This window comes from Oncorhynchus clarkii, unplaced genomic scaffold (genome assembly GCF_045791955.1).
Source record: "Oncorhynchus clarkii lewisi isolate Uvic-CL-2024 unplaced genomic scaffold, UVic_Ocla_1.0 unplaced_contig_1074_pilon_pilon, whole genome shotgun sequence".
Lineage (NCBI taxonomy): Eukaryota > Metazoa > Chordata > Actinopteri > Salmoniformes > Salmonidae > Oncorhynchus > Oncorhynchus clarkii.
In genome coordinates this window covers 22,731-94,819 of record NW_027257946.1, presented here as the reverse complement: position 1 = coordinate 94,819, position 72,089 = coordinate 22,731, and the positions used below count along the sequence as shown (strand labels likewise).

The 72,089-nt window shown below is 41.5% G+C and overlaps 1 protein-coding gene across 1 annotated transcript; it reads right to left on the bottom strand.

Moving 5' to 3' along the window:
* Positions 1 to 37,081: 37,081 nt before the first annotated feature.
* Positions 37,082 to 41,460, bottom strand: LOC139394155 (iroquois-class homeodomain protein irx-1-like). The gene is made up of 4 exons (XM_071142193.1): positions 40,999 to 41,460; positions 38,625 to 39,618; positions 38,194 to 38,269; positions 37,082 to 37,455 (listed from the first exon to the last, which is right to left on the bottom strand). Exons 1-4 carry the CDS (start codon positions 41,242 to 41,244, stop codon positions 37,398 to 37,400), a joined length of 1,374 nt encoding a protein of 457 aa, XP_070998294.1. The 5' UTR covers positions 41,245 to 41,460; the 3' UTR covers positions 37,082 to 37,397.
* Positions 41,461 to 72,089: the final 30,629 nt, after the last annotated feature.

The window sequence follows — 72,089 nt, the reverse complement described above, 5'->3', positions numbered from 1 at the left end:
TCTCTGTGACATGCTCTCCTCCAGACCTCAACAGAGATTGGCCAGGCCAGCTCTCTCTGTGACATGCTCTCCTCCAGGCCTCAACAGAGATTGGTTAAGCCAGCTCTCTCTGTGACATGCTCTCCTCCAGGCCTCAACAGAGATTGGACAGGCCAGCTCTCTCTGTGACATGCTCTCCTCCAGACCTCAACAGAGATTGGCCAGGCCAGCTCTCTCTGTGACATGCTCTCCTCCAGGCCTCAACAGAGATTGGTTAAGCCAGCTCTCTCTGTGACATGCTCTCCTCCAGACCTCAACAGAGATTGGCCAGAGATGCTGCCAGAATATCACTCATACATAAAGGATCTGACTAGGCTGCGAATAGGAGCAACTCTCTCTCTCGCCCTCTCTCTTTCGCTCTCGCTCTCCCTCTCTTTCTCTCGCTCTCTCTCTCGCTCTCTAACGCTCTCCCTCTCCCTCTCTCTCTCTCTCCCTCCCTCTCTCTCTCTCTCTCACTCACTTTTTCTCTCTCTCGCTCTCTAACGCTCTGTCTCTCTGTCTCTCTATCTCTCTCTCCCTCTCTCTCTCTCTCCCCCTCTCTCTCTCTCTCTCTCTCTCTCTCTCTCTCTCTATCTCTCTCTCTCTCACTCTCTTTTTCTCTCTCTCTCTCTCGCTCTCTAATGCTCTGTCTCTCTCTCTCTCTTTCTCCCTATCTCTCTTTCTCTCTCTCTCTCTCCCCCTCTCCCTCTCCCTCTCCCTCTCCCTCTCCCTCTCCCTCTCCCTCTGAGGGCAAAACAAGCATGTGACTTCCTCCCTCCTGGAGTCTTCGGCATGCCGTGCCTCTAGCCTCAGTAGAACAAACCTCTGGGACTTTGTGGAGGAAATCTGCTCTTCTGTTTGTGTTTGTGAGACAGCTGTAAAATTAGATTGTCTTTTGAATAAAGGTTCATTGTTTTGTTTACAACAACTTAACCAGTGTGACGTCCCGTGTGGAGGAACTGCTCACCCTCTGTCCTCTGCTAGTCAACAGGCAGATTATTTCAGTGTGACGTCCTGTGTGGAGGAACTGCTCACCCTCTGTCCTCTGCTAGTCAACAGGCAGATTATTTCAGTGTGACGTCCCGTGTGGAGGAACTGCTCACCCTCTGTCCTCTGCTAGTCAACAGGCAGATTATTTCAGTGTGACGTCCTGTGTGGAGGAACTGCTCACCCTCTGTCCTCTGCTAGTCAACAGGCAGATTATTTCAGTGTGACGTCCTGTGTGGAGGAACTGCTCACCCTCTGTCCTCTGCTAGTCAACAGGCAGATTATTTCAGTGTGACGTCCTGTGTGGAGGAACTGCTCACCCTCTGTCCTCTGCTAGTCAACAGGCAGATTATTTCAGTGTGACGTCCCGTGTGGAGGAACTGCTCACCCTCTGTCCTCTGCTAGTCAACAGGCAGATTATTTCAGTGTGACGTCCCGTGTGGAGGAACTGCTCACCCTCTGTACTCTGCTAGTCAACAGGCAGATTATTTCAGTGTGACGTCCTGTGTGGAGGAACTGCTCACCCTCTGTCCTCTGCTAGTCAACAGGCAGATTATTTCAGTGTGACGTCCTGTGTGGAGGAACTGCTCACCCTCTGTCCTCTGCTAGTCAACAGGCAGATTATTTCAGTGTGACGTCCTGTGTGGAGGAACTGCTCACCCTCTGTCCTCTGCTAGTCAACAGGCAGATTATTTCAGTGTGACGTCCTGTGTGGAGGAACTGCTCACCCTCTGTCCTCTGCTAGTCAACAGGCAGATTATTTCAGTGTGACGTCCTGTGTGGAGGAACTGCTCACCCTCTGTCCTCTGCTAGTCAACAGGCAGATTATTTCAGTGTGACGTCCTGTGTGGAGGAACTGCTCACCCTCTGTCCTCTGCTAGTCAACAGGCAGATTATCTCAGTGTGACGTCCTGTGTGTAGGAACTGCTCACCCTCTGTCCTCTGCTAGTCAACAGGCAGATTATTTCAGTGTGACGTCCTGTGTGGAGGAACTGCTCACCCTCTGTCCTCTGCTAGTCAACAGGCAGATTATTTCAGTGTGACGTCCTGTGTGGAGGAACTGCTCACCCTCTGTCCTCTGCTAGTCAACAGGCAGATTATTTCAGTGTGACGTCCTGTGTGGAGGAACTGCTCACCCTCTGTCCTCTGCTAGTCAACAGGCAGATTATTTCAGTGTGACGTCCCGTGTGGAGGAACTGCTCACCCTCTGTCCTCTGCTAGTCAACAGGCAGATTATTTCAGTGTGACGTCCTTTGTGGAGGAACTGCTCACCCTCTGTCCTCTGCTAGTCAACAGGCAGATTATTTCAGTGTGACGTCCTGTGTGGAGGAACTGCTCACCCTCTGTCCTCTGCTAGTCAACAGGCAGATTATTTCAGTGTGACGTCCTGTGTGGAGGAACTGCTCACCCTCTGTCCTCTGCTAGTCAACAGGCAGATTATTTCAGTGTGACGTCCTGTGTGGAGGAACTGCTCACCCTCTGTCCTCTGCTAGTCAACAGGCAGATTATTTCAGTGTGACGTCCTGTGTGGAGGAACTGCTCACCCTCTGTACTCTGCTAGTCAACAGGCAGATTATTTCAGTGTGACGTCCTGTGTGGAGGAACTGCTCACCCTCTGTCCTCTGCTAGTCAACAGGCAGAGGATTTGCTAATTCTTTAGCTAATTCTTTGCGTGTCTCTAAAAAATGTAATCATTATTTTATGGATACTTATACATGACTTTTCACCCCCATAAACGTGGAGAAACAGCTGTTTGGGATATAATATGGTCTTCAACAACTAGTGTCAACAGGTTTCTGAAAATAACAACTTCCTCATTGTTTAGACAGCAGGCTGTTCCAGACGGAGGGAACTTTAAGTGTTGACACACTTGAATACTTTATGATATTAGGTCTTTCTACTGTGGTGACCTACCGCCACCTAATAACAACAGCCCAAATTTCTGTCAAAGTACGTGTTCCACCTTTAAACCTGATCCCTTCCCCCACACACATTACAATATGACATAATAACTCAGAGCAGTAAATAATATAACATCGATAATAAGAATCTGACCCTGTTCATCAGAGGACATTATAAACAACAGTCTTATCATTAAAATCCCTGTTCATCAGGGGACATTATAAACAACAGTCTTATCATTAAAAAACCTGTTCATCAGGGGACATTATAAACAACAGTCTTCTCATTAAAATCCCTGTTCATCAGAGGACATTATAAACAACAGTCTTATCATTAAAATCCCTGTTCATCAGGGGACATTATAAACAACAGTCTTATCATTAAAAAACCTGTTCATCAGAGGACATTATAAACAACAGTCTTATCATTAAAATCCCTGTTCATCAGGGGACATTATAAACAACAGTCTTATCATTAAAAAACCTGTTCATCAGAGGACATTATAAACAACAGTCTTATCATTAAAATCCCTGTTCATCAGAGGACATTATAAACAACAGTCTTTAATTAAAATCCCTGCTCATCAGGGGACATTATAAACAACAGTCTTCTCATTAAAATCCCTGTTCATCAGGGGACATTATAAACAACAGTCTTCACATTAAAATCCCTGTTCATCAGAGGACATTATAAACAACAGTCTTTAATTATAATCCCTGTTCATCAGAGGACATTATAAACAACAGTCTTCTAATTAAAATCCCTGTTCATCAGGGGACATTATAAACAACAGTCTTTAATTAAAATCCCTGTTCATCAGAGGACATTATAAACAACAGTCTTTAATTAAAATCCCTGTTCATCAGAGGACATTATAAACAACAGTCTTTAATTAAAATCCCTGTTCATCAGAGGACATTATAAACAACAGTCTTCTAATTAAAATCCCTGTTCATCAGAGGACATTATAAACAACAGTCTTCTCATTAAAATCCCTGTTCATCAGAGGACATTACATGTTTAATGCAAGTACATTTATTTTAGTCTCTAGGAGAGTATGTCTACATTTTCATCACCAGAGAGTAGGTCTATGTTTTCATCACCAGAGAGTAGGTCTATGTTTTCATCAATAGAGAGTAGGTCTATGTTTTCATCAATAGAGAGTAGGTCTATGTTTTCATCACCAGAGAGTAGGTCTATGTTTTCATCAATAGAGAGTAGGTCTATGTTTTCATCACCAGAGAGTAGGTCTATGTTTTCATCAATAGAGAGTAGGTCTATGTTTTCATCACCAGAGAGTAGGTCTATGTTTTCATCAATAGAGAGTAGGTCTATGTTTTCATCAATAGAGAGTAGGTCTATGTTTTCATCACCAGAGAGTAGGTCTATGTTTTCATCAATAGAGAGTAGGTCTATGTTTTCATCACCAGAGAGTAGGTCTATGTTTTCATCAATAGAGAGTAGGTCTATGTTGTCATCACCAGAGAGTAGGTCTATGTTGTCATCACCAGAGAGTAGGTCTATGTTGTCATCCCCAGAGAGTAGGTCTATGTTGTCATCACCAGAAAGTAGGTCTATGTTGTCATCACCAGAGAGTAGGTCTATGTTTTCATCACCAGAGAGTAGGTCTATGTTGTCATCACCAAAGATTAGGTCACTTCTTGCCATTGAAAAAGGTCTCCACAGCAACGTAAAGGTGTCCTAAATCAAGTGTTTCTCAACGACCTGAATGACTATTACATGTTTATAACTATAGCTCATCGTCATGAAAATATGAGTCAAATTCCCAAACACACAGCCAACCGTTGTCTTTCAACCATCTGCGACATAAGGCTGCTATGAAGCGTCCATTCATCCGTTTCCCTCGGTGAAAGATAAACATTTGACAACAAAACACTTTGCACTTTAAAGTCTTTCAGCACGTGGTTAGTATCCGACTGTTGTCAGCTCACAGAAAGTGTTTCAGCAGCAAGCCATTAGCCAAGTCATTGCTGTGATTCATCAGTTAGCAACAGAGTTCATAACGGAAGCGGGAAATGTTCCAAGCCACCAGAGAAACACAGAACAAATGCATTCACTGTTGGAGGTGGAACGTGAGAGAGTTTAGGTCAAATGCATTCACTGTTGGAGGTGGAACGTGAGAGAGTTTAGGTCAAATGCATTCACTGTTGGAGGAGGAACGTGAGAGAGTTTAGGTCAAATGCATTCACTGTTGGAGGTGGAACGTGAGAGAGTTCAGGTCAAATGCATTCACTGTTGGAGGTGGAACGTGAGAGAGTTTAGGTCAAATGCATTCACTGTTGGAGGTGGAACGTGAGAGAGTTTAGGTCAAATGCATTCACTGTTGGAGGTGGAACGTGAGAGAGTTTAGGTCAAATGCATCTCTCAAAATGCTTGTATTTCATTTGCATTTTCAGTGCTATTCCTCTGGGAATGCTATAGGGGTTCAAATGATTCCTAAGTATTGTCAGTCCTATTCCTCTGGGAATGCTATGGGGGTTCAAATGATTCCTAAGTATTGTCAGTCCTATTCCTCTGGGAATGCTATGGGGGTTCAAATGATTCCTAAGTATTGTCAGTGCTATTCCTCTGGGAATGCTATAGGGGTTCAAATGATTCCTAAGTATTGTCAGTGCTATTCCTCTGGGAATGCTATGGGGGTTCAAATGTTTCCTACGTATTGTCAGTCCTATTCCTCTGGGAATGCTATGGGGGTTCAAATGATTCCTATGTATTGTCAGTCCTATTCCTCTGGGAATGCTATGGGGGTTCAAATGATTCCTATGTATTGTCAGTCCTATTCGTCTGGGAATGCTATGGGGGTTCAAATGTTTCCTACGTATTGTCAGTCCTATTCGTCTGGGAATGCTATGGGGGTTCAAATGTTTCCTATGTATTGTCAGTCCTATTCGTCTGGGAATGCTATGGGGGTTCAAATGTTTCCTATGTATTGTCAGTCCTATTCCTCTGGGAATGCTATGGGGGTTCAAATGTTTCCTATGTATTGTCAGTCCTATTCGTCTGGGAATGCTATGGGGGTTCAAATGTTTCCTACGTATTGTCAGTCCTATTCGTCTGGGAATGCTATGGGGGTTCAAATGTTTCCTATGTATTGTCAGTCCTATTCGTCTGGGAATGCTATGGGGGTTCAAATGTTTCCTATGTATTGTCAGTCCTATTCCTCTGGGAATGCTATGGGGGTTCAAATGTTTCCTATGTATTGTCAGTCCTATTCCTCTGGGAATGCTATGGGGGTTCAAATGTTTAGAAATACCTTCCTTTGTGGCTCAAATAACGGAACTCGCCCCACACGTCTGTGGAAAACCAACATTGGAGATGTAACATCCAGAGGTGTAAGAAAGGCCTGATCAGTAGTGAAGCTGATATGTAGGTAAAATAAATGAGACTTCTAACACAGTAGAGGTTGAAGGATGGAAACAAGAGGCACACGGAAAATATATTCATGTGACATAGCCCATGTTTCCTCCTGAGCAGTCTGAGTAAAGATCTTTATGGGACATAGCCCATGTTTCATCCTGAGCAGTCTGAGTAAAGATCTTTATGGGACATAGCCCATGTTTCATCCTGAGCAGTCTGAGTAAAGATCTTTATGGGACATAGCCCATGTTTCATCCTGCGCAGTCTGAGTAAAGATCTTTATGGGACATAGCCCATGTTTCATCCTGAGCAGTCTGAGTAAAGATCTTTATGGGACATAGCCCATGTTTCATCCTGAGCAGTCTGAGTAAAGATATTTATGGGACATAGCCCATGTTTCATCCTGAGCAGTCTGAGTAGAAAGGCCTGTTCAATGTCAACTAGGACAGCACACATTTGTTTGCTGTCAAATACAGTAAATAATTAGCTGATTTGGAGCCATGTGGATTTCCTCATCAGCGTAACATCAGGGCCACAGTAACAGACAGCTGTAAACACCTCTACCATTGTCTGAGGGCCACAGTAACAGACCGCTGTAAACACCTCTACCATTGTCTGAGGGCCACAGTAACAGACCGCTGTAAACACCTCTACCATTGTCTGAGGCCCACAGTAGCAGACAGCTGTAAACACCTCTACCATTGTCTGAGGCCCACAGTAACAGACCACTGTGAACACCTCTACCATTGTCTGAGGGCCACAGTAACAGACCGCTGTAAACACCTCTACCATTGTCTGAGGGCCACAGTAACAGACCGCTGTAAACACCTCTACCATTGTCTGAGGGCCACAGTAACAGACAGCTGTAAACACCTCTACCATTGTCTGAGGGCCACAGTAACAGACAGCTGTAAACACCTCTACCATTGTCTGAGGGCCACATTAACAGACCGCTGTAAACACCTCTACCATTGTCTGAGGGTTGAGAGAATGGTGCAACACGCCTTATCAGCTCTATGTTTTGAAGTTTAATCTGTTTCCACTATACAGACATGGGTTCCACTACGGCTCCAACTGGCGTCACAGATATCACCTTATATACAGGCTGATTTCATAAGATAATTTCTGATCACTTAGGACAAACTCATATATTATCAGTGCTGTAACGTTGAACCCAGTCTAAGTCAACCCAGTCAAACCCCTCTAGCAGCAGTCATACCCCTCTAGCAGCAGTCATACCCCTCCAGCAGCAGTCAGCAGCAGTCATGACCCTCCAGCAGCAGTCATACCCCCTCAAACAGCAGTAATACCCCTCCAGCAGCAGTAATACACCTCCAGCAGCAGTAATACCCCTCCAGCAGCAGTCATACCCCTCCAGCAGCAGTCATACTCCTCTATCAGCAGTCATACCCACCCAAGCAGCATTCATACCACTCTAGCAGGAGTCATACCCCTCCAGCAGCAGTCATACCCCTCTAGCAGGAGTCGTACCCCTCCAGCAGCAGTCAAACCCCCCCAGAAGCAGTCAGCAGCAGTCATACCCGTCCAGCAGCAGTCAGCAGCAGTCATTCCCCTCCAGCCGCAGTCATACCCCTCCAGCAACATTCACACCCCTACAGCAGCAGTCAGCAGCACTCATACTAATCCAGCAGCAGTCATACCCCTCCAGAAAGCAGTCATATCCCCTCCAGCAGCAGTCATACCCCTCCAGCAGCAGTCATACCCCTCCAGCAGCAGTCATACCCCTCCAGCAGCAGTCATACCCCTCTAGCAGCAGTCATACCCCTCCAGCAGCAGTCATACCCCTCTAGCAGCAGTCATACTCCTCCAGCAGCAGTCATACCCCTCCAGAAGCAGTCATACCCCTCCAGCAGCAGTCAGCAGCAGTCATACTCCTCCAGCAGCAGTCATACCCCTCCAGCAGCAGTCATACCCCTCAAGCAGCAGTCATACCCCTCCAGCAGCAGTCATACCCCTCCAGCAGCAGTAATACACCTCCAGCAGCAGTCATACCCCTCCAGCAGCAGTCATACCCCTCCAGCAGCAGTCATATCCCTCCAGCAGCAGTCATACCCCTCTAGCAGCAGTCATACCCCTCTAGCAGCAGTCATACCCCTCCAGCAGCAGTCATACCCCTCCAGCAGCAGTCATACCCCTCTAGCAGCAGTCATACCCCTCTAGCAGCAGTCATACCCCTCCAGCAGCAGTCATACCCCCTCCAGCATCAGTCATACCCCTGTAGCAGCAGTCATACCCCTCTAGCAGCAGGTATACCCCTTCAGCAGCAGTCATACCCCTCTAGCAGCAGTCATACCCCTCCAGCAGCAGTCATACCACTCAAGCAGCAGTCATACCCCTCCAGCAGCAGTCATACCCCTCTAGCAGCAGTCATACCCCTCCAGCAGCAGTCATAATCCCTCTAGCAGCAGTCATACCCCTCTAGCAGCAGTCATACCCCTCTAGCAGCAGTCATACCCATCTAGCAGCAGTCATACCCCTCCAGCAGCAGTCATACCCCCTCCAGCATCAGTCATACCCCTGTAGCAGCAGTCATACCCCTCTAGCAGCAGGTATACCCCTTCAGCAGCAGTCATACCCCTCTAGCAGCAGTCATACCCCTCCAGCAGCAGTCATACCCCTCAAGTAGCAGTCATACCCCTCCAGCAGCAGTCATACCCCTCTAGCAGCAGTCATACCCCTCCAGCAGCAGTCATAATCCCTCCAGCAGCAGTCATACCCCTCTAGCAGGAGTCATACCCCTCTAGCAGCAGTCAAACCCCTCCAGCAGCAGTCATACCCCTCTAGCAGGAGTCATACCCCTCTAGCAGCAGTCATACCCCTCTAGCAGGAGTCATACCCCTCTAGCAGCAGTCATACCCCTCTAGCAGGAGTCATACCCGTCTAGCAGCAGTCATACCCCTCTAGCAGGAGTCATACCCCTCTAGCAGCAGTCATACCCCTCTAGAAGGAGTCATACCCCTCTATCAGCAGTCATACCCCTCCAGCAGCAGTCATACCCCTCTAGCAGGAGTCATACCCCTCTAGCAGCAGTCAAACCCCTCTAGCAGCAGTCATACCCCCTCCAGCAGCAGTCATACCCCTCTAGCAGGAGTCATACCCCTCTAGCAGCAGTCATACCCCCTCCAGCAGCAGTCATACCCCTCTAGCAGGAGTCATACCCCTCCAGCAGCAGTCATACCCCTCCAGCAGCAGTCAGCAGCAGTCATACCCCTCCAGCAGCAGTCATACCCCTCCAGCAACATTCACACCCCTCCAGCAGCAGTCAGAAGCACTCATACCCCTCCAGCAGCAGTCATACCCCTCCAGAAGCAGTCATAACCCTCCAGCAGCAGTCATACCCCTCCAGCAGCAGTCATACCCCTCCAGCAGCAGTCATACCCCTCCAGCAGCAGTCATACCCCTCTAGCAGCAGTCATACCCCTCTAGCAGCAGTCATACCCCTCCAGCAGCAGTCATACCCCTCTAGCAGCAGTCATACCACCTCCAGCAGCAGTCATACTCCTCCAGCAGCAGTCATACTCCTCCAGCAGCAGTCATACCCCTCCAGCAGCAGTCATACCCCTCCAGCAGCAGTCATACCCCTCTAGCAGCAGTCATACCCCTCCAGCAGCAGTCATACCCCTCCAGCAGCAGTCATACCCCTCTAGCAGCAGTCATACCCCTCCAGCAGCAGTCATACCCCTCTAGCAGCAGTCATATCCCTCCAGCAGCAGTCGTGTGTGACAGACCGGTACCAAGCTAGTTGTGTGACAGATCGGTACCAAGCTAGTTCTGACCCTGTTCATGTCCAGGAATGAATTCGTCTCCTTCTCCTTTGCTGGGGAATCCAATAAACAGGAGGGGTCCCTGGGGTCTCTGTAGAAAAATAATATTTACAATGATTTTTCAGGACCAGAGGAGTCATGCAGGGGACAGGGCTTTGTGTTTGTCTCCTCTCTGCTCAGTGTGGCTAGCTGACTCTCATCTGATAGCTGTGTGCTGGTCCCCTTCAAACTCAGCTCCCTGGTTTCTCCTCGTCTCTCCTCTCTGCTCAGTGTGGCTAGCTGACCCTCATCTGATAGCTGTGTGCCGGTCCCCTTCAAACTCAGCTCCCTGGTCTATCCTCGTCTCTCCTCATCTCTCCTCGTCTCTCTCCATCTTTCTCCTCATCTCTCTCCTCATCTCTCTCCACCTCTCCTCATCTCTCCTCATCTCTCCTCGTCTCTCTCCTCATCTCTCTCCTCATCTCTCCTCGTCTCTTTCCTCATCTCTCCTCATCTCTCCTCGTCTCTCTCCTCATCTCTCTCCTCATCTCTCCTCGTGTCTCTCCTCATCTCTCTCCTCATCTCTCCTCATCTCTCTCCTCATCTCTCCTCGTCTCTCCTCGTCTCTCCTCATCTCTCCTGTTCTCTTTCCTCGTCTCTCTCCTCGTCTCTCCTCGTCTCTCTCCTCATCTCTCTCCTCGTCTCTCCTCGTCTCTCCTCGTTTCTCCTCGTCTCTCCTCATCTCTCCTCTTATCTCCTCGTCTCTCCTCATCTCTCCTCATCTCTCCTCGTCTCTCTCCTCATCTCTCTCCTCGTCTCTCCTCGTCTCTCCTGGTCTCTCCTCGTCTCTCCTCGTCTCTCCTCGTCTCTTTCCTCGTCTCTCTCATCTCTCTCCTCGTCTCTGCTCGTCTCTCCTCGTCTCTCCTCATCTCTCCTCTTATCTCCTCATCTCTCCTCATCTCTCCTCGTCTCTCTCCTCATCTCTCTCCTCGTCTCTCCTCGTCTCTCCTCGTCTCTCCTCATCTCTCCTCGTCTCTCCTCGTCTCTCTCCTCATCTCTCCTCATCTCTCCTCATCTCTCTCCTCGTCTCTCCTCGTCTCTCCTCGTCTCTCCTCGTCTCTCCTCGTCTCTCTCCTCGTCTCTACTCGTCTCTCCTTATCACTCCTCATCTCTCTCCTCAACTCTCCTCATCTCTCCTCATCTCTCTCCTCATCTCTCCTCATCTCTCCTCATCTCTTTCCTCGTCTCTCTCCTCGTCTCTCCTCGTCTCTCTCCTCATCTCTCTCCTCGTCTCTCCTCGTCTCTCCTTGTCTCTCCTCGTCTCTCCTCATCTCTCCTCTTATCTCCTCGTCTCTCCTCATCTCTCCTCATCTCTCCTCGTCTCTCTCCTCATCTCTCTCCTCGTCTCTCCTCGTCTCTCCTCGTCTCTTTCCTTGTCTCTCTCATCTCTCTCCTCGTCTCTCCTCGTCTCTCCTCGTCTCTCCTCATCTCTCCTCTTATCTCCTCATCTCTCCTCATCTCTCCTCGTCTCTCTCCTCATCTCTCTCCTCGTCTCTTTCCTCATCTCTCTCATCTCTCTCCTCGTCTCTCCACGTCTCTCCTCATCTCTCCTCATCTCTCCTCTTATCTCCACATCTCTCCTCGTCTCTCTCCTCATCTCTCTCCTCGTCTCTCCTCGTCTCTCCTCGTCTCTCCTCATCTCTCCTCTTATCTCCTCGTCTCTCCTCATCTCTCCTCATCTCTCCTCGTCTCTCTCCTCATCTCTCTCCTCGTCTCTCCTCGTCTCTCCTCATCTATCCTCTTATCTCCTCGTCTCTCCTCGTCTCTCCTCGTCTCTCTCCTCGTCTCTCCTCGTCTCTCCTCGTCTCTCTCCTCATCTCTCCTCGTCTTTCCTCATCACTCCTCATCTCTCTCCTCAACTCTCCTCATATCTCCTCAACTCTCTCCTCATCTCTCCTCATCTCTCCTCATCTCTCCTCATCTCTCTCCTCATCTCTCTCCTCGTCTCTCTCCTCGTCTCTCCTCTCTGTATCTCTACATTCCTCTTCAGCTTTCTCAAATGCTGTTTGTCATCCTGCTATGTGCTGAGGGTTAGTTTAAATCCCACTGTCATGTGTGCATTGAAATGCAGTAATTGTTAGAAGGGATGTACTTACAGTAAATCAATGTGTGGTCTGAGTAGAATCTGCTGAGTGCATTGGTTCAGGGACAGGCTTGTGGCCCGGTCCTCTTCTGCTTCATCTCAGATTGGTCCAAACAACCCAGAGGATCTCACTTCTGTAACGTAGTAGTTAGTGGAGTATTCTGCAGCGTAAGGTTGTGTGTGGTTAAACTTGAATCGACCCATCCTTCATAAGGCCTACGTAAGTCTTCATTAGGCTTATGTAACCCTGTCATAACACTGAGGCAACATACGTCAATAGAACTATTACTACTAGGAGGAGGCTGAATATATTTGGCCCCGAAGACCCTCAGAATCTTTTACAGATGCACAATGGAGAGCACCCTGTCGGGCTGTATCACCTCCTGTTAAGGCAACTGCACCACCCGCAGCCACAGGGCTCTCCAGAGGGTGATACGGTGTCCCCAACACATCCCCGGGGGCACACTGCCTGCCCTTTAGGACACCTACAGCACCCGATGTCACAGGAAGGCCAAAAAGATCATCAACGACATCAACCACCCGAGCCACGACCTGTTCACCCCGCTGCCATCCAGAAGGCGAGGTCAGTACATGTGCATCAAAGCTGGGACAGAGAGACTGAAAAACAGCTTCTATCTCAAGGCCATCAGACTGTTAAACAGCCATCACTAACTCAGAGAGACTGAAAAACAGCTTCTATCTCCAGGCCATCAGACTGTTAAACAGCAACCACTAACTCAGAGAGACTGAAAAACAGCTTCTATCTCAAGGCCATCGGACTGTTAAATAGCCATCACTAACTCAGAGAGACTGCTGCCTACATTGAGACTCAATCAAAGGCCACTTTAATACATGGATCACTAGTCACTTACATATAATGCCACATTAATCTTACATTGCTCATATCACATGTATATACTGTATCTTATACCATCTATTGCGCCTTGCCTACAGCGCTCGGCCATCGCTCATCCACATAAACTCAGCAAAAAAATAAACGTCCTCTCACTGTCAACTGCATTTATTTTCAGCAAACTTAACATGTGTAAATATTTGTATGAACAAGATTCAACAACTGAGACATAAACTGAACAAGTTCCACAGACATGTGACTAACAGAAATGGAATAATGTGTCCCTGAACAAAGGGGGGTTCAAAATCAAAAGTAACAGTCAGTATCTGGTGTGGCCACCAGCTGCATTAAGTACTGCAGTGCATCTCCTCCTCATGGACAACAACAGATTTGTCAGGTCTTGCTGTGAGATGTTACCCCACTCTTCCACCAAGGCACCTGCAAGTTCCCAGACATTCCTGGGGGGAATGACCATAGCCCTCACCCTCCGATCTAAGGTCCCAGACGTGCTCAATGGGATTGAGATCCGGGCTCTTCGCTGGCCATGGCAGAACACTGACATTCCGGTCTTGCGGGAAATCACACACAGAACGAGCTGTATGGCTGGTGGCATTGTCATGCTGGAGGGTCATATCAGGATGAGCCTGCAGGAAGGGTACCACATGAGGGAGGAGGATGTCTTCCTTGTAACGCACAGCGTTGAGATTGCCTACAATGACAACAAGCTCAGTCAGATGATGCTGTGACACGCCGCCCCAGACCATGACGGACCCTCCACCTCCAAATTGATCCCGCTCCAGAGTACAGGCCTCGGTGTAACGCTCATTCCTTTGACGATAAATGCGAATCCGACCATCACCCCTGGTGAGACAAAACCGTGACTCATCAGTGAAGAGCACTTTTTGCCAGTCCTGTCTGGTCCAGCGACGGTGGGTTTGTGCCCATAGGCGACGTTGTTGCCGGTGATGTCTGGTGAGGACCTGCCTTACAACAGGCCTACAAGCCCTCAGTCCCGCCTCCCTCAGCCTATTGCGGACAGTCTGAGCACTGATGAGGGATTGTGCGTTCCTGGTGTAACTCGGGCAGTTGTTGTTGCCATCCTGTACCTGTCCCGCAGGTGTGATGTTCGGATGTACCGATCCTGTGCATGTGTTGTTACATGTGGTCTGCCACTGCGAGGATGATCAGCTCTCCATCCTATCTCTCTGTAGCTCTGTCTTAGGCTTCTCACAGTACGGACATTGCAATGTATTGCCCTGGCCACATTAGCAGTCCTCATGCCTCCTTGCAACATGCCTAAGGCACGTTCACACAGATGAGCAGGGACCCTGGGCATCTTTCTTTTGCTGTTTTTCAGAGTCAGTAGGAAGGCCTCTTTAGTGCAACTACATTTTCATAACTGTGACCGTAATTGCTGTTAGTGTCTTAACGACCGTTCCACAGGTGCATGTTCATTAATTGTTTATGCTTCATTGAACAAGCATGGGAAACAGTGTTATAACCCTTTACAATGAAGATCTGTGAAGTTTTTGGGATTTTTACTAAGTATCTTTGAAAGACAGGGTCCTGAAAAAGAAACGTTTCTTTTTTAGCTGAGTTTACTTATATGTACATATTCTCATTCAACCCTTTAGATTTGTGAGTATAAGGTAGTTGATGTGGAATTGTTAGGTTAGATTACTCATTGGTTATTACTGCATTGTCAGAACTAGAAGCACAAGCATTTCGCTACACTAATTAACATCTGCTAACCATGTGACCAGTAAAATTTGATTTGATTTACTAGAACTACTACCTGTTTTTCCCCAGCATCTCCTAACAGTCCTCTGTGACACAATAGATAAAACACAACTGAGTGGAGGAAGTAGTGTCCCTATGTTTCAACTGGTGTTTATTTACCTTCCATGGTGCAGCAGGGCCTGAGCTGCTACAAGGCAGGACTGGGACCTGGGCTCTTACTAAACGGCAGACCTGGGCCCTGGGCTCTGACTAAACGGCAGGCCTGGGACCTGGGCTCTAACTAAACGCCCGGCCTGGGACCTGGGCTCTGACTAAACGGCAGGCCTGGGACCTGGGCTCTGACTAAACGGCAGGCCTGGGACCTGGGCTCTAACTAAACGGCAGGCCTGGGACCTGGGCTCTGACTAAACGGCAGACCTGGGCCCTTACTAAACGGCAGGCCTGGGACCTGGGTTCTGACTAAACGGCAGACCTGGGACCTGGGCCCTTTCTAAACGGCAGGCCTGGGACCTGGGCTCTAACTAAACGGCAGGCCTGGGACCTGGGCTCTGACTAAACGGCAGGCCTGGGACCTGGGCGCTGACTAAACGGCAGAACTGGGCCCTTACTAAACGGCAAGCCTGGGACCTGGGCTCTGACTAAACAGCAGACCTGGGACCTGGGCTCTGACTAAACGGCAGACCTGGGACCTGGGCTCTGACTAAACGGCAGACCTGGGACCTGGGCTCTGACTAAACGGCAGACCTGTGACCTGGGCTCTGACTAAACGGCAGGCCTGGGACCTGGGCTCTGACTAAACGGCAGACCTGGGACCTGGGCTCTGACTAAACGGCAGACCTGGGCCCTTACTAAACGGCAGGCCTGGGACCTGGGCTCTGACTAAACGGCAGACCTGGGACCTGGGCTCTGACTAAACGGCAGACCTGTGACCTGGGCTCTGACTAAACGGCAGACCTGTGACCTGGGCTCTGACTAAACGGCAGGCCTGGGACCTGGGCTCTGACTAAACGGCAGACCTGGGACCTGGGCTCTGACTAAACGGCAGACCTGGGCCCTTACTAAACGGCAGACCTGTGACCTGGGCTCTGACTAAACGGCAGGCCTGGGACCTGGGCTCTGACTAAACGGCAGACCTGGGACCTGGGCTCTGACTAAACGCCAGGCCTGGGACCTGGGCCCTTACTAAACGGCAAGCCTGGGACCTGGGCTCTGACTAAACAGCAGACCTGGGACCTGGGCTCTGACTAAACGGCAGACCTGGGACCTGGGCACTGACTAAACGGCAGGCCTGGGACCTGGGCTCTGACTAAACGGCAGACCTGGGACCTGGGCTCTGACTAAACGGCAGACCTGGGCCCTTACTAAACGGCAGACCTGTGACCTGGGCTCTGACTAAACGGCAGGCCTGGGACCTGGGCTCTGACTAAACGGCAGACCTGGGCCCTTACTAAACGGCAGGCCTGGGACCTGGGTTCTGACTAAACGGCAGACCTGGGACCTGGGCCCTTTCTAAACGGCAGGCCTGGGACCTGGGCTCTAACTAAACGGCAGGCCTGGGACCTGGGCTCTGACTAAACGGCAGACCTGGGCCCTTACTAAACGGCAGGCCTGGGACCTGGGTTCTGACTAAACGGCAGACCTGGGACCTGGGCCCTTTCTAAACGGCAGGCCTGGGACCTGGGCTCTAACTAAACGGCAGGCCTGGGACCTGGGCTCTGACTAAACGGCAGACCTGGGCCCTTACTAAACGGCAGGCCTGGGACCTGGGCGCTGACTAAACGGCAGAACTGGGCCCTTACTAAACGGCAAGCCTGGGAACTGGGCTCTGACTAAACAGCAGACCTGGGACCTGGGCTCTGACTAAACGGCAGACCTGGGACCTGGGCTCTGACTAAACGGCAGACCTGGGACCTGGGCTCTGACTAAACGGCAGACCTGGGACCTGGGCTCTGACTAAACGGCAGACCTGTGACCTGGGCTCTGACTAAACGGCAGAACTGGGCCCTTACTAAACGGCAAGCCTGGGACCTGGGCTCTGACTAAACAGCAGACCTGGGACCTGGGCTCTGACTAAACGGCAGACCTGGGACCTGGGCTCTGACTAAACGGCAGACCTGGGACCTGGGCTCTGACTAAACGGCAGACCTGTGACCTGGGCTCTGACTAAACGGCAGGCCTGGGACCTGGGCTCTGACTAAACGGCAGACCTGGGACCTGGGCTCTGACTAAACGGCAGACCTGGGCCCTTACTAAACGGCAGGCCTGGGACCTGGGCTCTGACTAAACGGCAGACCTGGGACCTGGGCTCTGACTAAACGGCAGACCTGTGACCTGGGCTCTGACTAAACGGCAGGCCTGTGACCTGGGCTCTGACTAAACGGCAGGCCTGGGACCTGGGCTCTGACTAAACGGCAGACCTGGGACCTGGGCTCTGACTAAACGGCAGACCTGGGCCCTTACTAAACGGCAGACCTGTGACCTGGGCTCTGACTAAACGGCAGGCCTGGGACCTGGGCTCTGACTAAACGGCAGACCTGGGACCTGGGCTCTGACTAAACGCCAGGCCTGGGACCTGGGCCCTTACTAAACGGCAGGCCTGGGACCTGGGCACTGACTAAACGGCAGAACTGGGCCCTTACTAAACGGCAAGCCTGGGACCTGGGCTCTAACTAAACGGCAGGCCTGGGACCTGGGCTCTGACTAAACGGCAGACCTGGGCCCTTACTAAACGGCAGGCCTGGGACCTGGGCGCTGACTAAACGGCAGAACTGGGCCCTTACTAAACGGCAAGCCTGGGAACTGGGCTCTGACAAAACAGCAGACCTGGGACCTGGGCTCTGACTAAACGGCAGACCTGGGACCTGGGCTCTGACTAAACGGCAGACCTGGGACCTGGGCTCTGACTAAACGGCAGACCTGGGACCTGGGCTCTGACTAAACGGCAGACCTGTGACCTGGGCTCTGACTAAACGGCAGGCCTGGGACCTGGGCTCTGACTAAACGGCAGACCTGGGACCTGGGCTCTGACTAAACGGCAGACCTGGGCCCTTACTAAACGGCAGACCTGTGACCTGGGCTCTGACTAAACGGCAGGCCTGGGACCTGGGCTCTGACTAAACGGCAGACCTGGGAACTGGGCCCTGACTAAACGGCAGACCTGGGACCTGGGCCCTTACTAAACTGCAGGCCTTGGCTCTGACTAAATGGCAGGCCTGGGACCTGGGCTCTGACTAAACGGCAGACCTGGGCCCTTACTAAATGGCAGACCTGTGACCTGGGCTCTGACTAACCAGCAGACTTGGGACCCGGGCTCTTACCAAACGGCAGACCTGGGACCTGGGCTCTGACTAAATGGCAGACCTGGGAACTGGGCTCTGACTAAAAGGCAGGCCTGGGACCTGTGCCCTTACTAAATGGCAGACCTGGGCCCTGGGCTCTGACTAAACGCCAGGCCTGGGACCTGGGCCCTTACTAAACGGCAGGCCTAGGACCCGGGCTCTTACTAAACGGCAGACCTGGGACCTGGGCTCTGACTAAATGGCAGACCTGGGACCTGGGCTCTGACTAAACGCCAGGCCTGGGACCTGGGCGCTTACTAAACGGCAGGCCTGGGACCCGGGCTCTTACTAAACGGCAGACCTGGGACCTGGGCTCTGACTAAACGGCAGACCTGGGACCTGGGCTCTGACTAAAAGGCAGGCCTGGGACCTGGGCCCTTACTAAATGGCAGACCTGGGCCCTGGGCTCTGACTAAACGCCAGGCCTGGGACCTGGGCCCTTACTAAATGGCAGGCCTGGGACCTGGGCTCTGACTAAACGGCAGACCTGGGCTCTGACTAAACAGCAGGCCTGGGACCTGGGCCCTTACTACACATCAGACCTGGGACATGGGCTCTGACTAAATGGCAGACCTGGGACCTGGGCTCTGACTAAAAGGCAGGCCTGGGACCTGGGCCCTTACTAAATGGCAGACCTGGGCCCTGGGCTCTGACTAAACGCCAGGCCTGGGACCTGGGCCCTTACTAAATGGCAGGCCTGGGACCTGGGCTCTGACTAAACGGCAGACCTGGGCTCTGACTAAACAGCAGGCCTGGGACCTGGGCTCTTACTAAACGGCAGACCTGGGACCTGGGCTCTGACTAAACGGCAGACCTGGGACCTGGGCTCTTACTAAACGGCAGACCTGGGACCTGGGCTCTGACTAAACGGCAGACCTGGGACCTGGGCTCTGACTAAACGGCAGACCTGGGACAATAGCATCTTACAAAACGGCAGGCCTAGGAGGCCCATGACATTGTTCGAGACATGGGCTGGGTCCTAGGCTCTTACTGTTCTTGCAGCAGGCCCAGAATGTGAATTCTGAGCTGGGCTCTGGGCTTGGACTTAGGCTCTTCCAGTTGGCAGCAGAGAACCTTATTATTGTGGACAGGCTGTAGAATTGACACTTTTTTCAGAAAGCATCTTTATTTTCTTCCCATAGACAGAAGGTCAGGGGTTTGAGTGAGAGTGTTGGCGCGGTGTTGGATAAGCGTTTGGTTTTCTACGCTGCCACTGCCTATGTGACAATTATGAAGGCAGGTCTACGGCTCTACTGAGACCTGCCAATTAACACCCCCGCAGCAACCTCTGCCTGCTACACAAGAGCCCTCATAAATACTCACCCTATGGTGTAAGACTCGCCCTATAGTGTAAACTACAGTATATACCCTCCAGTGTTAATATCACTCTATAGTGTAAACTACAGTATATACTCTCCAGTGTTATTATCACTCTATAGTGTAAACTACAGTATATACTCTCCAGTGTTAATATCACTCTATAGTGTAATCTACAGTATATACCCTCCAGTGTTAATATCACTCTATAGTGTAATCTACAGTATACACTCTCCAGTGTTAATATCACTCTATAGTATAATCTACAGTATATACTCTCCAGTGTTAATATCACTCTATAGTGTAAACTACAGTATATACCATCCAGTGTTAATATCACTCTATAGTGTAAACTACAGTATATACTGTCCAGTGTTAAGATCACTCTATAGTGTAAACTACAGTATATACTCTCCAGTGTCAATATCACTCTATAGTGTTAACTACAGTATATACTCACCAGTGTTAAGATCACTCTATAGTGTAATCTACAGTATACACTCTCCAGTGTTAATATCACTCTATGGTGTAAGTAATACACTACAACCCCTTCATCCCGGCATAGCTCCACACAGCTGTTAAACTGTCAGGGTTTGAATATCACTCTATAGTGTAAGTAATACACTACAAGCCCTTCATCCCGGCGTAGCTCCACACAGCTGTTAAACTGTCAGGGTTTGAAGCAGCTCCTGAAGCAGACCAGGAGCTCAAAAAGAGACTCTCAGCAGCGCTTCCTGAGGAGAGATGGAGAGGCACACATCAATGTGCCAGACCTTCCTGCACTGAGATGGTAGATAGCACCAGATTACACCACCCTGCTCCCCCTTCTATATTTCTGCCTGTGCCCCAAATGGCCAAAACCCACAGGCCTCTGGTCCAAAGTAGTCCACTATATAGGGAATAGGGTGCCATTGAAGCCACTGATTGGGGCCGGTGGGTCTGACGGTGTGTCTGGGAACAACAGGCTGGAAGACCCTGCAGAGGACTTGGAGGTTGGGATAACTTCATCGTCCAATCCTGCACTCCCCTGCCTGCCTCGCACCAACTGCTGGCATGTCAGCTGCTTTCATCCATATTTTAAAGGCTGCAGTGCATTACAACTGTACCAATCGTAGTCAAAAGGAAAAGCACTGTACACAGACGTCAGTACGGTGGCCTGGTGACTTCTGAATCGCCTCGCTGGATAGGAGGGACACGCAAGCTGTGCCAGGATTGACAACTTCATTACATGTTAAATGTGAAGAAATACACCAATACACTAGATTGTTTAAAAAGTATTCAGTTTACTGGCTTATCTTGAGGTGAACTTTCACCCGAGTTTGAATAGGACAAGCGGTCAGATTTTTAAAAAGATATAAGATTAGATAGATTTAATGCAAAAAGACATATCTGTCACATATCTGTCATATTGTAAGCCAGATAGATAAACATAGAACTATTCTGAGATCATAAATCACTGACGTTTAAAATGGCTTCTCTATCTCTCCTATCTAACAGTCTGAAACACTCAGCGTTGTGGAGTATAGTTCTGTCATTGGTGTAGAGATAGAGACTGAAACCCTGGGTGTAGTTATGTTATGTCTCAGCCTCCAGTATTTATGCTGCAGTAGTTTATGTGTCGGGGGGATGGGGTCAGTTTGTTATATCTGGAGTACTTCTCCTGTCCTATTCGGTGTCCTGTGTGAATCTAAGTGTGCGTTCTCTAATTCTCTCCTTCTCTCTTTCTTTCTCTCTCTCGGAGGACCTGAGCCCTAGGACCATGCCCCAGGACTACCTGACATGATGACTCCTTGCTGTCCCCAGTCCACCTGGCCGTGCTGCTGCTCCAGTTTCAACTTACCTGAGCCCTAGGACCATGCCCCAGGACTACCTGACATAATGACTCCTTGCTGTCCCCAGTCCACCTGACCGTGCTGCTGCTCCAGTTTCAACTGTTCTGCCTTATTATTATTCGACCATGCTGGTCATTTATGAACATTTGAACATCTTGGCCATGTTCTGTTATAATCTCCACCCGGCACAGCCAGAAGAGGACTGGCCACCCCACATAGCCTGGTTCCTCTCTAGGTTTCTTCCTAGGCTTTGGCCTTTCTAGGGAGTTTTTCCTAGCCACCGTGCTTCTACACCTGCATTGCTTGCTGTTTGGGGTTTTAGGCTGGGTTTCTGTACATCACTTTGAGATATCAGCTGATGTACGAAGGGCTATATAAATAAATTTGATTTGATATTGGTGCAGAGATAGAGCCTAAAACCCTGTATAATACAGTCAGTCATATAGATAATAATAAATACAGTCAGTCATATAGATAATAATAAATACAGTCAGTCATATAGATAATAATAAATACAGTCAGTCATATAGATAATAATAAATACAGTCAGCCAAATAGATAATAATAAATGCAGTCAGCCATATAGATAATAATAAATACAGTCAGTCATATATATAATAATAAATACAGTCAGCCATATATATAATAATAAATACAGTCAGCCAAATAGATAATAATAAATGCAGTCAGCCATATAGATAATAATAAATACAGTCAGCCATATAGAGGCATAATAAATACAGTCAGCCATATAGAGGCATAATAAATACAGTCAGTCATATAGATAATAATAAATACAGTCAGCCATATAGAGGAATAATAAATACAGTCAGCCATATAGATAATAATAAATACAGTCAGTCATATAGATAACAATAAATACAGTCAGCCATATAGATAATAATAAATACAGTCAGTCATATAGAGGAATAATAAATATAGTCAGCCATATAGATAATAATAAATATAGTCAGCCATATAGAGGAATAATAAATACAGTCAGTCATATAGAGGAATAATAAATACAGTCAGTCATATAGAGGAATAATAAATACAGTCAGCCATATAGATAATAATTGATACAGTCAGTCATATAGATAATAATAAATACAGTCAGTCATATAGATAATAATAAATACAGTCAGTAATATAGATAATAATAAATACAGTCAGCCATATAGATAATAATACAGGCAGTCATATAGATAACAATAAATACAGTCAGCCATATAGAGGAATAATAAATACAGTCAGCCAAATAGATAATAATAAATACAGTGAGCCATGTAGAGGAATAATAAATACAGTCAGTCATATAGATAATAATAAATACAGTCAGTCATATAGAGGCATAATAAATACAGTCAGTCATATAGATAATAATAAATACAGTCAGCCATATAGAGGCATAATAAATACAGTCAGTCATATAGATAATAATAAATACAGTCAGCCATATAGAGGCATAATAAATACAGTCAGTCATATAGAGGAATAATAAATACAGTCAGCCATATAGATAATAATGAATACAGTCAGCCATATAGATAATAATAAATACAGCCAGCCATATAGATAATAATAAATACAGTCAGCCATATAGAGGCATAATAAATACAGTCAGCCATATAGATAATAATAAATACAGTCAGTCATATAGATAATAATAAATACAGTCAGCCATATAGATAATAATACAGTCATTCATATAGATAACAATAAATACAGTCAGTCATATAGAGGAATAATAAATACAGTCAGTCATATAGATAATAATAAATACAGTCAGTCATATAGATAATAATAAATACAGTCAGCCATATAGATAATAATAAATACAGTCAGTCATATAGAGGCATAATAAATACAGTCAGTCATATAGATGATAATACATACAGTCAGTCATATAGATAATAATAAATACAGTCAGTCATATAGATAATAATAAATACAGTCAGCCATATAGATAATAATACAGTCAGTCATATAGATAACAATAAATACAGTCAGCCATATAGAGGAATAATAAATACAGTCAGCCATATAGATAATAATAAATACAGTCAGCCATGTAGAGGAATAATAAATACAGTCAGTCATATAGATAATAATAAATACAGTCAGCCATATAGAGGCATAATAAATACAGTCAGTCATATAGATAATAATAAATACAGTCAGCCATATAGATAATAATAAATACAGTCAGCCATATAGAGGCATAATAAATACAGTCAGTCATATAGATAATAATAATTACAGTCAGTCATATAGATAATAATAAATACAGTCAGCCATATATATAATAATTTATACAGTCAGCCATATAGAGGCATAATAAATACAGTCAGCCATATAGAGGCATAATAAATACAGTCAGTCATATAGAGGAATAATAAATACAGTCAGCCATATAGATAATAATAAATACAGTCAGCAATATAGAGGAATAATAAATACAGTCAGTCATATAGAGGAATAATAAATAAAGTCAGCCTTATAGATAATAATACAGTCAGTCATATAGATAATAATAAATACAGTCAGTCATATAGATAATAATAAATAAAGTCAGTCATATAGATAATAATAAATACAGTCAGTCATATAGATAATAATAAATACAGTCAGCCATATAGATAATAATAAATACAATCAGTCATATAGATAATAATAAATACAGTCAGTCATATAGAGGAATAATAAATACAGTCAGTCATATAGATAATAATAAATACAGTCAGCCATATAGAGGCATAATAAATACAGTCAGCCATATAGATAATAATAAATACAGTCAGCCATATAGAGGCATAATAAATACAGTCAGTCATATAGATAATCATAAATACAGTCAGTCATATAGAGGCATAATAAATACAGTCAGTCATATAGAGGCATAATAAATACAGTCAGTCATATAGATAATAATAAATGCAGTCAGCCATATAGAGGCATAATAAATACAGTCAGTCATATAGAGGAATAATAAATACAGTCAGTCATATAGATAATAATAAATACAGTCAGTCATATAGAGGCATAATAAATACAGTCAGCCATATAGATAATAATAAATACAGTCAGTCATATAGATAACAATAAATACAGTCAGCCATATAGAGGAATAATAAATACAGTCAGCCATATAGATAATAATAAATACAGTCAGCCATGTAGAGGAATAATAAATACAGTCAGTCATATAGATAATAATAAATACAGTCAGCCATATAGAGGCATAATAAATACAGTCAGTCATATAGATAATAATAAATACAGTCAGCCATATAGATAATAATAAATACAGTCAGCCATATAGAGGCATAATAAATACAGTCAGTCATATAGATAATAATAATTACAGTCAGTCATATAGATAATAATAAATACAGTCAGCCATATATATAATAATAAATACAGTCAGCCATATAGATAATAATTTATACAGTCAGCCATATAGAGGCATAATAAATACAGTCAGCCATATAGAGGCATAATAAATACAGTCAGTCATATAGAGGAATAATAAATACAGTCAGCCATATAGATAATAATAAATACAGTCAGCAATATAGAGGAATAATAAATACAGTCAGTCATATAGAGGAATAATAAATAAAGTCAGCCTTATAGATAATAATACAGTCAGTCATATAGATAATAATAAATACAGTCAGTCATATAGATAATAATAAATACAGTCAGTCATATAGATAATAATAAATACAGTCAGCCATATAGATAATAATAAATACAATCAGTCATATAGATAATAATAAATACAGTCAGTCATATAGAGGAATAATAAATACAGTCAGTCATATAGATAATAATAAATACAGTCAGCCATATAGAGGCATAATAAATACAGTCAGCCATATAGATAATAATAAATACAGTCAGCCATATAGAGGCATAATAAATACAGTCAGTCATATAGATAATCATAAATACAGTCAGTCATATAGAGGCATAATAAATACAGTCAGTCATATAGAGGCATAATAAATACAGTCAGTCATATAGATAATAATAAATGCAGTCAGCCATATAGAGGCATAATAAATACAGTCAGTCATATAGAGGAATAATAAATACAGTCAGTCATATAGATAATAATAAATACAGTCAGTCATATAGAGGCATAATAAATACAGTCAGCCATATAGATAATAATAAATACAGTCAGTCATATAGATAATAATAAATACAGTCAGCCATATAGATAATAATACAGTCAGTCATATAGATAACAATAAATACAGTCAGTCATATAGAGGAATAATAAATACAGTCAGTCATATAGATAATAATAAATACAGTCAGTCATATAGATAATAATAAATACAGTCAGCCATATAGATAATAATAAATACAGTCAGTCATATAGAGGCATAATAAATACAGTCAGTCATATAGATAATAATAAATACAGTCAGTCATATAGATAATAATAAATACAGTCAGTCATATAGATAATAATAAATACAGTCAGCCATATAGATAATAATACAGTCAGTCATATAGATAACAATAAATACAGTCAGCCATATAGAGGAATAATAAATACAGTCAGCAATATAGATAATAATAAATACAGTCAGCCATGTAGAGGAATAATAAATACAGTCAGTCATATAGATAATAATAAATACAGTCAGTCATATAGAGGCATAATAAATACAGTCAGTCATATAGATAATAATAAATACAGTCAGCCATATAGAGGCATAATAAATACAGTCAGTCATATAGATAATAATAAATACAGTCAGTCATATAGATAATAATAAACAGACAGCCATATAGATAATAATAAATACAGTCAGCCATATAGATAATAATTTATACAGTCAGCCATATAGAGGCATAATAAATACAGTCAGCCATATAGAGGCATAATAAATAAAGTCAATCATAGAGAGGAATAATAAATACAGTCAGCCATATAGATAATAATAAATACAGTCAGTCATATAGAGGAATAATAAATAGAGTCAGTCATATAGAGGCATAATAAATACAGTCAGTCATATAGATAATAATAAATACAGTCAGTCATATAGATAATAATAAATACAGTCAGTCATATAGATAATAATAAATACAGTCAGTCATATAGATAATAATAAATACAGTCAGCCATATAGATAATAATAAATACAGTCAGTCATATAGATAATAATAAAAACAGTCAGTCATATAGAGGAATAATAAATACAGTCAGTCATATAGATAATAATAAATACAGTCAGCCATGTAGAGGAATAATAAATACAGTCAGTCATATAGATAATAATAAATACAGTCAGTCATATAGAGGCATAATAAATACAGTCAGTCATATAGATAATAATAAATACAGTCAGCCATATAGAGGCATAATAAATACAGTCAGTCATATAGATAATAATAAATACAGTCAGTCATATAGATAATAATAAACAGACAGCCATATAGATAATAATAAATACAGTCAGCCATATAGATAATAATTTATACAGTCAGCCATATAGAGGCATAATAAATACAGTCAGCCATATAGAGGCATAATAAATAAAGTCAATCATAGAGAGGAATAATAAATACAGTCAGCCATATAGATAATAATAAATACAGTCAGTCACATAGAGGAATAATAAATAGAGTCAGTCATATAGAGGCATAATAAATACAGTCAGTCATATAGATAATAATAAATACAGTCAGTCATATAGATAATAATAAATACAGTCAGTCATATAGATAATAATAAATACAGTCAGTCATATAGATAATAATAAATACAGTCAGCCATATAGATAATAATAAATACAGTCAGTCATATAGATAATAATAAATACAGTCAGCCATATAGAGGCATAATAAATACAGTCAGCCATATAGATAATAATAAATACAGTCAGCCATATAGAGGCATTATAAATACAGTCAGTCATATAGATAATCATAAATACAGTCAGTCATATAGAGGCAAAATAAATAATAAGTCATACAGTAGATAATAATAAGTCAGATAATAATAAATACAATATAGAGGCATAATAAATACAGTCAGCCATATAGAGGCATAATAAATAAAGTCAATCATAGAGAGGAATAATAAATACAGTCAGCCATATAGATAATAATAAATACAGTCAGTCACATAGAGGAATAATAAATAGAGTCAGTCATATAGAGGCATAATAAATACAGTCAGTCATATAGATAATAATAAATACAGTCAGTCATATAGATAATAATAAATACAGTCAGTCATATAGATAATAATAAATACAGTCAGTCATATAGATAATAATAAATACAGTCAGCCATATAGATAATAATAAATACAGTCAGTCATATAGATAATAATAAATACAGTCAGCCATATAGAGGCATAATAAATACAGTCAGCCATATAGATAATAATAAATACAGTCAGCCATATAGAGGCATTATAAATACAGTCAGTCATATAGATAATCATAAATACAGTCAGTCATATAGAGGCAAAATAAATACAGTCAGTCATATAGAGGCATAATAAATACAGTCAGCCATATAGAGGCATAATAAATACAGTCAGCCATATAAATAATAATAAATACAGTCAGTAATATAGAGGAATAATAAATACAGTCAGTCATATAGATAATAATAAATATAGTCAGCCATATAGATAATAGTAAATACAGTCAGCCATATAGATAATAATAAATACAGTCAGTCATATAGATAATAATAAATACAGTCAGTCATATAGATAATAATAAATACAGTCAGTCATATAGATAATGATAAATACAGTCAGTCATATAGATAATAATAAATACAGTCAGTCATATAGATAATAATAAATACAGTCAGTCATATAGATAATAATAAATACAGTCAGTCATATAGATAATAATAAATACAGTCAGTCATATAGATAATAATAAATACAGTCAGCCATAAAGAGGCATAATAAATACAGTCAGCCATATAAATAATAATAAATACAGTCAGTCATATAGATAATAATAAATACAGTCAGTCATATCGATAATAATAAATACAGTCAGCCATATAGAGGCATAATAAATACAGTCAGTCATATAGATAATAATAAATACAGTCAGTCATATAGATAATAATAAATACAGTCAGCCATATAGATAATAATAAATACAGTCAGTCATATAGAGGCATAATAAATACAGTCAGTCATATAGATAATAATAAATACAGTCAGTCATATAGATAATAATAAATACAGTCAGTTATATAGATAATAATAAATACAGTCAGCCATATAGATAATAATACAGTCAGTCATATAGATAACAATAAATACAGTCAGCCATATAGAGGAATAATAAATACAGTCAGCCATATAGATAATAATAAATACAGTCAGCCATGTAGAGGAATAATAAATACAGTCAGTCATATAGATAATAATAAATACAGTCAGTCATATAGAGTCATAATAAATACAGTCAGTCATATAGATAATAATAAATACAGTCAGCCATATAGAGGCATAATAAATACAGTCAGTCATATAGAGGCATAATAAATACAGTCAGTCATATAGATAATAATAAATACAGTCAGTCATATAGATAATAATAAATACAGTCAGCCATATAGATAATAATAAATACAGTCAGCCATATAGATAATAATTTATACAGTCAGCCATATAGAGGCATAATAAATACAGTCAGCCATATAGAGGCATAATAAATACAGTCAGTCATAGAGAGGAATAATAAATACAGTCAGCCATATAGATAATAAAAAATACAGTCAGTCATATAGAGGAATAATAAATACAGTCAGTCATATAGATAATAATACAGTCAGTCATATAGATAATAATAAATACAGTCAGTCATATAGATAATAATAAATACAGTCAGTCATATAGATAATAATAAATACAGTCAGTCATATAGATAATAATACAGTCAGTCATATAGATAATAATAAATACAGTCAGTCATATAGATAATAATAAATACAGTCAGTCATATAGAGGAATAATAAATACAGTCAGTCATATCGATAATAATAAATACAGTCAGTCATATAGATAATAATAAATACAGTCAGTCATATAGAGGAATAATAAATACAGTCAGTCATATAGATAATAATAAATACAGTCAGTCATATAGATAATAATAAATACAGTCAGCCATATAGAGGCATAATAAATACAGTCAGCCATATAGAGGAATAATAAATACAGTCAGCCATATAGATAATATTAAATACAGTCAGCCATATAGATAATAATAAATACAGTCAGTCATATAGAGGAATAATCAATACAGTCAGTCATATAGAGGAATAATAAATACAGTCAGTCATATAGATAATAATAAATACAGTCAACCGTATAGTGGAATAATAAATACTGTCAGCCATATACAGGATTATTAAATACTGTCCCATCAACTGAACTCAAATAAAATTGTATTTGTTACATGCGCCAAATACAACATGTGTAGACCTTACCGTTAAATGCTTACTTACAATCCCTTAACCAACAATGTAGGTCAAGAAATAGAGTTAAGAAAATAGGCCAGTATCCTAGAGTCACCTTTTCACTGTTGACTTTGAGACTGGTGTAGTTTCAGAAGAAAGTCCTTTGTTTCTGGAAGTTTTGAGCCTGTAATCAAACCCACAAATGCTGATGCTCCAGATACTCAACTCGTTTAAAGAAGCCCAGTTTCATTGCTTCTTTAATTAGAACAACAGTTTTCAGCTGTGCTAACATAATTGCAAAAGGGTTTTCTAATGACCAATTAGCCTATTAAAATTCTGAACTTGGATTAGCTAACAGAATGTGCCATTGGAATGCAGGAGTGATGGCTGCTGACAATGGGCCTCTGTACGCCTATGTAGATATTCCATAAAAAAAACATCAATTTTCAACAACAATAGTCATTTACAACATTAACAATGTCCACACTGTATTTCTGATTAATTTGATGTTATTTTAATGGACAAAAAAAATGCTTTTCTTTCAAAAACAAGGACATTTGTAAGTGACACCAAACTTTTGAACGGTAGTGTACTTCCATCATTACTGGACAAATGGCGTCGGAGGAGATGGCTGCCATTTTACAGGCTCATAACCCATTGTGCTATTGTGTGTGTTTTTCAGCGGTATTTGTAACTTATTCTGTACATAATGTTTCTGCCACCATCTCGTATAAACTCACAGGATCGATGTCCCCCCTGCGGGACGGTTGAGCTAACGTAGGCTCATGTGATTAGCATGAGGTTGTTAGTAACAAGAACATTTCCCGGGACATAGACATATCCAATATGGGCAGAAAGCTTAAATTCTTGTTACTCTAACTGCACTGTCCACTTTACAGTAGCTATTACAGTGAAAGAATACCATTCTATTGTTTGAGGAGAGTGTACAATTATGAACATGAAAATGCATCAATAAACCAATTAGGCACATTTGGGCAGATTTGATACAACATGTTGAACAGTAATGCAATGGTTCATTGGATCAGTCTAAAACATTGCACATACACTGCTGCCATCTAGTGGCCAAAATCTACATTGCGTCTGGGCTGGAAAAATACATTACGGCCTTTCTCTTGCATTTCAAAGATGGTACAAAAAAACGGCCTGTTTTTTTCTTTGTATTATCTTTTACCTGATCTAATGTGTTATATTCTCCTACATTCATTTCACATTTACATAAACTTCAAAGTGTTTCCTTTCAAATGATACCAATAATATGCATATCATTGCTTCCGGTCCTGAGCTACAGGAAGTTAGATTTGGGTTTGTCATTTTAGGGGAATATTGAAAAAAAATAGGCGAATCCTAAATAGGTTTGGGATGTTTTGATTCTATTGAGCCTTCAGTATATTTGGGAAATGTCTTGACCCTAGTAAGCCTTCAGTATATCTGGGGTGTGTTTTGATCTTAACGAGCGTTCAGTATTTCTGGGGTGTGTTTTGACCCTAATGAGCCTTCAGTATTTCTGGGGTGTGTTTTGACCATAACAAGCCTTCAGTATTTCTGGGGTGTGTTTTGACCTTAACGAGCCTTCAGTATTTCTGAGGTGTGTTTTGTACCTAATGAGCCCTCAGTATATCTGGCTGTGTGTTTTGGCCCTAATGAGGCCTCAGTATATCTGGGGTGTGTCTTGACCCTAATGAGCCCTCAGTATATTTGAAGGCTGCTTTGACCGTAATGAGCCCTCAGTATATCTCAAGTGTGTTTTGACCCTAATGAGTCCCCAGTATATCTGGGCTGTGTTTTCATTTTAATGAGCCCTCAGTATATCTGGCAGTATGATTTGAACTTAATGAGCACCCAGTATGTCTGGCCGTGTTTTTTGTTTTTTTACCCTTATGAGCCCTCAGTTTATCGGGAGTGTTTTGACCCTAATGAGCCCTCAGTATATCTGGACGTTTGTTTTGACTCTAATGATCCCTCAGTATACCTGGCCGAGTGTTTTGGCCCTAATGAAGCCTCGGTATATTTGGGGGCTGTTTTGACTCTAATGAGCCCTCAGTATATCTGGACGTTTGTTTTGACCCTAATGATCCCTCAGTATATTTGGGGGCTGTTTTGACTCTAATGAGCCCTCAGTATTTTGGGGGGTGTTTTGACTCTAATGATCCCTCAGTATATTTGGGGGGTGTTTTGACTCTAATGATCCCTCAGTATATTTGGGGAGTGTTTTGACTCTAATGAGCCCTCAGTATATTTGGGGGGGTGTTTTGACTCTAATGATCCCTCAGTATATTTGGGGAGTGTTTTGACCCTAATGAGCCCTCAATATATTTGGGGGGTGTTTTGACCCTAATGAGCCCTCAGTATATTTGGGGGGTGTTTTGACTCTAATGATCCCTCAGTATATTTGGGGGGTGTTTTGACCCTAATTAGCCCTCAGTATATTTGGGGGGTGTTTTGACCCTAATGAGCCCTCAGTATATTTGGGGGGTGTTTTGACTCTAATGAGCCCTCAGTATATCTGGCCATCTGTTTTGACTCTAGTTTTTTATTAGCCAGAAAGTGTCTACCTCCACGTTCTCCTCTGGCCTGTTCTGGCCTGCTCTGTCCTGTTCTGGCCTGCTCTGGCCTGTTCTGGCCTGCTTTGGCCTGCTCTGGCCTGTTCTGGCCTGGTCAGCAGGGCTTGAGAGCGAATCACCAGCAGCTGCCAAGCCGTTGTTGCTATTTGTGAGAGAGCCATGTGTCTCAGGCCCCAACCTATTCTCAGCCCCCTCTAACCCAGCTATCCAGCCCCCTCCCCCCTCCACAAGAACCATGCAGCCCCCTCCAACCAACCAAACAACTAAGCCCCTCCAACACAGCTATCCAGTCCTCACAAACCCAGTCTCATCCAGCCCCCACCAACCCAGTCTCATCCAGCCCCCACCAACCCAGTCTCATCCAGCCCCCACCAACCCAGTCCCATCCAGCCCCCACCAACCCAGTCTCATCCAGCCCCCACCAACCCAGTCTCATCCAGCCCCCACCAACCCAGTCCCATCCAGCCCTCACCAACCCAGTCCCATCCAGCCCCCACCAACCCAGTCCCATCCAGCCCCCGACCAACCCAGTCTCATCCAGCCCCCACCAACCCAGTCTCATCCAGCCCCCACCAACCCAGTCTCATCCAACCCCCACCAACCCAGTCTCATCCAGCCCCCACCAACCCAGTCCCATCCAGCCCCCACCAACCCAGTCCCATCCAGCCCCCACCACCCCAGTCTCATCCAGCCCCCACCAACCCAGTCCCATCCAGCCCCCACCAACCCAGTCCCATCCAGCCCCCACCAACCCAGTCTCTTCCTGTGGCGTGTTTGATACCGACCTGTTCCTCTTGGAAAGAAAGGCCTGTGACCATGCCATCCGTCCCATTCAACCCATTGTGTTCCTGAAACAAGGAGCAGCAGAGTAGTCAGCTGAACACGGTGTTGGGACATTGTTGTAGTGTTGCTACTGACTGACTTGTCGCTCCCAGCTGGGCCAAACTACAGGAGGTATTCAGCCAGCTCTCTCTCACTATGGAGATGATTGGATTAAGGCATCTTCAGAAAGACAACAGACATCTCTGGATGAAAGAGGCAGAGACAACTGTGTTGTAAAGCAGAGGGCTGGGTGAATAGGCTGCTCCTGCCAAAAGACAAGACAGTGATAAACTTTCCCTCAGCGGTGTCTCCTCTCTGCTCACCCACACTCACACACAAGACACAACTCTACAGCAAAGTAAATGGATTGCTACATTGTGTCAGATTTCAGGCAGCAAAGGGTCACTGTTGGTGTTCAGCAACAAAAGGCATAGTATGGTGTGGGACCACGGCCCGAGACGACATGGAAAATATGTGTCCCAGCGCTGTCCGGGTTAGGGTTAGGCCAGGTTAGGCCGGGGTAAATAAGGATGTGTTCTGAACTAACTTGCCTAGTTAAATAATAATATGAGAGTTAACAGGGTTAGGGTTAGACAGGGTTAAGGTTAGACCGGGTTAGACCGGGTTAGGGTTAGGGTTAGACCGTGTTAGGCCTGGGTAAATAATAACATGAGTGTCAACAACATATTGTGTTAGAATATTGTACACTTTCTGGATTCCCACATGTCCAATGTTCTTCCTCAAAATAGCAGCAATTTAGTGCCAATTTGCATTGGCATCTAATGTTTATGTATTCATTATTAAAATCTATGTAACTTCTATTTTGTTAATAGGAACGATTAAAAGTCAAATTCATTTTAAATCTTTTAATACATGTAATTTTTTCTAGATTTCTGTGTTTTATCACATGAGCAACCATTAAATCAATAATATATTAAACTGTATTTCACTTTAATTCATTGGAAAAGGTAATTGCCCATTCTGCTCATTATTATAATAATTTCTGTCATTAAACTAATAATAATTGTTGTTACTTTATTATACCATGGGCTGTTGTTTTTGTGTTGTTGTTTACACTTGTTGGCCACTAAATAACAGGCGGTAAATATTAGATAACTTTCCTTAGCATTAACATCGAACCACCTCTACAGTTTATCTCTACGCTGTCTTAAATGTATTTGTTTGGAGTGTTAATGGCGTCTCTCTCCGCTGTGGCCCGGGGCGCTGGGAGGACCAGCTCACAGTGACAGCCTAATTATAGGCTCCTAGCCGCTTTATTACTCATTAAACAATCAACTGTACATCCACCGCTAAATGATTTGTGTTGTTGTATATATTAGGGAAACGTAATATAATGGCAGGCTGCAGCTAGCGGCGCTGCAAACCTCAAGGTGCTTCGCTACAAAACCCAGAAACCAGACACCGGGGGGGTTATTTCATTTCAACTACAAAAGGCTCGTGAGAAGATGTGACGTGCGAATGTCGAGTAAAAGATAACATTCCGCGCACCTGCCTTGACTTCCGGGAAGGGCTGTCTTTTGTCCATCTGAATATATCAGCGCATTTAAACACTGAGGCATGTTGTTTATTCAGACATTATCTGGTTCATTTTATTATAAGTACTTTTTTATTTCTGCGTTTCATGTTGTGCCTTGACTGGGTTGATTTTCCTTTTTTCCTTCATAGTAATTTACAAGGGCGATTGAAACTTCATGGCGCGTGATCTTACAGAAGTAATCATCATCCCCAAATCCATACATGAATTAACCTACCGATGGAGATCTGAGAGATGGCTGAGCTCTGTGTATAGCTAAACAAAGTTGCTGATAATATAATTAATTGTGTTTTTGACAGAAGGCACAACAAACACATCTGACCCTCTCCTGCCTTTACCACCCTCTGACCTGGTTAATTTTCTAACAGGCTTTTAACGGCGTAACTGTTTAGCGAACTGCCATCAAAATGTCACAAATTTATGCGCATAAATGTTCCTCTCCTTGAGAGAAGTCAACGTTTACTGAAAAATAAAGCCACTTTGACCCCTGAATTAACACGGTGGAGACTGCTGCAGTGCGCACTGAGGTGGCCTAGATCTTAATTTGATTAATTAAATTCTGTTAGACCTCCATCACTCTGCCTTGCTCTCTGGAAAAAATACTCAAATAAGTTTTCATTACGAAATAATATCTCAAGTTTACTAATATTGAACAACACCAATCTTTAGACTTTGTAAAATGATTAGAAAACAAGTATTTTAAATAGCCTTTGTTAACACTGAATGGAAATGATTTGACCCTCACAAGCAACGGGGCAGGGGAAAACGGTTATGGTTTAAAGTGTATATAGAACATATGTTTCCAATCTTCTAAGAGTAATTATATTATAAACTTTATCTGACCACACACACTGTGAGATAGTTTATTTTATTTAACCTTTATTTAACTAGGAAAGTCAGTTAAGAAAATAAATTATTATTTACAATATGGGCCTACCCCGGGCAAACCCTAACCCGGACGACGCTGGGCCAATTGTGCGCTACACTATTGGATTCCTAATCACGGCCGGTTGTGATACAGCCTGGAATCGAACCAATGTGTCTGTAGTGTACTGAGATGCAGTGCCGTAAACCGCTGCGCCACTTGGGAGCAAATAACATATAATCTTTTGACTCATATTCTAGGCTAACTTTGGTCGCTTATTCGAAGTTGTAAAAAGTTCCAAGTTGTCAAGTGTTTCTAGAGTTTAAAGTGAAAATCTTTTGACTTTGTCTATATTATTTATCTGTAAATGTACTGAAGCCTATAGAGGTCGCTGTGATACAACAATAGACAGGCACCGAGCCAGCCCACACGTTCAGCCTGCCATACCTCATTACAACATTTATTCGTCTATTACAAATACTACAATAAAATATTCAATTTAACAATTTTCAATAGGGATGTTGACATTGCGTTATACCCACAAAATATGTAACATGAAATGTAATTGTTATAAAATCAGTTTTAGGTGGCTATTATTTGTTTATATTTGGTTAATAGTTGTTTTAATTTGAATGAAACCTGTTAATATTATCGTGTTTAATGTAGGCCTAAGATATCGTTCTAATTCTGTATAGAAGTCTGATCGTTGTGGACCCACATTACCACCGTTCATCCCAATAACGAAAACAATGTTACACTTCAAATGGCATCACCATAATCCTTGCAGTTCTTCCTCATCATGAAGCTATTATTAAAGTGATTCAATAGAATGAGCTTCCTTCAGTCCCAATAGCCATCCCTATAACTTTTCCGATCACATGTAGCTGGCCGGACCCCAACACAGTTAGTAACCCTGCTAACAACGTCACCTGACCGCTAACCTCTCACTATTAATAATATATTACCGAATCGACTTGTCTTTCTGACAGATTAGATTTTAACCATTTGATTTTGTTTGGGCAGGGCGTTCCCACATTATTACTTAATGATGCTCCCAGCTGCTTCTGTCCATTTCTCGGCACCAGCAACCATCTGGCCGGTTATTAGCACCTCAATGCGTCGACGCTCCCTCCCCATTTAACTGGAGAAAGTGGAATAACATTAGATGAGAGGGTCGGTATTATCCGCTGCTTTACCCGCTCTGCCCTCTCTCTAACAGGGGACGCGGTGCAAGGCGGGTTCCTCTCAGCTGCTAATGATTACATTGGAATGAAACGTCTTAGCGTGTGTAGTAATACTACTACTACTACTAATAATAATAATAATAATAATAATAACACTAACAATAATAATAATAACAATAATAATAGTAATAATAATTATACTGATAATAATCTACTAGGTTGAAGCAAATTGTTTAATAATATTGTGCAACAGAGAGCGTCCCCTGTTCTCTAAATATGTCACCGTGTCAGAGATGTTTGATCAAGAAAATACAAAAAACAAAAGATCTATATTCTGATTTCTCGATAATTTCATTTAGTTTATTAGACAAAATATACGATCTGGACAAATGTCGTCAACGCGCTATTTACACATGTAAATCACTGTATGTACAGACCAGAAGAAAGACAGAAGGAAAAGCCTACCAAACGTCCCAGGGTACAGAGCAGGGAATAACAGGCGCCATTATTTACAACAATAGACGAGATCCTGCCACAGGAGTTTATATCAAATTAGCCATTTGCTCTGAATGCTACGGTGAATTAAGTTATTTCTCATTGTCCTTTTCTGAGTGCGTAAAGTCTTTTTTTCCCCAGGGCAGAATGTCTTGATCAAGCCGAGGAGAGGGCCGTTAGAACCAGCTGCGGGGCTTCTTGCTGAGTCCTGGGGCTGAAAGAGCACAGAGGAGGACGAAGAGAACAATGAAAAGACAGAACCGTTTTTCTATACAATATAATATTATTTTCAAGTAGCCTAGCCACTGGGTCAACATACAGAACATGTCATCTAGGATTCTATATCTCTTCAAGTGTTCCTGTCGACGCGTTTTACCTATATCAGGAACTTGTATTTAAAGCATATCATTTATGACACGAATGATTAATTCCACGTGTGTATAATACATGCCAAACCACACACACAAACAGGCCGTCATTTGAGGATGGTACTGCCAGCAGCGGCCTAGTGCTAACAGTGGGAAGAAAGAGGGTCTGTGTAAATGTTAGCACTCCAGACGGGGAGAAGTCTTCTGCTAGAACGCTCCCCAGGGCCGGGCTGCTCCCCGGGGTCTTTAGGGAAGCCGAGCCCCAGACAGGTCCCGTTTTACGGGGGACTTGATAAGTAGTCAGCCTCCAGAGGGAGGGAATTAGGAGGGGGGTTGGGGGGCTGGAGCCGAAACCCCGTGTCACCCGGGGAAGAACAACTCTTTTTTAGAAGCCAGACCAATCTCTCACATCTGTCCACCAAGAAACCAGTCCCTCCCTATACCTTCTAAGAGCCTAACCACAACAGACAGCAGAATGGCACCATTTTGGAGGAAACCATTTGATATTACAATATTAGAATATCAGTCTTATTGTTATAATTTAGCCCAACTGCATTTAGCCAATCATTCAAACAGCGTCTTACCCATCATGAAGGGGTCTGAATGAGGACTTCAGAGATTGCGTTGGAGGAGAGGCACTTCTTACAACGTTTTCACGGTCTGAAATGAAAAGATTCAACTCATTACAAAATTACCAAAAAATATATTTTATTTTAATTAAATACCTAAGTAATAACATAATGCTTCTGTGTCATTGTTATTATTATTATGATCATTACTATAACAAATCATGTGTGTGTGTGTGTGTGTGTGTGTGTGTGTGTGTGTGTGTGTGTGTGTGTGTGTGTGTGTGTGTGTGTGAGTAGACATTTTAGTCGTTTTAAAAGCACTTTTGGACAAAATACAATTGATAGGCTATGCATTTCACATTAACAGTATTTTCTATGATTTTTGCTTCCCAAATATAGAAGTAAATAAAGCTTTGGGCATACGATCATAACTGGTGCAGACCTACCTATGTGCTTGGGGCTGAGTTGTGGCGAGGCTCCAGGCGACACCAACACCGAGGCCTGCTGCTGCTGCAGCTGGGTCTGTAAGTGGAGGTTATGATGATGGTGCTGATTAACTCCTAGAAACGACCGGACATTGAGCAGAGAGTTCTGCCCCAGGAAAGCTCCGTTGGTCCAGTTATGGAACTTGCCTATCTGACAGGTGTATAGTCCGTGAGAGGGCAGGAAGGCTGGGTGTTGCATCTGAGGCGGGGTGTGACCGGTAGGGCCGGAGGGAGAGGTGGACTTGACAGAACTATCAGGACTGGTAGCCGTCTCAGCTAACGACCAGATTTTAGGCTTATTGTTCACTGGGAGCTGAAAACTTCCCTGTCTGTCCGGGGACACAACTCTGGTGTTGCTGTTGCTATCAGAAAGTTCCTTCCCGGAGGAAATTGAGTTCTTAGATTTGTCGAAGGCCTCGTGCTGCAGAGCGAAGGCCCGCCGTTTCTCCAGACTGTCCAGTTCTCGGTTTCGCTCTCTGCCCTCCGGTTTATCATCGTCCTCCTCATTGCTCTGATCTCCATCGTTGTCGTCTATCTTGTCTATATCGATGCTCTCTAGATCGATCTCCTCCTCGTCATCGTTCTTCTCCGCGTCTCCCTCGTTGTCGGAGCCGAAGATGTTTCCATCCTCGTCCTCTTTACTCCTGGCTCCCCACGTCACCTTGTTCTCCTTCTTCAACCTCCTTCTGGCGTTAGCGAACCAGGTGGACACCTGCGTCAGGGTCATCTTAGTAATGATGGCCAACATGATCTTCTCTCCCTTGGTGGGGTAGGGGTTCTTCCTGTGCTCATTGAGCCAGGCCTTCAGCGTGCTGGTACTCTCCCGGGTCGCGTTCTTGGGCCTGGCCGGGTCCCCGTACTGGAACTGACCGTAAGGGTAGAAAGCTGGCGAGGTGTGGGCCGCGAAGCTGCCGGGGTGCACGCCAGGACTATCCTTCAGCTCGTACTGGGAGCCCTGGAAGGATGAACAACGCCACAGGATTGTTTAATATGTTGCTTAGAAACACGTGAATTTCTATAAATGCCTAATACCACGCATATATTTCGACATGAATAGCATTTAAAAATGGGCCTACTCGCTTGGATATCCCTGTAACTCGTTTATGTGAATTACAGTTTGGGATAATGTCCTTCAATAACGTCCAAAAGTTCCGAAAACTATAATACTCATAACTGATGTATTATATTTAAGCCTATATATTTAAGAGTATAGCTATACACACACATATATTCATGATACGTTTTCGCGTTTTAATTACTGAGGTGAGTAGAACTACTTTTAATGCGTTTGACCGAAATGGTGTCAGTTGCCACTGCGGCCTAGTCTGTTCCTATTGTTATTTAAGAAATACTATTTCTGTATCAAATACAGATGGAAGTAAGTTTTGCAATTGTTAAATGAAGTGTATTTTGTAGGCCAGTATAAAATGTCAATGTCAACATGATTGTAAATGATTTATTTGATGCAGAAGGAGCAACTGTGATGTCTGTTAAAGAAGGCCTGCATTCGTGTGACCGGGTGCTGTAGCGATGAACTGCATTCTGTTGTAAAGTATCTGTAAATTGTTATTTTTCCATGTCAGGATATAAACCTTAAAAATATATATTTTAGAAATACGTACGTCTTATCCTCAAATAATTTTCCTCAAAATGAATACAACAAAGTAGAACTATGTTGCGAGACAAAATTATAATATAATGTCTAGGTCATTGTCGAGGCCTGGACTACGTTTTGACGTAATGGTTTTGTTTATATAGCTACTATTTTATCCTAACAGTTAAATGATTTGTGTGCGTGACAAATTCATGCAAAGGCCTTTGTTGTTTCGATTCACCAAAACGAATAGCTGTCTTTAGTGAAATTTCAGAAGCCGAGGACCAATGCTATAATAATTAAAATCAACTAAACTATATAATTTGTGTTACAAGCACCATTATCTAGACCAAAACGCTCTTTTATACTAAATAACTTCTCCCTCAAACCGAACGGCACACCGGTTTTTGGCTCATCTAGATCGAACAACATTTCTTTGAATGCAGCTGGAACAAACTCCCACTTCAAACGACTAATACACTTCCAAAGTAGTTATACGAATAATGAATATTACTCCAATATTTAAGACGTGTAGATAAAAGTTATAGATGCATTGTCATTTCTTATTAACAAACTTTCGGAGAGCGCGAGTATATGCAACTTGCAAAGAAACCGCAGATTGAATAGTTCTCAGCCGTCTTTTCACGTGCTTTTTCCAGGCAAAATAAGTGACACACTTGACGTAAAGCAACCATACAGACCACTATAATACAACACCAGAAGTATAGAAACAGCCCTTACCATTTGAGAGAACAGAGCCAGGTCTGCGCTGCTGTAAGGCAGGAATGCGCTGTAGTTGTGTGCAGTGTAGGGGTTTGCGTACATGCCCAACACCGAGGTGACTGCAGCCGCAGCAGCCGACTGGTTTCCCGCTAACTCAGAGCTCCCTCCCCGGGACGACGGAGTCAGGACCCCCGGGCGATCCCCGCCGTACACCGCTTGGGAGGCACTTAAGTACTGAGGGTAGCCCAACTGGGGGAAAGACATCCTCTCCGCCGAGTCGTATGCCAAAACACGTCGGAACACGAGACCGAAGCGTAAAGAAGTCAAAGAGAAAGTGGCCAGGAAGCACAGCAGCAATAGGTCACAATGGTTCTTCTGCTATTCTTTAAATCTCAGCTGCTCTCTTTCGCTGCAAGACCGTTGGATGTGATCACATCAACAATTGAGCTCCAACTGATGTGCCTGCCCCCAGGTCTCAGCCTGATCTCTCAGATACAATTTGAAGTTTATGCTTTGATTGGCATCCCACTTGAGCTGCAAGCTCCTCCTCGCCGGAGCATGTGGCTAGAGCATTGGCTGGGCCGCTGTCCCAGTGTTGGGAGTATTGTATGTTAAATGTTTAGCATTAACAGTCCATTCACTGAAGCTTTGATTGTTGTATGACAACCTGTCTACACGATTTTACAGCTGTCCAACATAGTGGGATAAAGCACAAGGAGCAGGGAACTTCCTGAATACGTTCAACTGTCATTAACACAGAACAGTACAGGGGGGAAATGGTGGACTTGTTCTATAGGACTTATCAGGACATTTACTCTCTCATTTAGACATTTTGTATGTCTATAGGCTATTTGGGAGTATGCTATTTTATTGAGCTTATTCTATTTTCTATTTGTAATTTATATTATGTTATTATGCTGTCCAATCTCCGAATTGATGAACGTGGAAAATGACATGAGACATGGAACGGGGATGTTGTCGATCATTTAGAATAAAAGCTAAAATCATAAGTTGATTGAAATAACGGTCAGTCGGCCACAGGTACAATTCCCTAAGGCGTTATGATAGTGTGTCATGTCATGGTAGTATTATTATATAGCTTTGGGATGGATGAAGAACAGAAACTTTGTTAGGCTATAGCGAAGTGGATTGACACGTAGTGTCATCTTACGCAAGCTTGTAAATGTTGTCACTAATTGAAATTCAGCTCTGCTGGTGCTTATAGAAAATGCTTAACCTTCATTCTGTTTTTAGCCACCCCACCCCCTTCACGTTCTTTTTGTGTGTGTGCTTGTCTGCGTGTGTGTTGATGGGGGCTTAGTGTTTTCTATCAGACCAACTTAAAGCAGATAGGTAGTTGTTTGTAACAGATAGGTAGTTGTTTGTAACAGATAGGTAGTTGTTTGTAACAGATAGGTAGTTGTTTGTAACAGATAGGTAGTTGTTTGTAACAGATAGGTAGTTGTTTGTAACAGATAGGTAGTTGTTTGTAACAGATAGGTAGTTGTTTGTAACAGATAGGTAGTTGTTTGTAACAGATAGGTAGTTGTTTGTTACAAGATGCAGCCCACTTAGTTATTATTCAGTTGGACCCTAAAAACCAGAAGACAACTGAAACAAACTGTATCACTACTAACAGTTGGGCGTTTTAAATGACATACGTTTCACTGGGCTAATAAGACAATGCATTCATATACATGTTATAATATCTTCAAAGTCTGTAAACAAAGTTTTGAATGTACTTGGACACCACTTTAGAGGAAACTATCAAGTCAAACGGCACTTTGACTACATGTCACTAGCTATGTTTCCATTAACTTGTCCAGTGTATTTTTGTTCGATATTTAGAAAGTTCGCATAGAAAATAGACGCGACAATTTACTGATAGGTGCGTTTCCATGTAACTATTATGTGTCGATAAAAACGGCGGGCCACAATGACGTCACACCTAAAAAAATAAAAAATAAATACTTTTTTTGCAGAACCCTACAGTGTCGAATACACATTTTGTGGTTGAAGTGTTTACATTACACGTTTAGGCAAATGGCGCACTGCTACATTGTCGGCAGCCTGTATGCTTTCCCACCTGTCTGTTTAACATCTCAGAACGGGAAGGTCAGCATTATTAGAATAATACCGTAATTTACTAATATTTGCCATATATTCTAATAATTCACATGTGCCAACGTATCGCCACGGTCCGCACCATGGTGAAACTTACACTCCTGAAGATTTGATATAATTGGAAGGTAAAACTTGCCAGCCAACCAGAAAAGCAAGACGAAGCTGTTCAGGCATTCTTGAAAGTCAGGACAATCATTATCCTGCAAATAAACATGATTTTTTATTGTTGTTTAAAAATATTTTGCAAGCAGTAGATATTTATAATGAAATGCGGAGTGGAGCTTTATAGTTATGCGGTGACATCACGCGCCCCGCGTACCTTAAAAAAGATTCCGCAATCATATTAGACAAACACCGTTTCCGTCATCATTTGCCGCAATAAGGAAAGTTCTTCAAAATAAAATTCCACCCCTGTTGAACGGATGCAAATGTTGTCGATATTTAGAATATGTATCCTATATCTGCAGTTACCATTACACATGTCACAATATTTGTTGTTGTTGGGACATTGCTTTTGTCGCATAAACCTGGGTCAATGTAAACCTGCCTACTGATCAATAGGGACTATAATAGAACTAAAGAGAAAGCCGAATTATCACTCATTTCACAAACATCGTTTTTTTGTGTACACAGATAAATCCATTTTTTTTAAGCTACAAAACTAGGCCTAAATAAGCGCTAGAACAAGTAACGTTGGATAGGCTGTTTAAATCAAAACACTGAAATACAAACAATACATCGTTTTCAATCTCGGAATGCAATAAATATCTGTTGGCCTGCTGATATCGCTAGACGGGCCATCCGTGGTTGTTATTCCATCTGCAGAGGATGACACTTCTGTCGCCCGAACCGAACACTTTCAGAGCACCACGTGGACTCACCTATGTGGGGTCGCTGTTACTCGGTTTGAAACCAACCATCTCGTCTTCGTGGTGCTTGAAAGGGTTGTGTAGATTGAATACTTGGGGACTGAGCCGGAGTCAGCGATATGATCTGCTCCAGATGGCTCAGAGTGGATATTGCAGCGCGATGATCAGTCTGGGATATCTGAGGGCACTGATGGTAATCAGCGGAACACATCAGAAATAGGACGAACGGTGATTGTGATAACCTGCTGGAAATGTGCTGGCGAGAGATGGAGCAGATTGCACGCGGGAATATCTCCTGATGGAGATGACTGAGACGTTGAAAAAATACATTTTAAAATTAAATATATAAAGGGTGAGAATCACTCAAAATAATAAAGAACAATTAGAACACAAATAGTAAATACAGTAGCAGCAATAACCTGGTTATAATTATAATAATAATAATAATTAAATACTAATTTTGTATTTTTTTTTATTAGCAATAAATGTAATCAGAGGACATTATCTAAAACGTTACCTTCACCTTATGCGTTTCAGAGGTATGTTTTAAATTGAGATATTCTCCTCATTCTGTAAAATGTTGTATGACAATGTCTATAATATATCTGCATGTAGTATTACCATGGAAAGTGTATTTAACCTGGTGGAAATGTGACTCTTGGCAAACAATGGCACGTGGTCAGGGCAATAAAGGGTGTTCTCCGTTAACTGATTTATTAGCCTTGTTAAAGTCTCATTACCACTTCGCCGCGCGCGCTCACACCGGGAGAATAGTAGGTTAACACGTTCAGGCGGAAACTGTTTGCCCCTTAATGCTAAAAGCAGCAGCCTCTCTTCCACAGGAATAATAATGTATTCACTCTGGATGCTGTTCCGAGAAACAGATGGACTTCAACCACACACGCATGTCGCATGGTGTCACTCATCGATAATCCCAACCTTATGTGCCACACACACACACACACACACACACACACACACACACACACACACACACACACACACACACACACACACACACACACACACACACACACACACACACACACACACAAAAAAAAACCTAATATATTCTGGGTTTATTCTGTTCATTAGATTCAGAGTAGTCTTCATAGTTTCGCCAACGTTAACTGTTATTAATAAGTTCGTTCACACAAACCTTAATATTTCTTTAAATAAATAAAAACGACATATTTTACTATTTTCTATTTTTTGCTCTACCCTAATCACCGGATCACTACATCTGGTCCTATTTATTTGTAATCGATTTAATTAATTGGATTGAACCTGTCAGAATAACTTTATATATGTATTTTATAGTTGATAAATCAAGGCATCCTTAACCAGCGCAACACACCGTTCTAATGCAGACAGGTACAGTGGTGAGCTCCGCGCTGCGTCACTGTCAGGGGAACCAGTACATTGATGGCAGTCTTTCAGCCAGACTGACATCTCGAACAATCCAACAGGATGAACATGAAAGAGAAGAGTGGGAGTCTCTTCTCTTTAGATTATAGCTCTATGGTCTCCACTCCTAATGCTATTAAAGTCACCTGGACACATCACACAGTCTCTCAGTGGATGGAATCCTCACAGCCTCAGCCCAACACTACACTACACTACACTACACTATACTACACTACACAGTGTTCTCTAGTCAGTTACAGATTAAATCCATGTACCTGAGTTACCCTCATTACTCACTGATTTGGCATGATCAATATTACTATGAGGGAGATTGTCTAGTTATTCATTCAGTTCTGATCTGATTTTAATTTTCGAGGTAAAAAATCCTCAGACAACTAGAAGCATAAATGCTCCAATGCCCTTGTAAACTATACGGTCTGAATCAGTGATCAGAGATCACAGCTCCAATGCCTCTCTATTGACATTGAGTTCTATGGATTCTGTTTGACTTGATCATGTTCAACTTTATTATAACACATCTGTTGATGAGGTGAACTAAAATATACTAAATTAAATATACTCATTCTGTTGATGAGGTGATTTGAAAGATACTAAATGAAATATACTCATTCTGTTGATGAGGTGAACTGAAAGATACTAAATTAAATATACTGATTCTGTTGATGAGGTGAACTGAAAGATACTAAATTAAATATACTCATTCTGTTGATGAGGTGAACTGAAAGGTACTGAATGAAATATACTCATTCTGTTGATGAGGTGAACTGAAAGATACTAAATTAAATATACTCATTCTGTTGATGAGGTGATCTGAAAGGTACTAAATGAAATATACTCATTCTGTTGACGAGGTGAACTAAAAGGCACTAAATGAAATATACTCATTCTGTTGATGAGGTGATCTGAAAGGTACTAAATGAAATATACTCATTCTGTTGATGAGGTGATCTGAAAGGTACTAAATGAAATATACTCATTCTGTTGATGAGGTGATCTGAAAGATACTAAATTAAATATACTCATTCTGTTGATGAGGTGATCTGAAAGGTACTAAATGAAATATACTCATTCTGTTGATGAGGTGATCTGAAAGATACTAAATGAAATATACTCATTCTGTTGATGAGGTGATCTGAAAGGTACTAAATGAAATATACTAATTCTGTTGATGAGGTGATCTGAAAGGTACTAAATGAAATATACTCATTCTGTTGATGAGGTGATCTGAAAGGTACTAAATGAAATATACTCATTCTGTTGATGAGGTGATCTGAAAGGTACTAAATTAAATATACTTATTCTGTTGATGAGGTGATCTGAAAGGTACTAAATTAAATATACTCATTCTGTTGATGAGGTGATCTGAAAGGTACTAAATGAAATATAGTAATTTGTGATGATAACATCTATCCACCTATAATTTCAGGATCCTTAGTTATTGGTTATGTTGATAGAAGCACTACTGCAGAATATAGAACCTGTGTACTTGACAGTTTAACTAAGGTTAAACATCTGAGGAATGTACCTTTCTACATTATACAGATGTTTATATATATATATTTTATTTAACCAGAAAGTCAGTTAAGAACAAATTCTTATTTTACAATGACGGCCTGCCCCGGGCCAAACCCGGACGACGCCGGGCCAATTGACGGCCTACCCCGGCCAAACCCGGACGACGCCGGGCCAATTGACGGCCTACCCCGGCCAAACCCGGACGACACCGGGCCAATTGACGGCCTACCCTGGCCAAACCCGGATGACGCCGGGCCAATTGTGAGCCGCTCTATGGGTCTCCCAATCGCAGCCGGTTATGATACAGCCCGGATTCGAACCAGGGTGTCTGTAGTGATGCCTCAAGCACTGAGATGTAGTGTCTTAGACGGCTGCGTCACTCGGGATCCCTCAGATGAACAAATTATGTGTTAAAAGATAACCCCAGAGGTGGAGTTTATATCTCCGCTGTCTGCACCATCACAGCCCACTGTTCTCTCTCACATGACCTCTGTCCTGTTCCTATACTGTATCTTCCTAACCACAGCCCACTGTTCTCTCTCACATGACCTCTGTCCTGTTCCTATACTGTATCTTCCTAACCACAGCCCACTGTTCTCTCTCACATGACCTCTGTCCTGTTCCTATACTGTATCTTCCTATCCACAGCCCACTGTTCTCTCTCACATGACCTCTGTCCTGTTCCTATACTGTATCTTCCAAACCACAGCCCACTGTTCTCTCTCACATGACCTCTGTCCTGTTCCCATACTGTATCTTCCTAACCACAGCCCACTGTTCTCTCTCACATGACCTCTGTCCTGTTCCTATACTGTATCTTCCTAACCACAGCCCACTGTTCTCTCTCACATGACCTCTGTCCTGTTCCTATACTGTATCTTCCTAACCACAGCCCCCTGTTCTCTCTCACATGACCTCTGTCCTGTTCCTATACTGTATCTTCCTAACCACAGCCCACTGTTCTCTCTCACACGACCTCTGTCCTGTTCCTATACTGTATCTTCCTAACCACAGCACAACCGCTGACTGGAAATGTGTGCTTAGTACTGAATATGAGACATCTGATAGGAACCACACCTAGCTCTACAGGCGTTTCCATGGTAATAAACAGGGTCGTCTCCAGATGTCAAAAGGGCAAAATGTTCTGTACTTGAAAGGTAAACTCATGGAACAATTTCTTCATTGTAAGAGCACTTGAAATAAATGTCATTTTACGGCCACTAGAGTTCTAATCTGTGTTCACATCTGGGTTAATTGCACTGAAATAAATCCAGCCCTCTGCTTTCACTTTGTTACAATTTCAATGTTGTACAATAAGAAAACATTTGTAAGTTAAGAATTTTGTGAAGCAGACCAGGTCCTCTGGTCTGTCAAAAACGGGTTACTGGAGGTACTCTGGTCTGTCAGGGGCTGGCTACTGGAGGTCCTCTGGTCTGTAAGGGGCTGGCTACTGAGGTCCTCTGGTCTGTAAGGGGCTGGTTACTGGAGGTCCTCTGGTCTGTAAGGGGCTGGTTACTGGAGGTCCTCTGGTCTGTCAGGGGCTGGTTACTGGAGGTACTCTGGTCTGTCAGGGGCTGGCTACTGGAGGTCCTCTGGTCTGTCAGGGGCTGGCTACTGGAGGTCCTCTGGTCTGTCAGGGGCTGGCTACTGGAGGTCCTCTGGTCTGTCAGGAACTGGCTACAGGAGGTCCTCTGGTCTGTCAGGGGCTGGTTACTGGAGGTACTCTGGTCTGTCAGGGGATGGCTACTGGAGGTACTCTGGTCTGTCAGGAACTGGCTACAGGAGGTACTCTGGTCTGTCAGGAACTGGCTACAGGAGGTCCTCTGGTCTGTAAGGGGCTGGCTACTGGAGGTCCTCTGGTCTGTAAGGGGATGGTTACTGGAGGTACTCTGGTCTGTCAGGGGCTGGCTACTGGAGGTACTCTGGTCTGTCAGGGGCTGGTTACTGGAGGTCCTCTGGTCTGTCAGGGAATGGTTACTGGAGGTCCTCTGGTCTGTCAGGGGCTGGCTACCGGAAGTACTCTGGTGAAATAAGCCAGTGACCGGTTACTGGAAGTGTGATGAAATAATCCAGTGACTGGTTACTGGAGGAGTGATAATGATATGCCCTGGCCTTAGTATTCTGTGTTTTCTTTATTATGTTGGTTAGGCCAGGGTGTGACATGGGTGATTTATGTGTCTTGTTTTGTCTAGGGGTTTTGTAGTCCATGGGGTTGTGTTCAGTTGAGTGTTCTAGGTAAGTCTATGGTGGCCTGGAGTGGTTCTCAATCAGAGGCAGGTCTTTATCGTTGTCTCTGATTGGGAACCATATTTAGGCAGCCATATTCTATAGGTATTTTGTGGGTGATTGTTCCTGTCTCTGTTTTTTGCACCAGTTAGGACTGTTTCGGTTTTTCCACGTTTTCTTATTTTGTATAGTGTTTACATTTTCATCTTTCATTAAAGATGTTTATAAATAACCACGCTGCATTTTGGTCCTCCTCTCCTTCCCAGGAAGAAAACCGTTACAAATTTAAAAAAAGCCAGTGACTGGTTACTGGAGGAATGATGAAATATGCCAGTGACTGGTTACTGGAGGAATGATGAAATAAACCAGTGACTGGTTACTGGAGGAATGATGAAATAAACCAGTGATTGGTTACTGGAGGAGTGATGAAATAAGCCAGTGACTGGTTACTGGAGGAATGATGAAATAAACCACTGACTGGTTACTGGAGGAATGATGAAATAAGCCAGTGACTGGTTACTGGAGGAGTGATAAAAAAATCCAGTGACTGGTTACTGGAGGAGTGATAAAAAAATCCACTGACTGGTTACTGGAGGAGTGATAAAAAAATCCACTGACTGGTTACTGGAGGAGTGATGAAATTAGCCTGTGACTGGTTACTGGAGGAGTGATGAAATTAGCCAGGGATTTACAGGATTAATATTTACACCTCATTAGATTACTCTCATATAATTTTTTTATTATCCGTAATTTTACCAGGTAAATTGACTGAGAACACGTTCTCATTTACAGCAACGACTTGGGGAATAGTTACAGGGGAGAGGAGGGGGATGAAAGAGCCAATTGTAAACGGGGGATTATTAGGTGATTATGATCAGACCTGTAATGTGTATTACTATGATCAGACCTGTAATGTGTATTACTATGATCAGACCTGTAATATGTATTAATGTGATCAGACCTGTATGTGTATTACTATGATCAGACCTGTAATATGTATTAATGTGATCTGACCTGTATGTGTATTACTATGATCAGACCTGTAATGTGTATTACTATGATCAGACCTGTAATGTGTATTACTATGATCAGACCTGTAATGTGTATTACTATGATCAGACCTGTAATGTGATCAGACCTGTATGTGTATTACTATGATCAGACCTGTAATGTGTATTACTATGATCAGACCTGTAATGTGATCAGACCTGTATGTGTATTACTATGATCAGACCTGTAATGTGATCAGACCTGTATTACTATGTGACCTGTATGATCAGACCTGTAATGTGTATTACTATGATCAGACCTGTAATGTGTATTACTATGATCAGACCTGTAATGTGATCTATGACCTGTAATGTGTGTATTACTATGATCAGACCTGTAATGTGTATTACTATGATCAGACCTGTAATGTGATCAGACCTGTATGTGTATTGCTATGATCAGACCTGTAATGTGTATTACTATGATCAGACCTGTAATGTGTATTAATGTGATCAGACCTGTATGTGTATTACTATGATCAGACCTGTAATGTGTATTACTATGATCAGACCTGTAATGTGTATTACTATGATCAGACCTGTAATGTGATCAGACCTGTAACATGTCAGACCTGTAATGTGATCAGACATGTAATGTGTATTACTATGATCAGACCTGTAATGTGTATTACTATGATCAGACCTTGAATGTGATCAGACCTGTAATGTGTATTACTATGATCGGACCTATAATGTGATCAGACCTGTAATGTGATCAGTCCTGTAATGTATATTACTATGATCAGACCTGTAATGTGATCAGACCTGTAATGTGATCAGACCTGTAATGTGTATTACTATGATCAGACCTGTAATGTGATCAGACCTGTAATGTGATCAGACCTGTAATGTGTATTACTATGATCAGACCTGTAATGTGATCAGACCTGTAATGTGTATTACTATGATCAGACCTGTAATGTGTATTACTATGATCAGACCTGTAATGTGTATTACTGGGATCAGATCTGTAATGTGTATTACTATGATCAGACCTGTAATGTGTATTACTATGATCAGACCTGTAATGTGTATTAATGTGATCAGACCTGTATGTGTATTACTGGGATCAGATCTGTAATGTGTATTACTATGATCAGACCTGTAATGTGTATTACTATGATCAGACCTGTAATGTGTATTAATGTGATCAGACCTGTATGTGTATTACTATGATCAGACCTGTAATGTGTATTACTATGATCAGACCTGTAATGTGTATTACTATGATCAGACCTGTAATGTGTATTACTATGATCAGACCTGTAATGTGTATTACTGTGATCAGACCTGTAATGTGATCAGACCTGTAATGTGTATTACTATGATCAGACCTGTAATGTGTATTAATGTGATCAGACCTGTAATGTGATCAGACCTGTAATGTGTATTAATGTGATCAGACCTGTATGTGTATTACTATGATCAGACCTGTAATGTGTATTACTATGATCAGACCTGTAATGTGATCAGACCTGTAATGTGATCAGACCTGTAATGTGTATTACTATGATCAGACCTGTAATGTGATCAGACCTGTAATGTGATCAGACCTGTAATGTGTATTACTATGATCAGACCTGTAATGTGATCAGACCTGTAATGTGTATTACTATGATCAGACCTGTAATGTGTATTACTATGATCAGACCTGTAATGTGTATTACTGGGATCAGATCTGTAATGTGTATTACTATGATCAGACCTGTAATGTGTATTACTATGATCAGACCTGTAATGTGTATTAATGTGATCAGACCTGTATGTGTATTACTGGGATCAGATCTGTAATGTGTATTACTATGATCAGACCTGTAATGTGTATTACTATGATCAGACCTGTAATGTGTATTAATGTGATCAGACCTGTATGTGTATTACTATGATCAGACCTGTAATGTGTATTACTATGATCAGACCTGTAATGTGTATTACTATGATCAGACCTGTAATGTGTATTACTATGATCAGACCTGTAATGTGTATTACTGTGATCAGACCTGTAATGTGATCAGACCTGTAATGTGTATTACTATGATCAGACCTGTAATGTGTATTAATGTGATCAGACCTGTAATGTGATCAGACCTGTAATGTGTATTAATGTGATCAGACCTGTATGTGTATTACTATGATCAGACCTGTAATGTGTATTACTATGATCAGACCTGTAATGTGATCAGACCTGTAATGTGTATTACTATGATCAGACCTGTAATGTGATCAGACCTGTAATGTGATCAGACCTGTAATGTGTATTACTATGATCAGACCTGTAATGTGTATTACTATGATCAGACCTGTAATGTGATCAGACCTGTAATGTGTATTACTATGATCAGACCTGTAATGTGATCAGACCTGTAATGTGATCAGACCTGTAATGTGTATTACTATGATCAGACCTGTAATGTGTATTACTATGATCAGACCTTGAATGTGATCAGACCTGTAATGTGTATTACTATGATCGGACCTATAATGTGATCAGACCTGTAATGTGATCAGACCTGTAATGTGTATTACTATGATCAGACCTGTAATGTGATCAGACCTGTAATGTGTATTACCGTGATCAGACCTGTAATGTGATCAGACCTGTAATGTGTATTACTGTGATCAGACCTGTAATGTGATCAGACCTGTAATGTGATCAGTCCTGTAATGTGTATTACTATGATCAGACCTGTAATGTGTATTACTATGATCAGACCTGTAATGTGTATTAGTATGATCAGACCTGTAATATGTATTACTATGATCAGACCTGTAATGTGTATTACTATGATCAGACCTGTAATATGTATTACTATGATCAGACCTGTAATGTGATCAGACCTGTAATCTGTATTACTATGATCAGACCTGTAATGTGATCAGACCTGTAATCTGTATTACTGTGATATAGTGATGTATGTCGTTTCCATGACGTTCAGTATATGTGGAACTGTTCAGACGTTTCCATGACGTTCAGTATGTGTGGAACTGTGCAGACGTTTCCATGACGTTCAGTATGTGTTCAACTGTTCAGACGTTTCCATGACGTTCCGTATGTGTTCAACTGTTCAGACGTTTCCATGACGTTCAGTATGTGTTGAACTGTGCAGAAGTTTCCATGACGTTCAGTATGTGTTGAACTGTTCAGACTTTTCCATGACGTTCAGTATGTGTTCAACTGTTCAGAAGTTTCCATGACGTACAGTAAGTGTGGAACTGTTAAAGACGTTTCCATGACGTTCAGTATGTGTTGAACTGTTCAGACTTTTCCATGACGTTCAGTATGTGTTCAACTGTTCAGAAGTTTCCATGACGTACAGTAAGTGTGGAACTGTTAAAGACGTTTCCATGACGTTCAGTATGTGTTGAACTGTGCAGACGTTTCCACGACGTTCAGTATGTGTTAAACTGTGCAGACGTTTCCATGACGTTCAGTATGTGTGGAACTGTTCAGATGTTTCCATGACGTTCAGTATGTGTTGAACAGTTCAGACGTTTCCATGACGTTCAGTATGTGTTCAACTCTTCAGACGTTTCCATGACTTTCAGTATGTGTCGAACTGTTCAGAGGTTTCCATGACGTTCAGTATGTGTTGAACTCATCAGACGTTTCCATGAGGTTCAGTATGTGTTTACTTGTTCAGACGTTTCCATGACGTTCAGTATGTGTGGAACTGTTCAGACGTTTCCATGACGTTCAGTATGTGTTTAACTGTTCAGACGTTTCCATGACGTTCAGTATGTGTTGAACTGTTCAGACGTTTCCATGACGTTCAGTATCTGTTGAACTGTTCAGACGTTTCCATGACGTTCAGTATGTGCTGAACTGTTCAGACGTTTCCATGACGTTCAGTATGTGTTGAACTGTTCAGACGTTTCCATGACGTTCAGTATGTGTTGAACTGTTCAGACGTTTCCATGACGTTCAGTATGTGTGGAACTGTTCAGACGTTTCCATGACGTTCAGTATGTGTCGAACTGTTCAGATGTTTCCATGACGTTCAGTATGTGTTGAACTGTTCAGACGTTTCCATGACGTTCAGTATGTGTTGAACTGTTCAGACGTTTCCATGACGTTCAGTATTTGTTGAACTGTTCAGACGTTTCCATGACTTTCAGTATGTGCTGAACTGTTCAGACGTTTCCATGACGTTCAGTATGTGTTGAACTCTTCAGACGTTTCCATAACGTTCAGTATGTGCTGAACTGTTCAGACGTTTCCATGACGTTCAGTATGTGTGGAACTGTTCAGACGTTTCCATGACGTTCAGTATGTGTTTAACTGTTCAGACGTTTCCATGACGTTCAGTATGTGTTGAACTGTTCAGACGTTTCCATGACGTTCAGTATCTGTTGAACTGTTCAGACGTTTCCATGACGTTCAGTATGTGCTGAACTGTTCAGACGTTTCCATGACGTTCAGTATGTGTTGAACTGTTCAGACGTTTCCATGACGTTCAGTATGTGTTGAACTGTTCAGACGTTTCCATGACGTTCAGTATGTGTGGAACTGTTCAGACGTTTCCATGACGTTCAGTACGTGTCGAACTGTTCAGATGTTTCCATGACGTTCAGTATGTGTTGAACTGTTCAGACGTTTCCATGACGTTCAGTATGTGTTGAACTGTTCAGACGTTTCCATGACGTTCAGTATGTGTTGAACTGTTTAGACGTTTCCATGACGTTCAGTATGTGTTGAACTGTTCAGACGTTTCCATGACGTTCAGTATGTGTTTAACTGTTCAGACGTTTCCATGACGTTCAGTATGTGTTGAACTGTTCAGACGTTTCCATGACGTTCAGTATGTGTGGAACTCTTCAGACGTTTCCATGACGTTCAGTATGTGTTGAACTGTTCAGACGTTTCCATGATGTTCAGTATGTGTTCAACAGTTCAGACGTTTCCATGACGTTCAGTATGTGTTCATGAAGGACAGCATACCAAGACAACACCAACATCAAAGTGTTATTTCTTGTTCAACCTACAATGTGATTCCAGTCCTGAACGAGACAGATGCAGACGTCATTCTGAACAGTGGATTGAAATCTGCCTATAAGGAAGTATCCTGTTTCAGATGTTTATTCACCCCCAAACAGCAGAAAACAGAGCGTGGAAATCTGCTTTCAGATGATATCATTCACACTTTCATTTATCAACACAGTTAATTGAATTTTAAGGAAGGGATTTCTCACAGAAAGATTTTAGTACACAGAAATATGTATTTAAAATGTCACGCTTTGATAGTGGTGTCAGGATAAACATATAGATAGAATCAGAAACAGACACCAAGACAAATGGCCTTTTAATGAGCGGCACGCTTTAATCTCTTATCACGTTGTGATTCCAGCTCTGCTGTTTATGTGGGCTACTGATGTGTTTCTATGGACTATTGATGTGTTTTTATGGGCTACCGATGTGTTTCTATGGACTATTGATTGTGGTTGAAACCTGCTGTTTTCATGTTGTTACATACAGTCTCCCCAGGCTTTCTTCAGTCTCACTCCAAACAGTGATATTACCTTGATCAGATTGAGGCTTTTTGAATTGCCTGGAGCTCCTCATTGGTTATAGACATGGAAATATTTAAAAAAGCCAACCTTTACATCAAAAAGAGACAATCTACCTTCAGAGACTTGCCCTTGTTGGAGGCATTCGTCCATGGCCTGACAGAGAAACGTCAAGACGATTTGGCTGGAATGTTTTGTAGGGAGTTGAAGGCACTAATGATCCTTTAAATTTAATGCGATCAAATCATGATTGTGGAATTCAACTTGATCAAATCATGATTATAGGATTCAACATGATTATATCATGATTATCGGATTCAACATTATAAATCATGATTATGGGATTCAACATAATTATTCATGATGATAGAATTCAACACTATAAATCATGATGATAGGATTTAACCTTATAAATCATGATGATGAGATTCAACTATAAATCATGATGATGAGATTCAAAATGATCATACCATGATTATAGGATTCAATGTGATCAAATCATGATTGTGGAATTCAACGTGATCAAATCATGATTATAGGATTCAACATAGTAAAATCATTATGATGGAATTCAATGTGATCAAATCATGATTATGGGATTAAACATGATCAAATCATGATAAGGGGATTCAACAAAAAAGATCATGATGATTGGATTCAACATGATTAAATCATGATTATCGGATTCAACATGATCAAATCATGATTATAGGCTTGAACATTATAAAAATTGATGATGGGATATAATATAACATGATCAAACCATGACTATGGGATTCAACATTATAAATCATGATTATGGGATTCAACATTATAAATCATGATTATGGGATTCAACATTATAAATCATGATTAAGGGATTCAACATTATAAATCATGATGATGGGATTCAACATTATAAATCATGATTATGGGATTCAACATTATAAATCATGATGATGGGATTTAACATTATAAATTATGATGATGGGATTCAACATGATAAATCATGATGATGGGATTTAACATTATAAATCATGATTATGGGATTTAACATTATAAATCATGATGATGGGATTCAACATGATAAATCATGATGATGGGATTTAACATTATATATCATGATGATGGGATTTAACATTATAAATCATGATTATGGGATTCAACATTATAAATCATGATGATGGGATTTAACATTATATATCATGATGATGGGATTTAACATTATAAATCATGATGATGGGATTCAACATGATAAATCATGATGATAGGATTTAAAACTTGTTATGGATAAGGGGCAGAATTTTCACTTTAGATGAATTGCGTGCCCATAGTGAACTGCATCAAACTCTGTCCTAGATTGCTAATATATGCATATTATTATTACTATTGGATAGAAAACACTCTGAAGTTTCTAAAACTGTTTGAATTATGTCTGTGAGTATAACTGAACTCATAGGGCAGGCAATCTTCCAAACAAGAAGTGAAATTCTGAAATTTGGGGCAACTTTGACGTCATCGGCCCCTCCTTTCCCAACAAGATATGGATCTGGAAGCACTTCCTACGCCTTCCACTAGATGTCCTCATTCAGTAGAAAGTGTAATGGAGCATTTGCTGTGAACTTTGACCGAATGGGAGGGGAAATAGTCAGTGTCCCGACAGAATGCCATTTGGAGGTGGCGCATTTCTCTGTGGGTGCCACCGTCGTTCCATTCGGCCCCAGATGAAAACGTATGATCCGGTTGGAACGTTATTGGATATATATGAAAATAACATCCTGAAGATTGATTCTCTACTTAGTTTGACCAGTTTATTCGACCTGGAATATATCTTTTGGAAGTTTTCGTGCGAGTTATCTTGGACCAGCAGTCAGTTTTTGGGCACGTGAGCTGAAAGTGATAGCAAATGCAGCTACTTGGACACTAGTATTGGACATTATGGAACAAAACAACGATTTATTGTGGAACTAGGACTCCTTGCACTGCATTCTGATGAAAGAGCATCAAAGGTAAGGGAATATTTATGATGTAATTTCGTATTTCTGTTGACTCCAACATGGCGGTTACGTCTGAACGCCGTCTCAGATTATTGCAATGTTAGGCTTTTTCCGTAACGTTTAAAAACAATCTGACACAGCGGTTGCATTAAGAACCAGTGTATCTTTAATTATATGTAGAACATGTATATTTAGTCAAAGTTTATGATGAGTATTCCTGTTATCTGGCGTAGCTTTCTATAATTCCTCCGGATATTTTGGAGGCATTTCTGAACATGGCATCAATGTCAACCGAGATTTGTGGATATAAAAATGCATATTATCGAACAAAACATAAATGTACTGTGTAACATGTCATATGACTGTCATCTGATGAAGATTTTCAAGAGGTTAGTGATTCATTTTATTTCTAATCCTGCTTTTGTGATTTTATCTTTGTCTGGAAAAAATGGCTGTGTTTTTCTTTGGTTTGGTGGTGGTCTAAAATATATATGTTGTGTTTTCGCTTTAAGAGATAAGAGAAGCACATTTTTTATACTTAACTAGGCCAGTCAATCAAGAACAAATTCTTATTTACAATGACAGCCTAGGAACAGTGGTTTAACTGCCTTGTTCTGCCTTGTTTACCATGTCAGCTCGGATATTCGATGTAGCAACATTTTGGTTACTGGCCCAACACTCTAAAACCGAGGCTACATGCCTCACCAAATAATTAAAAGGCAGCAGTAAATAACAATAGTGGGGCTATATACAGGGTGTTACGGTACAGAGTCAATGTGGAGGCTATATACAGGGTATTACGGTACAGAGTCAATGTGGAGGCTATATACAGGGGGTACCGGTACAGAGTCAATGTGGAGGCTATATACAGGGTATTACGGAACAGAGTCAATGTGGAGGCTATATACAGGGTATTACGTTACAGAGTCAATGTGGAGGCTATATACAGGGTATTACAGGTACAGAGTCAATGTTGAAGCTATATACAGGGTATTACGGTACAGAGTCAATGTGGAGGCTATATACAGGGTGTTACGGTACAAAGTCAATGTGGAGGCTATATACAGGGTATTACGGTACAGAGTCAATGTGGAGGCTATATACAGGGTATTACGGTACAGAGTCAATGTGAAGGCTATATACAGGGGGTACCAGTACAGAGTCAATGTGGAGGCTATATACAGGGTATTACGGTACAGAGTTAATGTGGAGGCTATATACAGGGTGTTAGGGTACAGAGTCAATGTGGAGGCTATAAACAGGGTATTACGGTACACAGTCAATGTGGAGGCTATATACAGGGTGTTACGGTACAGAGTCAATGTGGAGGCTATATACAGGGTATTACGGTACACAGTCAATGTGGAGGCTCTATAAAGGGTATTACTGTACAGAGTCAATGTGGAGGCTATATACAGGGTGTTACGGTACAGAGTCAATGTGGAGGCTATATACAGGGTATTACGATACAGAGTCCATATGGAGGCTATATACAGGGTATTACGGTACAGAGTCAATGTGGAGGCTATATACAGGGTATTACGGTACACAGTCAATGTGGAGGCTATATACAGGGTGTTACGGTACAGAGTCAATGTGGAGGCTGTATACAGGGTATTACGGTACAGAGTCAATGTGGAGGCTATATACAGGGTATTACGGTACAGAGTCAATGTGGAGGCTATATACAGGGGGAACCGGTACAGAGTCAATGTGGGGGCTATATACAGGGGTACCGGTACAGAGTCAAGTGGAGGCTATATACAGGGTATTACGGTACAGAGTCAATGTGGAGGCTATATACAGGAGGTACCGGTACAGAGTCAATGTGAAGGCTATATACAGGGTATTACGGTACAGAGTCAATGTGGGGGCTATATACAGGGGGAACCGGTACAGAGTCAATGTGCGGGGGCACCGGTGTGGGGGTAATTGAGTTAATATGTACATGTTGGTAGAGTTATTAAAGTGACTATGCATTGATAATAACAGAGAGTAACATCAGTGTAGAGGAGGCGGGGGGGGGGCAAAGCAAATTGTCTAGGTAGCTATTGGATTAGATGTTTAGCAAGTCCTCGCCCTGGTAAAGTTAACTATCAGGAGATAAACTACATGGCTATCTTGTTAACCAGCTATATTAACATGTTATTTAACTAGCCTCATCATAGTAAAGTCAGCTATCTAGTTTATCTCCTGATACTTATCTTGTTAACCAGCTATAACAACATGTTATTAACCCGCTATATTAACATGTTGATAACATGTTATTAACTAGCTATATGAACATCTTATTAACTAGCTATATTAACATGTTATTAATCTGCAATATTAACATGTTATTAACTAGCTATATTAACATATTATTAACTAGCTATATTAACATGTTATTAACTAGCTATATTAACATGTTATTAACTAGCTATATGAACATCTTATTAACTAGCTATATTAACATCTTATTAACTAGCTATATTAACATGTTATTAACCTGCAATATTAACATGTTATTAACTAGCTATATTAACATGTTATTAACTAGCTATATGAATATTTTATTAACTAGCTATATGAACATGTTATTAACTAGCTATATTAACATGTTAATAACCTGCTATATTAACATGTTATTAACTAGCTATATTAACATGTTATTAACCTGCTATATTAACGTGTTATTAACTAGCTATATTAACATGTTATTAACCAGCTATATTAACATGTTATTAACATGTTATTAACTAGCTATATGAACATGTTATTAACTAGCTATATTAACATGTTATTAACCTGCTATATTAACATGTTATTAACTAGCTATATTAACATGTTATTAACTATTTATATGAACATGTTATTAACTAGCTATATTAACATGTTATTAACTAGCTATATGAACATGTTATTAACTAGCTATATTAACATGTTATTAACTAGCTATATGAACATGTTATTAACTAGCTATATTAACATGTTATTAACTAGCTATATTAACATGTTATTAACCCGCTATATTAACATGTTATTAACCCGCTATATTAACATGTTATTAACCCCCTATATTAACATGTTATTAACTAGCTATATTAACATGTTATTAACTAGCTATATTAACATGTTATTAACTAGCTATATGAACATGGTATTAACCAGCTATATTAACATGTTATTAACCAGCTATATTAACATGTTAGTAACTAGCTATATTAACATGTTATTAACCCGCTATATTAACATGTTATTCACCCCCTATATTAACATGTTATTAACCAGCTATATTAACATGTTATTAACTAGCTATATTAACATGTTATTAACTTGCTATATTAACATGTTATTAACTAGCTATATGAACATGGTATTAACCAGCTATATTAACATGTTACTAACCAGCTATATTAACATGTTATTAACTAGCTATATAAACATGTTATTAACTAGCTATATGAACATGTTATTAACTAGCTATATTAACATGTTATTAACCTGCTATATTAACATGTTATTAACTAGCTATATGAACATGGTATTAACCAGCTATATTAACATGTTATTAACCAGCTATATTAACATGTTATTAACTAGCTATATTAACATGTTATTAACCCGCTATATTAACATGTTATTCACCCCCTATATTAACATGTTATTAACCAGCTATATTAACATGTTATTAACTAGCTATATTAACATGTTATTAACTTGCTATATTAACATGTTATTAACTAGCTATATTAACATGTTATTAACCTGCTATATTAACATGTTATTAACTAGCTATATGAACATGGTATTAACCAGCTATATTAACATGTTATTAACCAGCTATATTAACATGTTATTAACTAGCTATATTAACATGTTATTAACCCGCTATATTAACATGTTATTCACCCCCTATATTAACATGTTATTAACCAGCTATATTAACATGTTATTAACTAGCTATATTAACATGTTATTAACTTGCTATATTAACATGTTATTAACTAGCTATATGAACATGGTATTAACCAGCTATATTAACATGTTATTAACCAGCTATATTAACATGTTATTAACTAGCTATATTAACATGTTATTAACTAGCTATATTAACATGTTATTAACCCGCTATATTAACATGTTATTAACCCCCTATATTAACATGTTATTAACCAGCTATATTAACATGTTATTAACTAGCTATATTAACATGTTATTAACTAGCTATATTAACATGTTATTAACTAGCTATATTAACATGTTATTAACCTGCTATATTAACATGTTATTAACTAGCTATATTAACATGTTATTAACTAGCTATATTAACATGTTATTAACTAGCTATATTAACATGTTATTAACATGTTATTAACCAGCTATATTAACATGTTATTAACTAGCTATATTAACATGTTATTAACTAGCTATATTAACATGTCATTAACATGTTATTAACCAGCTATATTAACATGTTATTAACTAGCTATATTAACATGTTATTAACTAGCTATATTAACATGTTATTAACCCGCTATATTAACATGTTATTAACCAGCTATATTAACATGTTATTAACTAGCTATATTAACATGTTATTAACTAGCTATATTAACATGTTATTAACCCGCTATATTAACATGTTATTAACCCCCTATATTAACATGTTATTAACCAGCTATATTAACATGTTATTAACTAGCTATATTAACATGTTATTAACTAGCTATATTAACATGTTATTAACTAGCTATATTAACATGTTATTAACCTGCTATATTAACATGTTATTACCTAGCTATATTAACATGTTATTAACTAGCTATATTAAAATGTTATTAACTAGCTATATTAACATGTTATTAACATGTTATTAACCAGCTATATTAACATGTTATTAACTAGCTATAATAACATGTTATTAACTAGCTATATTAACATGTTATTAACCCGCTATATTAACATGTTATTAACCCCCTATATTAGCATGTTATTTACCAGCTATATTAACATGTTATTAACTAGCTATATTAACATGTTATTAACTAGCTATATTAACATGTTATTAACTAGCTATATGAACATGGTATTAACCAGCTATATTAACATGTTATTAACCAGCTATATTAACATGTTATTAACTAGCTATATTAACATGTTATTAACTAGCTATATGAACATGTTATTAACTAGCTATATTAACATGTTATTAACTAGCTATATTAACATGTTATTAACCCGCTATATTAACATGTTATTAACCAGCTATATTAACATGTTATTGACTACCTATATTAACATGTTATTAACATGTTTTTAACCAGTCCTATGTTAACATTAGTCCTACGATAACATTAGTCCTACGTTAACATTAGTCCCACGTTAACATTAGTCCCAGGTTAACATTAGTTCCATGTTAACATTAGTTCCACGTTAACATTAGTCCCACGTTAACATTAGTCCCACTTTAACATTAGTCCCAGGTTAACATTAGTCCCACATTAACATTAGTCCCATGTTAACATTAGTCCCAGGTTAACATTAGTCCCGGGTTAACATTAGTCCCACATTAACATTAGTCCCACATTAACATTAGTCCTACGTTAACATTAGTCCTACGTTAACATTAGTCCCACGTTAACATTAGTCCTACGTTAACATTAGTCCTACGTTAACATTAGTCCTATGTTAACATTAGTCCTATGTTAACATTAGTCCCACGTTAACATTAGCACTACGTTACCATTAGTCCTATGTTAACATTAGTCCTATGTTAACATTAGTCCAATGTTAACATTAGTCCAATGTTAACATTAGTCCAATGTTATCATTAGTCCCATGTTAACATTAGTCCTACGTTAACATTAGTCCCACGTTAACATTAGTCCCACGTTAACATTAGTCCTACGTTAACATTAGCACTCCGTTAACATTAGCACTACATTGGTTGGAGAAAACAAAATTAGGTCTACGTTAACATTAGTTTCATGTTAACATTAGGTCTATGTTAACATTAGTCCCACGTTAACATTAGTCCTACGTTAACATTAGTGCCACGTTAACATTAGTCCTACGTTAACATTAGTCCTACGTTAACATTAGCACTACGTTAACATTAGTCCTATGTTAACATTAGTCCTATGTTAACATTAGTCCTACGTTAACATTAGTCCTATGTTAACATTAGTCCTATGTTAACATTAGTCCCACGTTAACATTAGCACTACGTTACCATTAGTCCTATGTTAACATTAGTCCTATGTTAACATTAGTCCAATGTTAACATTAGTCCAATGTTAACATTAGTCCAATGTTATCATTAGTCCAATGTTAACATTAGCCCTATGTTAACATTAGTCCCACGTTAACATTAGTCCTACGTTAACATTAGTCCCACGTTAACATTAGTCCTACGTTAACATTAGTCCCACGTTAACATTAGTTCCACGTTAACATTAGTCCCACGTTAACATTAGTCCTACGTTAACATTAGTCCCATGTTAACATTAGGTCTACGTTAACATTAGCACTACGTTAACATTAGTCCCATGTTAGCATTAGTCCCACGTTAACATTAGTCCTACGTTAACATTAGTCCTACGTTAACATTAGTCCTACGTTAACATTAGTTCCACGTTAACATTAGTCCTACGTTAACAATAGTCCTGTTAACTGAGATCAGCTAGTCTCCCTTCTGGACCGCCTGGTTATGGGGCCCAGATGAGAACACAGTACGTCAAATTCACTTAGGATTTAATGAGTTATACAGCATGGAGACTGGAGTTGTGCTGAGGTTGGGCTGGGGATGGACTGGGGTTGGGCTTGGACTGGGGATCGACTGGGGTTGGACTGGGGTTGGGCTGGGGTTCGGGAGGTACTGCTGTAGGAGTGGCAGGTTATACAGCATGGAGACTGACTGGGGTTGGATTGGGGTTGGATGTGGGTTGGGCTGGGGTTGGACTGGGCTGGGGTTGGACTGGGGTTGGACTGGGGTTGGACTGGGGTGGGATTGGACTGGGGTTGGACTGGGGTTGGACTGGGCTGGGGTTGGACTGGGGTTGGACTGGGGTTGGACTGGGGTTGGGCTGGGGTTGGACTGTGCTGGGGTTGGACTGGGGTTGGACTGGGGTGGGATTGGACTGGGGTTGGACTGGGGATGGACTGGGGTTGGACTGGGTTTGGACTGGGGTTGGACTGGGGATGGACTGGGGTTGGGCTGGGGTTGGACTGGGCTGGGGTTGGACTGGGGATGGACTGGGGTTGGGCTGGGGTTGGACTTGGGATGGACTGGGGTTGGACTGGGGTTGGGCTGGGGTTGGACTGGGCTGGGGTTGGACTGGTGTTGGACTGGGGTTGGACTGGACTGGGGTTGGACTGGGCTGGGGTTGGTCTGGGGTTAGTCTGGGGTTGGACTGGGGATGGACTGGGGTTGGACTGGGGTTGGACTGGGTTGAACTGGGGATGGACTGGGGTTGGACTGGACTGGGGATGGACTGGGGATGGACTGGGGTTGGACTGGGGTTGGACTGGGGTTGGGGAGGTACTGCTGTAGGGGTGGCAGGTTATACAGAATGGAGACTGACTGGGGTTGGACTGGGGCTGGACTGGGGTTGGGCTGGGGTTGGTTTGGGGAGATACTGCTGTAGGGGTGGCAGGTTGCAGGCCTGGTTCTGCATCAGCACCATGTTAAATCACATTGATCCCAGCTGAAAAACTCACCCCACAATGAAGTTTAATAGGAAACATTTGACAAGGCCTGCTGATTGGACCAGAGGAGAACTGTCATTAGTGGTTGTCAGCTGGGCTGCCAACACATTGGCCACACCATGAAATCTCTTGATAAAGAAAGAAAAATTGTGTTTGCTCAGTAATTGTACAATTTTATCCCCCCCCCCCCCCCCCCCGCCAGTGTGTCACAATGCTCTCCCACTCTGTTCCTCTCCTTTGTGTGGGCTCCCATCAGACCCTCTCCCACCCCTCTCCTTTGTGTGAGCGCCCATCAAACCGCCATCGATCCCACAGTGTCATTGTGTGAGAAGGTTATCTATGTGGGCATCCAATCTCCAGCTGCTGTTGTGTTTGAGCAGGAACAGAGCCGGGGTTCTGTTAACACTGAGAGGAACATCCACTCTGTGGGCCAACCAGACTCTGCACCCTGCCTCTCGTCAAATGACCACTTTCACACTCAGTTAGTCTTTCAGTAATAGATGTATTGAGTCCATCCGTGTGAAATAGACAACTCATTCATTATGTTTTCCCATCAGCGTGGATTATGAAGGTTAAATCAACTCAGAGAAAATGGATGCTTGGCCACTCCCCCCACCCCACCCACCCCCACCCTATAGCCTCACACAGCCCCAGCCTATCTGGCTCAGAAATGAATGATCCTATTTATGTTAATGCATACATGAACGTTACACAGGTTTTCCCATGATAAGGCGATAGGTTAATGAAATGCTCGTTTCATTTTGCCAGTTGTTTTCTCTGCGAAGTTACGATAAGTAGCAAACCAACCAAGCTTGTAATTACAATCTTCCAGAAACCCAGCCAATCTGAGTAGAAATCTCACCATCCAATTACAAGATGTAATAATTTAGCAGTCAAGCTGGTAATGAGGTCTAATACTCATGCATGTGGTAATCCCCCCGGATGCTGACTCTATCAGATGTTAGCTTTGTAATTATATGAGAGAAAAAAAAAATCATTATTTCATGTTGAAGTAGAAAATGAGGTTGGTTGGGAGTTAATTTTCTCTCTGCTCTGTGAAGCGGAGACAAGAATTTAATGATTTAATTACAGTTGTTAGCTCTTTTTTTTTTTTTTTTTTGTGAGAGGCTTAAATTGAGCTAAGCATTTTTCATAGCCTGACATCAAGAGTTGGGGAACATCAAAGATTTTGACAGCATACAGAATGATGAGCAGGCCGCCGGCCCCGGAGTCAGAGGAGGGAGAATCTCCTCGGCATTTTGAACAGCAGAGGAAAACGCTTCTCTTCTCATTGCCAAGGTAACCACAGCCAGGGGACACAAGCCTGCTAGATAAAAGCAACATCAACAAATATTAACCGCTTAGCTTTCTCCACTGGTAGCTGATCCACTGTATGTGAATTTGTCATATCAGATTACTATGACAGTCATGGTGAAGACTAAATGGAAAGCATCCGCCTGCATCAAAAGGACAATATAGTTTTCTCCCCACCTTTTTAGAATTTCAAAACAGGCTATGAGTGGTGCTATAGCCTCTGATCTCCATATATCCTTTATGGAGAGAGAAACAGTAAACACATTCCTCAGAGTAATCCCTAGAAAGAGGAATGGATGGTCTGACTGCCAGTTAAAGAACTGCTTTGAGCCATGTGTGATTCAACTTCCCAGCAACACACCGCAGCTACTTGGTTATTCAGGCTGGGATGGAGGAATGGAGGGATGGTTGGAGAGAGAGAGAGAGAGAGAGAGAGAGAGAGAGAGAGAGAGAGAGAGCAGACCCTTTTATAATGGCCCTGTTTGATGACCAAACATCTAGACTGTCTGTCTCCTTCCTTTCCTCAACACATTTCAGAGTTGTTCTGGTTTCCTTCCAGGCTTGGAACTCTATAACTGGGATTCTATAACTTCCCATTCAACAACTTCCTTCTAGGCTTGGAACTCAATAACTGGGATTATATAACTTCCCATTCAACAACTTCCTTCCAGGATGGAACTCCTCATCTGGGATTCTATAACTTCCCATTCAACAACTTCCTTCCAGGCTTGGAACTCCTCATCTGGGATTCTATAACTTCCCATTCAACAACTTCCTTCCAGGCTTGGAACTCCTCATCTGGGATTCTATAACTTCCCATTCAACAACTTCCTTCCAGGCTTGGAACTCCTCATCTGGGATTCTATAACTTCCCATTCAACAACTTCCTTCCAGGCTTGGAACTCTATAACTGGGATTCTATATAACTTCCCATTCAACAACTTCCTTCCAGGCTTGGAACTCTATAACTGGGATTCTATATAACTTCCCATTCAACAACTTCCTTCCAGGCTTGGAACTCCTCATCTGGGATTCTATAACTTCCCATTCAACAACTTCCTTCCAGGCTTGGAACTCTTCATCTGGGATTCTATAACTTCCCATTCAACAACTTCCTTCCAGGCTTGGAACTCCTCATCTGGGATTCTATAACATCCCATTCAACAACTTCCTTCCAGGCTTGGAACTCTATAACTTGGATTATATAACTTCCCATTCAACAACTTCCTTCCAGGCTTGGAACTCCTCATCTGGGATTCTATAACTTCCCATTCAACAACTTCCTTCCAGGCTTGGAACTCCTCATCTGGGATTCTATAACTTCCCATTCAACAACTTCCTTCCAGGCTTGGAACTCCTCATCTGGGATTCTATAACTTCCCATTCAACAACTTCCTTCCAGGCTTGGAACTCTATAACTGGGATTCTATATAACTTCCCATTCAACAACTTCCTTCCAGGCTTGGAACTCCTCATCTGGGATTCTATAACTTCCCATTCAACAACTTACTTCCAGGCTTGGAACTCTTCATCTGGGATTCTATAACTTCCCATTCAACAACTTCCTTCCAGGCTTGGAACTCTTCATCTGGGATTCTATAACTTCCCATTCAACAACTTCCTTCCAGGCTTGGAACTCCTCATCTGGGATTCTATAACTTCCCATTCAACAACTTCCTTCCAGGCTTGGAACTCTATAACTGGGATTCTATAACTTCCCATTCAACAACTTCCTTCCAGGCTTGGAACTCTTCATCTGGGATTCTATAACTTCCCATTCAACAACTTCCTTCCAGGCTTGGAACTCCTCATCTGGGATTCTATAACTTCCCATTCAACAACTTCCTTCCAGGCTTGGAACTCTATAACTGGGATTCTATAACTTCCCATTCAACAACTTCCTTCCAGGCTTGGAACTCCTCATCTGGGATTCTATAACTTCCCATTCAACAACTTCCTTCCAGGCTTGGAACTCTTCATCTGGGATTCTTTAACTTCTTGGCACACCCATCCCGTTAGCGGGATCATTTTCGTCAACATCCGCTGAATTGCAGAGCGCCAAATTCAAATTAAATTACTAAAAATATTTAATTTTCATGAAATCACAAGTGCAAAACACAGTTTAGCTATATCAAGAATATGCATACCCTTGCTTCAGGTCCTGAGCTACAGGCAGTTACATTTGGGTATGTCATTTTAGGCGAATATTTAAAAAAAGGGTCCGATCCTTAAGAGTTTTTTAATGGAAGCCTCTCCAACATGATCCAGGTAGAATCAGGAATTCCCCAGGGCAGCTGTCTAGGCCCTTTATGTTTTTCAATATTTTCTAACAACATGCCACTGGCTCTAAGTAAAGCCAGTGTGACGACGCAAGCGGATGACTCAGCACTTTACACGTCAGCTACTATAGCGAGTGAAATTACTGCAACCCTTAACAAATATCTGCAATTAGTTTCAGAATGGGTGGCAGGAAATAAGTTACTCCTAAATATTTCAAAATCTAAAAGCATTGTATTTGGGACAAATCATTCACTAAAATAACCTCTTGCGACGAGCAATCCCGGATCCGGGATCGTAATCATAGCCTCAAACGAATTAGCATAACGCAGCGGACATAAATACCCCTAGTAACTTTTCCTATTCATGAAAATCGCAAATGAAATGAAATAAATATATTCAAACACAAGCTTAGCCTTTTGTTAACAACACTGTCATCTCAGATTTTCAAAATATGCGTTACAGCCAACGCTAGACAAGCATTTGTGTCATTTAAATCATTTACCTTTGAAGAACTTCGGATGCTTTCACTCAGGAGACTCCCAGTTAGATAGCAAATGTTCCTTTTTTCCAAAAAGATTATTTTTGTAGGCGAAATAGCTCCCATTTGTTCATCATGCTTGGTTGAGAAATCCAGTCCAAGATTTTCTGCGTGAGACACCATTTGACCACTTGCTATATATGGTCCCTTACGGCCATTCTTCAATGGAAATGCGTAAAAAGACGTCACAATGCTGTAGACACCTTGGGGAATACGTGGAAAACGTAAGCTCATTCGTAGCTCATTCACAGCCATATAAGGAGTCATTGGCATGAGGCGGTTTCAAAAAATGCAGCACTTCCTGGTTGGATTTTTATCTGGGTTTCGCCTGTAACATCAGTTCTGTGGCCACAGACAATATCTTTGCAGTTTTGGAAACGTCAGAGTGTTTTCTTTCCAAAGCTGTCAATTATATGCATAGTCGAGCATCTTTTCGTGTCAAAATATCTTGTTTAAAACGGGAACGTTTTTCATCCAAAAATCTTAATAGCGCCCCCTAATGCATAATGTGGAAATTGAGCAAGTTGAGATGACTAAACTGCTTGGAGTAACCCTGGATTGTAAACTGTCATGGTCAAAACATGTTGATACAACCGTAGCTAAGATGGGGGAAGTCTGTCCACAATAAAGTGTTGCTCTGCCTTCGTAACAGCACTATCAACAAGGCAGGTCCCACAGGCCCTAGTTTCTACCTTCTTAACAACTCTATCAACAAGGCAGGTCCTACAGGCCCTGGTTTTGTCACACCTGGACTACTGTTCAGTCATGTGGTCAGGTGCCACAAAGAAGACAGCATGGCTAGCCCTTAACCAACATTAATAATATGCATGTACATTTCTCATGGCTCAAAGTGGAGAAAACATTGACTTCACTACATCACTACTTGTTTTTGTAAGAAGTGTTGACAAGCTGAATGTACCGAGTGGTCTGTCTAAACTACTAGCACACATCTCAGACACCCATACATACCCCACAAGACATGCTGCCAGTGGTCTGTTTAAACTACTAGCACACATCTCAGACACCCATACATACCCCACAAGACATGCTGCCAGTGGTCTGTTTAAACTACTAGCACACATCTCATACATACCCCACAAGACATGCCGCCAGTGGTCTGTTTAAACTACTAGCACACATCTCAGACACCCATACATACCCCACAAGACATGCTGCCAGTGGTCTGTTTAAACTACTACCACACATCTCAGACACCCATACATACCCCACAAGACATGCCGCCAGTGGTCTGTTTAAACTACTAGCACACATCTCAGACACCCATACATACCCCACAAGACATGCTGCCAGTGGTCTGTTTAAACTACTAGCACACATCTCATACACCCATACATACCCCACAAGACATGCTGCCAGTGGTCTGTCTAAACTACTAGCACACAGCTCAGACACCCATACATACCCCACAAGACATGCTGCCAGTGGTCTGTCTAAACTACTAGCACACATCTCAGACACCCATACATACCCCACAAGACATGCCGCCAGTGGTCTGTTTAAACTACTAGCACACATCTCAGACACCCATACATACCCCACAAGACATGCTGCCAGTGGTCTGTTTAAACTACTAGCACACATCTCATACACCCATACATACCCCACAAGACATGCTGCCAGTGGTCTGTTTAAACTACTAGCACACATCTCAGACATACCCCACAAGACATGCTGCCAGTGGTCTGTTTAAACTACTAGCACACATCTCAGACATACATACCCCACAAGACATGCTGCCAGTGGTCTGTTTAAACTACTAGCACACATCTCATACATACCCCACAAGACATGCTGCCAGTGGTCTGTTTAAACTACTAGCACACATCTCATACATACCCCACAAGACATGCTGCCAGTGGTCTGTTTAAACTACTAGCACACATCTCATACACCCATACATACCCCACAAGACATGCCGCCAGTGGTCTGTTTAAACTACTACCACACATCTCATACACCCATACATACCCCACAAGACATGCTGCCAGTGGTCTGTTTAAACTACTAGCACACATCTCATACATACCCCACAAGACATGCTGCCAGTGGTCTGTTTAAACTACTAGCACACATCTCATACATACCCCACAAGACATGCTGCCAGTGGTCTGTCTAAACTACTAGCACACATCTCATACATACCCCACAAGACATGCTGCCAGTGGTCTGTTTAAACTACTAGCAGACATCTCATACACCCATACATACCCCACAAGACATGCTGCCAGTGGTCTGTTTAAACTACTAGCACACATCTCATACACCCATACATACCCCACAAGACATGCTGCCAGTGGTCTGTTTAAACTACTAACACACATCTCATACATACCCCACAAGACATGCTGCCAGTGGTCTGTTTAAACTACTAACACACATCTCATACATACCCCACAAGACATGCTGCCAGTGGTCTGTTTAAACTACTAACACACATCTCATACATACCCCACAAGACATGCTGCCAGTGGTCTGTTTAACTTCTCTTTCAACAACTTCCTTCCAGGCTTGGAACTCCTCATCTGCCTTCTTGAACCATCAGAACCAACAGAGGAATTTAGAATAAAACATCACT

Coding starts and splice junctions, on each gene's coding strand:
- LOC139394155 (XM_071142193.1), bottom strand. CDS start 41,244: ATGTCTTTCCCCCAGTTGGGCTACCCTCAGTACTTAAGTGCCTCCCAA. Junction 38,270..38,624: donor ACTCAGCCCCAAGCACATAG/GTAGGTCTGCAC, acceptor TTTTCATTTCAG/ACCGTGAAAACGTTGTAAGA. Junction 37,456..38,193: donor TTCAGACCCCTTCATGATGG/GTAAGACGCTGT, acceptor GTGCTCTTTCAG/CCCCAGGACTCAGCAAGAAG.